The 72089-nt window shown below is 41.1% G+C and overlaps 1 protein-coding gene and 1 long non-coding RNA gene across 3 annotated transcripts; one reads left to right on the top strand and one right to left on the bottom strand.

Annotated features, from left to right (window-relative positions):
- Nucleotides 1-20812: 20812 nt before the first annotated feature.
- LOC140518660 (uncharacterized) lies at nt 20813-24969 on the bottom strand. Its single transcript, XR_011971978.1, has 3 exons — nt 24299-24969; nt 21537-21819; nt 20813-21068 (listed from the first exon to the last, which is right to left on the bottom strand). It is a non-coding gene; the product is annotated as an uncharacterized lncRNA (long non-coding RNA).
- STC2 (stanniocalcin 2) lies at nt 23448-44734 on the top strand. 2 transcript variants are annotated; one of them, XM_072630991.1, is made up of 6 exons: nt 23448-23581; nt 25477-25703; nt 26019-26370; nt 29044-29186; nt 33396-33607; nt 41010-44734. In XM_072630991.1, exons 3-6 carry the CDS (start codon nt 26220-26222, stop codon nt 41410-41412), a joined length of 909 nt encoding a protein of 302 aa, XP_072487092.1. In that variant the 5' UTR covers nt 23448-23581; nt 25477-25703; nt 26019-26219; the 3' UTR covers nt 41413-44734. The 2 variants fall into 2 exon arrangements, with proteins under 2 accessions (XP_072487092.1, XP_072487091.1); XM_072630990.1 differs by having other exon boundaries at nt 25956-26370.
- The last annotated feature ends 27355 nt before the right edge of the window (nt 44735-72089 follow it).

The raw sequence follows: 72089 nt of genomic DNA, 5'->3' as shown, positions 1-72089 counted from the left end.
TTAATGGATTATACCTAGCTTTGCAGAGTAAGTTATTCTTGGTTGCAAGCCTTTCATAACTCCTCTCATTTTTAGTAGAAGCTACCAGTTTTTGTGTCATCCTGAAGGTGACTCTTTTTAAAAATCATGTTTTTCAGGAAATCCAATGATTCTTAAATTCTCATTCCTTGTGAGTTGTTTTTCATATCACATAGCTTACTTTTTTGTTGTTTTTGTTCTAATATTTCTTGCCTGCTCACAAAGTCATTGATTTCTGTTTGGTCTAATCTAGTTTTCAGGGAATCCTACTTATGTAAGGCTTAATATTTCCTCTTCTAAATTATTCTCCTTCCAAATCTTTCCTCCAGAATTTTTCATTTTTATTTTGCTTTATTTTTTTCTAGATACAGGTCTCTTGTAGAAAGTCCATATTTTTTAATAACTGCTTGCAATTATTATATAGAGTTACCCTTTCTTTTTTATCTCCAGATTAGCAATAATTTTTATACTGGTGAGTTTTCTATAGTTTACTCATCTCTCTAGTTATGGTTTTCTGGGTGGGGTGATTGACCCTGCTTGATATCACCCTGGGTCGTCTGGGTTCCTGGACTAGCCTCCACCTCCATGGGCTAAGGTTCACACACACACACACACACACACACACACACACACACACACACACACTTTCACATTTTTCAGTTTCAGAGGACTGATTCTTCATGACTTTCCATGGTGTCTCAGTACAGGCTTCTAGGGACATCAGACACAGAAGGAAACCCAGTTCAAATTGAATTCTCACTGGTCAACACTGTGCCCATACTGCTCCCAGAGTTTCAAATTCCTCATTATGGGCTTCTGAGCAACCTGAAGCTTTCTCTGCTCCTACAATCTCTTGACAGAGAACCTTCAGGCTCCATGTGTCTCTGGCCCATCTCTGGTAGCCATAGAAAGTTGGACTTGTTGAACTACAATGGTGCTGACTTTTCCAATGATCTCCTTTCCTATTGCCCCATGGGCTTCTGGCTAAATTTGTGTGCATTTCTAGGGTAGAAGAAATCATAATAGTTTCTCATTTGATTCTCCAATCATTATTCAGGCAGTTGCAAATTTTGATTATTTTTACTGTAGAAAGTATGATGGGTGCTAAACTTCCTTCATCCATCAGATAGCCATCATAACCAGAAGTCTCACAGTCATAGATTTTTCAACAATATTTCAGTCAGGTGTGTTCCCTGGCTATTGCGGTAAATTTATATCTATCTCAGAAAACTTTCTTAATTTTTCCTGATGCACCAATTCTGCTTCTCAGTATATCAATATATTTTTCAGAGTTCATTATTTCCTCAGTGGAGACAAGACTCCCAGATCTTTCAGAAGTTAAAAAAAAAAATTCCAAAACATGTATTTCTCTCTGGATCTTATAGCCTCACTATGACTGTTCTGGCAATAGTTTCAAATAGTCTTGAGAGAGTAAGTTTCAGCAGCAAATAATTATTTTTAAAAAATTTCTCAATGTTTCTTGCCTAGGACAAGCATTTTTCTTTCATTGATTAGCATCTTTATTAGTCTGCTTGTTGTTCTTCCAAATTTAAGAAGCCTTCATGACACTGTAGAGGAAGCAATAACAACTTTTACAGTTGATAAGTCCCTCTGAAAATTTTTGCTTTTTTCTAAGGATTAATTAGGTTGTCTGGCACAATATTTTGTCCATTCTTAGCATTATTTTTTATTTTCAGCTGCATGTTTTTGTGCTTCATGTGACTGATCTTGTTTCATTTGGGGCTTGAATTATCCTTGAAATGGTTAACTTCTCTAAACCAAGAGCCATTGCAATATCTCTAACAGTCATGGAATTATGCTCTTTATTTCCTTGGAGTAATATCCACTGTTAAGAACCAAAGAATTAAAAACATGAGAGAACAATGAAACATGTGGACATGAAACATGTTGACTGACAGAGAACTAACTAGAATGGAAAAAAACAGCTTAATCCAGGTTCATCCGATCAAGGTCAGCCAAAATTGAGTCAGCTCAAACTCATTAAAAGCACACACTTATCACCAGTGCTGCCAAAAACTGAAACCATATCAAAAAATATTACTTGTCCCAAGTAATTCACATGCCACTATAATATTATAGCTAAACTCTAGAGTCATCTTAAATTCCCATTATTCCCCATATATAATAGAAGCCAAATACAAAGTGCACTTGCTGAAACCAAGTACAAAGAAAGTCATGACTTCAGGCATGTTGTGGACATGTGCCCATGGATTGGGGGTATGAATCCACAGCATCCCTAAAGTCCAAGACTTTCTTTGCATACCTATTGCCAGAATCCTAATTCATCACCTCTTGCCTCAATTTTTATAACAGTCATTGATGAAACTATCCTAAGTCTCTCTCCACATCAATGGCCATTGCCACCAGATTAATCTTCCTGAATTATAGCCGTGGTCACACCATTCTGCTGCTCAACAATCACATAATGCCTAACACATAGGAGGTGCCAAATACATGCTTGTTGATTAGAAAGAAAAAAACTTTCAAAAACTTGTAATGATCTCCTGACAAAAGTCTAACCTCATGTTGGCATTTGCTTCACCCCACAGTCTGGATCCAACCTGCCCCTCCAGCTTTTACCTTCACTACTAACCTGCATATATTCTAAAATTCAATTCAAATGCACTATTCACCATCTTCCAAATGTTCTTTGCATTTTCTTGCCCTCACAACTCTTTTCATGTCATTAATTCCACAAGTAATCCCTTTTCCCAACCCTAACCCGTTTTAGGGAAATCCATCCCATTCCTCAAGACCTGGCTCTTCCAACAAGCCTTGCCTATCTATCAAAGTCAAAAGTTCTCTTCCCTTCCTCTGTAACTCTTTAGCACATTGTTCACATCTCTCTATGGCACTTATCACATACTGCCTTGTTAATTATAATAAAGAGAATACAGGCCTCAGTTGCCCTATCCAATTAAGAGTAATCTGAGGGCAAATGAGAACAATACCATCTTTATTTCTTCCAGTGCACAGGGAGCTAAACATATTAGGCACTCCAAAAAAAAACTTGAATTAATAAATTTGGGAAAAGAATCCCAAATTCTGAGACCCATTCAGGAGGGGTATGTGTGTGTATCTGTATGTACATATGCATGTATGTATGTGCATAATACACCTAGGCAGACGGTGGTACCTATATACTTGGGTATGGGTGTGCTGTGCACATATACCCTTCCTATGTGAGGGTAAGAATCTGATTCAATGGAAAATCACCTCACAAAAGACTTGCCTCAGTACTTTAAACTTAGGGGCCTTTCCAGTCAAAGGTAAAAGTAAGGTCATAACTGACTTCTTGCCTCAGACATTTTTTAATTACAGAGCACTGTACTGGGTAGGGAGCAGGGAGATGAGGGTAAAGATCGAAAGTAGGAGTTCCAAATTAAAACAAGTTTATAGTCTGAGATTGGCATTTATGACACATATAATATGCTATGTATTAGAATACAATCTTATGAGTAGACATGGACAAGAGATGTATCAGATGACCATGCATGGATGAGTTGTGCTCTGCTTCATTTGAGGGAATATCCTCATTAATGGTGTCACAAATACGTTGAAGTTATTGCAATCAGGAAACAAAGTGAGAAAGAAATTAATTCTTGGTCTTATTGGTCATTGCATATGATCAATAAAAATAAACAATTGAATCTCTCTTGTTTGTAGAAAACACACACATGTTCACTCACCCAACTCCAGAAGTTCCTATTGCCTCTAAAATCAAGTATAAACTCCTCTGTCTGGCAGTTAAAGTTCTTCACAAGCAGGACCCAACCTACCTTTCTAGGCTTATACATTATTTCCCTCCACAGAGTCTCTAGTCCAGTCATACTGTCCTTCCTGCTGTTTCTCATATTGGACAGTTCATCTCCTTTCTTCTATCAAGAATGTGACTGCCCCTTAGACCTAGAATACACTCCCCTTTAGAACACACACCTCTGACTCTTAGAATCTATATCCTTTTCAAGATTCAGGGGAAGGACTCAAAATTACAGGAGGTCTTTAATAACTTCTCCTTCAAGGTGACCTTGTATCTGTTTCATATCTGTACACTCTTAAAATTTCAGTTCCCATCAGGTTGAGATTATTTTCATTTTGTTTTTGTATCTCCAGAACCTAGCACAATACTTGGCACATAGTAATCACTTTAAAATGCTCATTGATTGATTTTTGAATTCCCAGGAAGCCCAGCCCACAAGTCTATGATAGACCCAGGGGTAGAAATACATCTCACTTAACAGGGAAACAGGAGGGAAAAGGAAAAAAGAAGTGAAGAAATAAGATGAAAGGTAGCTTAAGGGATTTTTTTTTTGACATGGTCGACACAGGAATCTGTTTTGCTTGACTATGCAGATTTGTTACATATTTGTATATAACCATGCATATTTGTCCTTTCTTCTTCAATTAGTCGGGGTAGGAGGAAAGTGGGGGGAAGAGAAGGTGGATTTTTTGCTAATTGAAAAAATAAAATTAAGTTTTTAAAAAGCATAGACTGAAAGCAGCTAAAATTAGAAGAGAAATAGTTAACTGGAGGCAAAAAAATCCTTGCAGCAAATTTCTCTAATAAAGGTCTCATTTCTAAGATATGTAAGAAAATGATTCAAATTTATAAGAATAAAAGCCATTCCTCAATTGACATATGGTCAAAATACATGAATAGGCAGTTTTCAAAGGAAAAAAATCCAAGTTATCAATAGCCATATTAATATGTTCCCAAACACTAATAATTAAAGAATAGAAAATTAAAGTAACTCTGAGGTTCCACCTCACACTCCACAGATTGACAAAGCTGACAAATTTGACCCCCAAAAAAGAAAGAAAATGACAAATGAAGGAAAACATGCTAATTAATGCATGATTGATAGATCTGTGAATTAGTCCAGCAATTGTGGAAAATAGTTTGGAACTAAACTTTTACATAGAAATACAACTATTAGACCTTTCCACCAAAGAAACAGGGAAAATGCACATAGGTATAATATTTATAGCAGCTTTTTCTAGTGGTAGCTGAGTGGTGCAATGGACGGAATGCTGGGTCAAGGTCAGAAAAATGAGTTTAAATCCAGCCTCCCACTAGCTATGTGACCTTGGAAAAGTTACTTAACTTCTGCCTCAGTTTCTTCAACTGTAAAATGGAGATAGCAGTACCTGCCTCAAAAGGCTGTTGTAAGAATCAAAAGACATATTTGTAAATTACTTAGCACAGTACCCAGTGCATAGTACCTACTATGGAAATGTTTGTTCCCTTTACTTTCCCCTATAGCGGCAAAGAAACTACAAACACAGTATGTACCTATCACTGGGGGAATGGCTAAACAAATTATGTCATATAAATGTAATAGAACATCATTGCGCTATGCAAAATTATCAAAGAGATCGTATCAGAAAAATCTCAAAGACGTGTATGAACTGATGCAGACAAGTGAGTAGAACTGAGAACAATTTATACAATAATATTATAAAGATCAGGAACTTAAGACCTCTGATCAATTAGATTACCAACCACAATTCCAGAAGACCAATGACAAAGACTCCTACCTGCTTCCTGATGGAGAGGTGATAGACTCAGGATACAGAATGAGACATAACATTTTTACTTGGCTACTGTGGAAATTTATTTTCTCTGCATATTTCTTACAAAGATTTTGTTTTGCAAGGAAAAGCAGGAAAGAAAATGAGGGGGCATTATTTTAAAAAATTAATTTTAAAGCAAAAAGTACAAGATTATAATAATAATAATGTCAAAGTTATATCTTGATCGATACTGGGTGACTGTGGCCAAGTAACTTCCTATTTGAGCCTCCTTTCTAAAAGTTGTCTACTAATTTAGAGGTGGGTGTCAATGTGTCAATAACAACATACAAACAAAATCATAGATCTTTGATATAATAATAATAAAGTATTAATAATAATACTTAATTCAATGCTTCATTTTAACTATAAGCTGCATGATGTGGGTATTCCTTCCACTAGTATAGAACATAATCTATCCATACCTTCTTATCGTCTGTGGGGGTTTTCTTGGTAGATCCTTCAATGGATCCCCCAAACATGATACACTCGCCTCACTGAAGATCCATCTCTAGGTTTTCTTTTTATTTCGTGGGTATAAATGTCATATTGGCCAACTCATCTACTATCACTCATTTCTACATGATTGGCCCATATCTTTTTACATTTCAGGTCAATTTTCCATTCAAATCATGGCTAACTCCCAGCTGCACATTCTATTTATACTTTCCATAAGTTTCTCTATTCTCTTTTGGGTAATTCACAATTTTGATTCATTGTAAATAACAGTGTTCTAGGATTCACAGTGCTATAGCATAGCTAAAAGGCACATCTATGTTCAAGAGTTCTAAAAGAAAAGAACTTTGAAACATAAGAATTCCGACAAATGCAATGACCATCACAAATACAATGTTCCAGTGATGCAGCATATTATGTGCTATCTGATAGAGAAGTGGGGTTCTAGAAAGGCAGATTTTGTTTTTTGCTTGACTATGTTTGTTAGAGATGTCTTTTTCATTGGGGTTGGAGAATTTGTGAGGGAGAGGTGGTCTATAGAGAGATTCCAAGAAAAGAAAGAAAAGAGGGTCATTGTAGCATTTTTTAAAATGCAAAGAAGAGAACAGAAGGTTCACAAGGAGAAAAGACAAGCAGGATGATTTTGCTACTAATGTGTTGAAATTTTTTTTAATGTAAGCTGTATATAGAAGATTTATGATTTCATATATAATCCTCCTTTTCTATTCTACTGCATACTTGGAAATGTTCATGTTTATCAGTGTTTCTCAAGTTTGAAATAACAAACAAAAAATAAATTTTAACTTAAAAAAACACAATTTTGTATTAACAGATACTCAGGAACATTCTAAGTCCTAAATAATTCCCCAAATGCAATCTAGCCCAAGATCCTCTTCTTGTTCTGGACCCAGTGTATTTTCCATCCATATTTTCTGTCCAAGAGATATGTGTATATACATATACATATACACACTGATGAGCTAATAGTATTCTGCCCATTCAACTACTTCATAATCTGAACAATAGACATTCTTCATCAATTTGGTTTTTCCTATGTGGATCATTAAGTCACTCTCTTTTGAGTGGATGTAGATCTCACTGAAAGGGGCAGCTAGGTGGCACATTGGATAGAAAGAGTACTGGGCCTGGAGGCAGGAAGATTCATCTTCCTGTTCAAATCCAGTCTCAGGCACTTACTAGCTGTGTAACCCTGGGCAAGTCACTTAGCCCTGTTTGCCTCAGTTTCTTCATTTGCTAAATGAGCTAGAGAAGGAAATGGTGAACCACTTCAGAATCTTTGCCAAATGGGATCATGAAGGGTCAGACACCACTGAATAATAACAAAGATATCACTGAAGTGACTCTATAGTATCTTGGGACTTCCTAAAGCCAATAAATACAAGGACATGTGTGCAGATGAGATCATCTAGAAGAACTTAACCCATGCAAAGAAACCCTCTTCCACTTGTACACTATTTAAGACAAACTCTATGACAGTGACAGTAGTGGTGGCATCAGTCTACTGATAATCAGAACTACTGAAGAAAGCTTCAGTTCTAGCAAGAAATTTCTTATGATCTTTATATGTTCATAGGTGACATTTTTGAAAGAGAGCCTTTTGAAGGCTTTATTTTGCTTTATGGTGCCAGTTTTTTATTTTGTAATCAAAATGATGCACATGGCAGGATCTTATATCATCTACATCTTTCAGTTGACTATGACTGAAAATATGTCCCCTATAAAGAAAAAACCTAGAAAAAATGCCTGTTCCCTTATAATATTTTCATTAAGTCCTACACAGTGAACTGTTCTCATAAAGATTTTATACTATGAGAAAAGATCTATATATATATATATGTCAATAACTGCTGATATATTCTTATTCAACTTTTTTCAATTATTTTGCTATCTCTTCACTCTAAGGTATCTTGAAAATCAGTTGCTCATTGCTTTTTAAATCATTTTGCCTCCATCATGTTTCTTCTGTGTATTTTAGTCTGATCCAGCTGCTCTTCTCCAATTCATCTACCTAAAGTGGCATTTCCACTAACTCATGGAGCACACTGAGATTTAAGATAGTAATAGTACAAATATAGTGGTGTCACTATTATTGATAATGACATTAAACCAATATAGAAATTAAATTCACACGAATCTGTTCCATATCACATCCATCTGTTGGCCTCCATCCATTTATATCTTTAAATGCTCTTGGGAAGATGTGATTTAGCTATGTCTCGTGCCAAGATTTTAGCAGGCTCATTTTCCCCTCCACTATTTTTTCTTCCTTCTTTTTTTAGGCAATACTGGTCATAATCTTCAGCCATCTGCCTCTGTAATCTTTTGCAAATTATCTTTTACTCTAAACCAGTGGTTACTCTTGGCTTCCATGTGTCTTCACTTGTCAAAGTGATGAATTATTTCATGGATCAGACAGTTTGGGGGTTCTTTTGCTCTCCTGATTGTGGTGACTGTTTTGTGCTAGTTCGACTTCCCAAAGACAGACTGATAATCAGAGTCAATGTATTTACATTTGAGTTACCACTTTTTGAGTGAAAAATATGTTCAAATAAATTGAATCATAACTTCTGTAATTGTATGCATTCTTAGGATCATAACTAGTGCTAGGAGGTATCAAAGGTTCATAGAATCATAGAGTTAAAGCTGGGAAAAGATCTTAAATGTCATTTCAAGTCAAGTCAGCAAGTATTTATTTAGCACTTACAATATGCCAGAAACTGCACTGAGTGTTAGAAATACAAGCCAAAAGAAAAAGAAAAAAAGGCCCCACCCTCAAGGAGTTTATATTTTAATGGGGGAAATCAACACACAAAAGGGAACTGGAATCTGAGGGGTGGCAAGGAGATAGTACCAACATGATGACTTGGTAGAAAAAGAATCCAAAGAGTCAGGAGCAGAGCTGAGAGAGGAATGAAGGGGTAGACATGGCTAAACTGAGCATAAAATGCAGGTTCTGGGAAGCACTCACTAATCAGAGAAAGGGACAACAGAGGCAAGGGCATCTTTTAGGATAAGAAGGCTACTATGGCATGGTGAAGAAAGAATTCTGAAGAGTCAGGAGTCCAAAGAGGTATGAAGGAATGAGTCAATCTAGTTCAATGGCAAAACTTAGATTTGAACTCAGGACCTTTGAGTCAAAATCCATCACTCTTTGCACAACATTTTATCATTTCTTCTAATTTTGTGTGGGTTCTAACCTTTGCTAAAAGTAGTAAAAGATTTGACTACAAACACAAGATTTAGAAATGACTTTATGTTAGTAACCATGAATTTCTAGTTTATTAGCATACAGTATAGTCAATCTCATTTTGCATAATATTCTTCACACTACAATCAGTGAATGTCTAGGCAAGGTACTCTTAACTTGAGGTCCATGGACTGTTCAGGGGTTTGTGGGTCATTAGGTTGGATGAGGGGTGGGGGAAGAATCTTTATTTCAGCTAGCTTTTAAATGAAATTTAGCATTTCCTTCAATTATTTAAAAGCATTATTCTGAGGAGTTCATAATATCACCAGATGGCACACACACACACACACACACACACACACATACATGTACATGCACACACACACATACACACGTTAAAAATCCATAGTCAAGCTATATGTTAACTTGGTTTGAAAGTTCAGAGCATTTCTCTAATTCATTTTCTGCAATAGATATTAGCATGCAAGGAATATTATATTTGCTATATGGCAATAAGAAATATACTATATTCATGGTGGGGTTTGTTATTACTTTGCAAATGCTAAATAGGAGTGTGCCAAGACAAGTTAATCAAATATCCAATGAAATCATTATTTCTTGTTGCCTTTGGGTAAACAATGGATCTGACTCCTTTAATGACCTAAGGGAAACCCATGAGTTGTCTTTCCCTTTTGCTACTAGTTCATTAATCTATAAAAAAACATTAAGCACCTTTCTGTAACAAGCACTCAAGAGTTCAAGACGTTGATTGATCTAACGTTTTATTGTGTCTGTTTCCACCTCAGAGTTTACAGCTTTCTCTTTCCGGGATACATGTGTACACTTGATACAAGGGTATCCACATTTATAAGTAAGTCTTAAGATTTCCTGAGGTAAGGGCAAAGAGAAAAAAAAAAGAGGGGAAGGAAGACAAGAGATTAAAAGATAATACGTACAAAATGCTGGGTAAATGTAAAGGGCTAAATAAATGTCAGTTAGAAATTCTCCGTAGTGGAATCAGGACATAGGATTTAGAGTTAGAAGTGTTCTCAGAGTTTGTCTAGCCCTACCCATTCGTTTTGCAGATGAAGAAACTGAGGCCAAGAGGTGAAGTAACTTACCCACATTCACACAGGTATTAAACAGCAGTGACAGAAAACTGCATGAGGGCAAAGAATATTTTACATTTGTCTTTGTATCCCCCAATATCTTGTACAGTGCCTGCCTCACCATCTCTTTTTGGATCAGACTTGTGATTTCACTGGTATAGGTAATTCCCAGTGAGGGAACTCCTTCAACCAAAGCAAATTAGCAACTGTTCTACAATTAAGAGTCTTAGAGCACTGGCACTGAGGGGTTAAGTCACTTGTTCCAGGGTAATAATATCAAGTATGTGTCAGAGATAGAACCTGAATCAAGTTCTTCTGACTCTGAAGTCAGTCTTCTAAGTCCTTGCATGGCACATAGGAGGTGCTTTTAAAAATGCCTGTAGAATTGAATTGTGCCAATGTCTTATGGCTCCAGAACCAGGGTTCTTTCCATTATAAGACATATTGATTAAATTAAATCTGAGAAGTGAATAACAGAAGAAAAAGAGGAAGTCTGCTTTTCTCCCAGTCCTCGTCTCATACATTTGCACTATCTTCTGCACAGAAGTGGAGATTTAGAAGTGAGGGCAATGAGAAAATAATAAAAATACTAAAGATACATTGGACCAAAAAGAACCATGTGCCCATCACTAGGTAACGCAATCAACCTAGTCAGGGTTGGCTGTAGCTTGGAGAGAGTCATATTAGAAACATCTTTTCACATATAAAAAGATGGTCTGATCACAAAGCTGTGCCTTAACAGAAAACCGAAACTAGCGAGCAGCAGCCCAAGCTTTATTTTATCTTCCAGGTAGTCCTCTAATGTTCCAAGGCCTTAGCTATTCATGACTAGTCAAATGAGAATACCACTCAGGTCAGAGTCACCATCCCCCCTGCCACCCTACCTTCAAATTTCAGTCATCTTTCACTCTTTGCCCTCTATCCCTCAACCCAATTCAGTAAACACTTATTAAGTACCTACTACATATACATATATACATAGGTATGTATGGGTGTTGGGGTGTAAAGTGTGTTCAGGGAGGACCAGTACCTTTGGTGTGATGGCCGCTGAGCCCTTTTGGGGGCTCTTTCCACCTTTGGTATCCACCTGTTCCACCTAACTCTCACCTGTGGCTCCAAGAAGCTGCAGCATGCGCAGCGACCACACCCTAGTAAACCTTTTCAGCAGATGGGCTAAAACAGGTTGAGAGTAACCAAGGGTTCTCAAACCCACTGGTGAATTAGGGGGGTGTCTACCCCAAGCATGTGAAGACTTCCTCTAGTAGAATGGGCAGATGAGAACAATTTGTTCCAACGAGTTCTAAGGAACTTGGTTAGAAAATGAAGACGCCAAGGTCATCCACCACATCCTAAGCCATCACCAGCCATCTTGACTCTGTCCTGCCACTGGACTATGATGACTCAGGAGGAGAGAGGGAGGTTGATGACTTTGTGCAACTCTGCCTCACTTAAATCCAATTTAACCATGAATCAAAAGACATCATCCATACCATTTTACTATTATGCCTCAAAGTCCTGTGGCGACAGGCAAGTGATGAAGCAGCAGATGTGGATACACTGGGAGCTGTAGTCAAGACCCTGCACACAGGTGGCTCAAGCCATAGGGTCATTTCTCACTAGAAGCAACAATGGGACTCGGCAGCCCTCTCAGTGTCTGAGCAACCTTTTAAGGATTGCACTGCTCACCTCCTGGTGTGAGGAAGGGGGCTAGAAAAGGTGCCCTAAACATTACCTGCTTACCCAACCCTGGCCTGATTACTGCAGCAGGCAGGGAATCCCACTATGCGGTCTAAACACAAAAAAAAAAATGTACAGAAACATTTTCTAAGATGATTCCACTCACCTTTGGCACATGGTACGTGCACACACTAATAGACAACACAAAATCCAGTTGACCTGAAAGAAGAACTGCTCTTATTGAAAGAGAACTCAACAGATATTGCATCCAAATAGTAGCCCTGATTGAAACAAGGTTGGCAAATGAAGGCCAGCTTCCTGAAGTTGAAGCTGGATACACCTTTTTTCTGGAGTGGGCACAGTGAAGGGGAGCACTATGAAGCTGGTGTGGGTTTTGCAATCAAAACTAATCTAATCAGCAAACTGGTATGCCTGCCAAAAGGAGTGAATGACAGGCTCATAATAATGTGATTGCCACTCACAGGAAAACACCATGCCACCATCATCAGTGCCTATGCTCCCATCATGACAAACTCTGATGAAGTCAAAGAAAAATTTTATGAAGACCTAGAGACCCTTATCACCAATGTGCCAGAAGAGGAAAGCTTATCACTCTGGTTGACTTTAATGCTAGAGTAGGCTCAGACTACCAGACTTGGCAGGGAGTTCTAGGGAGGAATGGAGTTGGAAACAGCAACAGCAATGGTCATTTACTGCTGAAGACTTGTGCATCACATGACCTTCCATCACCAACACTGTCTTCCATTTACCTAAACGCAATAAAACTTCATGGATGCACCTTCGCAGTAAACATTGGCATCTAATAGATTACGCAATTGTAAGGAGAAGAGACAGACAAGATATGAGAGTGAAAAAGGCAATGTGTCACGCAGAGTGCTGGACCGATCATAGACTTATCCTTTCCAAGCTAAATATTCACATTCATCAAAAGTGCCACCCCAAGGCAAAATGACTCCCAGAAGAATTAATGTCAAATTAGAGCTCTTCTCTGAGTGGGAACACTTTGCTGCTGACTTGGAGAGAAAGTTGAGCCAACACACAGTTGGCAACAGAGGAACAGAAAAGGAGTGGGCAGCTCTCAGAGATTTAGTGTATAGCACTGCATTTGCTCATCTGAGTCAGAACACTCGCAAACACCAAGACAGTTTAAATGACGGGGAAATTCAGAAGCTGCTAAATGAAAAATGTGAACTCCACAGAATTTACCAGCAGGATAGTTCATCCACCTCTAAGAAGGCAGCATTTAATTTCATCAAAAGCAAAGCTTAGAGAGATGCAGGATTCCTGGTTCTGTAAGAAGGCAGACGAAATTCAGTTTCATGCTGATAGTAACAATCCAAAGTGCTTTTATGATTCCTTGAAAGCTATTTATGGACCAAAAACTTATGGTGCATCACAACTGCTCAGTGCTGATAGACCCACATTGATTAGTGATAAGGACATGATCCTAGAGAGATAGGCTGAACACTTTAATAGTGTTCTCAAAAGACCATCATCCATCAAAGCTGAGGCCATTGACCATTTATCTCAGGTTGAAGTCAATCCCTCCTTAGCTGAACTTCCAACTGAAGAAGAGGTTTTGAGGGCCATTAGGCTCCTTTCATGTGGCAAAGCACCTGGTGCTAATTCTATTGCAGCTAAGATTTACAAGGTAGGGGGACCATTACTCATACAAAAGTTGACTGAAATTTTCCAGGTTATATGGCAAGAGGAGGTTATCTTCCAGGAGTTCAAGGATGCCTCCATTGTCCATATCTATAATGGTAAAGGGAATAGATTGTCCTGTGACAATTACAAGGGGATCTCTCTTAGTCATTGCTGGCAAAATTCTTGCTAGAGTCCTCCTTAATAGGCTGATTCTTTACCTGGAAGATACATATATCTCAGAGCCAGTGGGGCTTCAGAAAGGGCCGAGGAACAGTTGATATAGTGTTTGCTGCCTGACATTTCCAACATTTGTGTATCTGACCAAGGCCTTTGACACTGTTAGTCGTGAGGGCTTATGGAAAATTCTGTCAAAATTTGGTTGCCTAGAGTTCATCAATATTGTACGTCAATTTCATGATGGCATGTTTGCCCAGGTTCCAGATAATGGACAAAGCTCTCGTGCCTTCCCAGTCACCAATGGAGTAAAACAGGGCTGTGTGCTTGCTCCCATGCTTTTTTAGCATGATGTTTTCAGCCATGTTGACAAATGCTTTCAATGAGGATAAACACGGCATCAAGGTCAACTACCATACTGATGGTAAGTTCTTCAATTTGAAAAGGTTACAAGCCAAGACCAAAGTGGAGGGAGTGCTGGCACATTATTTTCTGTTTGCAGATGATTGTGCACTCAATGCAGACTCTGAAGTTGAGATGCAACATAGTATGGATCAATTCTCTGCTGCCTGTGCTAATTTTGGCCTAGTAATTAACACCAACAAAACACAGGTGCTCCATCAGCCACCACCACATCATCCATATGTGGAACCATCAGTTACAACAAATGGAGAAGTTTTGAATGCTGTGGATAAGTTCACTTACCTTGTTAGTGTACTTTCCAGGGATGTACACATTGACAATGAAGTTGATGCACACGTTGCCAGAACTAGCTCAGTGTTTGGGAGGCTCTGAAGAAAGGTTTGGGAGAGAGGAGGTATTAGACTGACTACCAAACTGAAGGTCTACAGACCTCAGTTGTGCTGACCTCATTGTTATAAGCTTGTGAAACATGGACAGTCTACCAGTGCCAAGCCAGGAAACTGAATCGCTTCCATTTGAACTGTCTTAGGAAGATTCTGAGGATCATCTGGCATGATTATGGCACTAGACACTGAAGTCCTTGCTCAAGCTGAACTGCCAAGTATTCAAACTATGCTTCAGAGAGCACAACTCTGGTGGGCTGGCCACATTGTTCGAATGCAAAATGCATGCTTACCAAAAAGACTATTTTATGGAGAACTTGCATGGAGCAGGTGATCACATGGTGGCCAGAAGAAACGATATAAGAACACTTTCAAGGTCTCTCTCAAGAACTTTGGATTTGACTGTACAACATGGGAGACATTGGCACAGGACCACTCAGCATGGCGTGCCCACATAAGAAAAGGTGCTGTGAGTTGGTGGGATTACACACACACAAGTTGGTGGGATTTTACACGCACACACACACACAGAGAGACAGAGAGCACAGGGTGAATTGAATACGATGGGATCATATTTTTAAAAAATGAAATTAAGGGGTGAGAAATATGTTGGGAGAAGAAAGGGAAAAATGGAATGGGGCAAATTATCTCTCATAAAAGAGGCACGTAAAAGACTTTTCAGTGGAGGGAAAAAGGGGGGAAGTGAGAGAAAAAAACATGAAGCTTACTCTCGTCACATTCAACTAAAGGAAAGAATAAAATACACACTCATTTTGGTATGAAAATCTATCTTACAATACAGGAAAGTGGGGGAGAAGGGGATAAGCAGGGTGGGGGGGGATGATGGAAGGGAAGGCAATGGGAAGAGGGAGCAATTAGAAGTCTACACTCTTGGGGAGGGACAGGGTCAAAAGAGAGCAGAAGAAATGGGGGGCAGGATAGGATGGAGGGAAATATAGTTAGTCTTACACAACACGACTATTATGGAAGTCATTTGCAAAACTACATAGATATGGCCTATATTGAATTGCTTGCCTTCCCAAAGGGGATGGGTGGGGAGGGAGGGAGGAAGAAAAGTTGGAACTCAAAGTTTTAGGAACAACTGTTGAGTATTGTTCTTGCATACAACTAGGAAATGAGAAATACAGGTAATGGGGTATAGAAAGTTATCTTGCCCTACAGGACAAATGAGAAGATGGGGATAAGGGAAGGGAGGGATGTTAGAAGGAAGGGCAGATTGGTGATAGGGGTAATTAGAATGCTCAGCGTTTTGGGGTGGGTGGAGGGGAGAAATGGGGAGAAAATTTGGAACCCAAAATTTTGTGGAAATGAATGTTGAAAACTTAAATAAATAAATAAATTTAAATTTAAAAAAAAGAAAAGGTACTGTGCTGTTTGAGCAAAGCAGAATTGAGACAGCAAAAAGTAAACACAAGATGTACAAATTTGGGATATTCACCCCAAATATTCAAATGGACTATCTGTGCCCAACCTGTGGTAGAGCATTCCAAGCTCATATTGGTTTGATCAGCCACAGTCAGACACACTGAAATTTCACTTTACAATGGTGATGTCATTTTGATCCGCTTCGAAGACAAAGGACAATAACCAACCAACTATGTGTGTGTATATATACATATGTGTATATATACACACACATACATATACACATATACATATAAATTGGGCCCTCCACAATGTCCAACTCTGATGCTTCATTGAAACCTAGGATTTTGGAGGCTATGGAAACAGATTCTACAACATTGAAAGGCTTCATATATGGCTCTAACAGACTGCTTTCTGAAGACCAGTTGACTAAGTATAAAGGTATCATCAAAAGTTAACTTTATATATCTAAAAATAAAAATAGAGTACCATCCCCAAACCATAAAACAAAGAAAAATACAAAATGGTCACTAGTCATATATGGCTCCTTTCTGCTTCTATAGTAAGAGTAGCAGAAAATGAGGCTGTGTGCATGAAGAATCATTCTTTAATAGATCATAAAGAAATACTGATTTAGCTGCTGGTACTCTAAATATAAGATCCATGTCCAATCACCAACAAGTAGGCATAACACTAGAGGAAATGAGTCATGTGAGTCTCAATATTCTCATTGTTAATGAACCCAGAAAACAAAAGGAAGTTGCAGGTAAGTAGGAAGTTGATTCACAGGTCATTGTTGAAAAAGTAAATAAGAAAGTTGGTACAGTTTATTTTAAAGTGCATTAAACACAAGAAACATCATCATTCATTCAAATCAAGGGTATGGATTATTAAAAAATATATATATAATACGCAGTGACTTCAGTACAAAGGTGGGCAAGAGGAAAGAAAGTAAAAAAAAAAAAAAAGCAAGGGAGGGGAAATTTGGAAAATGAAACTCTGGTTCAGTAATTTAAAAAAAAAAACGGGAGCGGCTAGGTGGTGCAGTGAATAGAGTGCCAGGCTTGAAGTCAGGAAAATTAATCTTCCTGAGTTTAAATCTAGCTTCAGACACTTACTAGGTGTGGGACCCTGGGCAAGTCACTTAACCCTGTTTGCCTCAGTTCCTCATCTGTAAAATCAGCTGGAGAAGGAAATGGCCAACCATTCCAGTACCTTTGCCAAGAAAACCTCAAATGGGTCACAGAGCCTTGGACACAACTGAAACAACTCAACAACAGAAGTAAAAAATGAAAGAGTTCAAAGGATTGTACACTATGCAGAATCCTCACATGTTCTTCAAGAAGAAATTTGAATGGTGCTGGATACAGCAACCACTAAATTATATTACCAAAAACTGAAACTGTTTATATGCTAACAAAGTGACTGTTTATTAGGAATAATAATTTAGCATTTATATAGCACTCTAAGGTTGGCAAAGTGTTTTACATATATTATCTTATTTGACCCTCCTAACAATCCTGTAAATTAGGTGCTAATATTATCCCTAGTTTATAGATGAGGAAACTGAGACTAAGAAAGGTTAAGTCATTTGCCCAGAGTCATACAGCTAAGCAAATTTCTGAGACAGGATTAGAATACAGGTCTACCAGATGCAAAATCCAATGTTCTATCCACTGTGACACCTAGTTGCCTAACAGAGGAGGCATTTTTGAATCATCTGTCTGCATAGTCAGACCATCACGTGTGTCTGTTCGTCCTTCGCTGCCAAAGAAGAACGTGCCTTCAGAGAAATAATGGCATGACTTGCACTTGACTTTGTTTTGAGTGAGGGAGGGCTGTGCCGGTCACCAGCCTCACTTCTCCTCCAGAGTCATCTGAATCCAGTGACCAGATATTCATCAGGATGACTGGAGATGACCCAGGATGAGGCAACTGGGGTTAAGTGACTTGCCCAAGGTCACACAACTAGTGAGTGTCAAGTGTCTGAGGTGACATTTGAACTCAGGAGTCAGAACATCAACTTATTAAAACAAAGATCAAAAGAAATAAAAAACTAAAAGGGAGAATAAAAATGAAAAGATATGGTGAGAAATCATAGCAGTTCCAACTTGACCTATTTAAACAAGTTGTTGAAACAGAAAACAATGAATATGAATCACAGATTCAGAGCTAAAATGAATCTCAGAGACCATTGAACTCAATCCCCTCATTTTGCAGATGAGAGCAATTCAGAGCCAGAGAGGCTAAGTGACTTACCCAGTTTCACACAGCTAGTAAGTAAAGACAGAATCTGAACCTAGGTTTTCATGATTGCATGTCCAGTACTCTATCCATCCTGCATCTAATGTATTAATTAATCCCAACCCCCAACCCAAGCTTAGCTTCCAAAATCAGATGAAGTTGAGTATGTTCAAAGTGGTATAGCTATTGATAGTGAGGGAAACTCTCACCCTTTCCCAAGAAAATTTAATCAACAAAAATCACTTGCCACCACATAGACCTTAAAACTATCTCATTCAGCAAACATCTGATGTCTTTGCCAAGTGGAGACATATGACAAAAAAAGGGCCACTCTAGTTTAGAATGGCTGATGTGTAAAATAATTCAGAGAAAGGCAAAAGACTATTATCCATATCACCTCACAAAACACCAAGAAGTAATGGACTGGAAAAAAAAAGTTGAACAACAGCTTGAGAGATTCAACTAAGGCAGATCGATCCAAGAACATTTAAAAGTGAAGTTGAAATGCAAAGAAAACATTCCCAAAGGACTCTTGAAGCAAAATGCCATCCACATCCAGAGAAAGAACTATGGAATCGGAACACAGAATGCAACAGAATATATTCTGTGTTATGTTTTGATTTGGTTTGTTTTTTCTTATGGTTTCTCCCATTCATCTTAATTCTTCTATGCAACATGACTAATGTGAAAATGTGTTAATAAGAATGTATGAGTAGAACCAATATAAGACTGCATGCTGTATCGGGGAGGGAGGGAGGAGGGAAAGAGAAAAAATCTAAGACTTATGGAAGTGATTGTAGAAAACTAAAAACAAATAAATTAATTTTTAAAAAAGAAATGAAGAGAAGAGGAAAAGAGAAAAAAATAAAAGTGAAGCTGAGACAATAAAAAACAGAAAATATACATAAAGATTATATAACGAACTTTTCACCATCAATAATAGAAAAGCACAACCATATTTGGACTCTAACATCATAATGTTAAGTAGACATGACATTAAAGAAAACAAAGATGAGAAAACCAGTTGGACCAGACCAATTATAGACACATGAAATATAAACTATAGGTAACACAATTTTGAAGTAGTTGAGGAATTGATTAAAGATACATATGGAAGTGGATAAGATACCAAACACTTAGAAAAAATCACAGATGTTATTACTATTGAAAAAAAAAGAAACTGAGAAAATATTATCTAGCAGCCCATATGCCTATATTTCCATTCATACAAAATTCTAATGAGAATACTTTAGGTAGTTACAATGGCAGCCTTGATGAACATACAAGGTTCTAGACAGGCTTCCAAAAACAATATTCCACACGTCATTATAGTCACATAACTGACAGAAAGGTATGAAGAACACGGGATTCCACTGTGCTTTCTTGTCTAGATCAGAGGTCGGCAAACTATGGAAAAAGGGCCAACCCTGGACCAACACCTGTTTGTACAGCCTACAAGCCTTTAGAGTCCTATTTGTTTTTATTCCTGAACTATATTTTTCAACCTCTTATTTTTTCAGTTTTTCCTTTTTGCCCATCTTTGCACTGAAGTCCCTGGATTTTTTGTATTTTAAATAAAGTAAACCTTTAAGATATAAAAAACATTCTTAGCCCTGGTCCCAAAAAAACAGACCATGGACAGAATTTGACCTACATATGTTTGTGAGTTCTGGTCTAGACTATGACACATAGCTTGATGAACTAATCATAGAGCTGGTACACTGGTGTTTATGTATGTATATGTGCACATTCAATCGACACAGCACATGAATAATCAATTGGGCACAGAATTTAATAAAAGTAGAGAAAAGGGTGGACAGGACAGAATTGGGCAAATTGTATTGTACTTTTAATAACTCCACCTTCTCCCTGCAACAAGGCCCATGTTTTTAAAAAGCATTCAGTCTAGATCTAGTGAACTGTATGTCTATGAGTCATGGAACACCATAGTCTCTAAAGAATTAAAGTTGCAGGTCACCCAAAGGACACTGGAGAGGTATATGGTCTGTATGAGTAAGGCAGGACATATTACTAATGAGGAACTGTGCAGTATCAGCATAAAAGGTATCATCAGAGTGGTTATGGACAAGAAGAGGAAGTTAGCTAGTATATATCAAGAACAAGGAGTGAACACAACTTGTATTCTACTGGTACCTAAACAATATCAAGGGACCTAGAAGAAGGCCCCTAACATTCTGGAGAGACCTTCGCAGCAGGATTTACAGCATATAGTCTAACAGACATACAAAAGTATGTACAGGAAGTGATCTGTACTCTCTCCCACAACAATGAGCTCAGAAATCCATGAAAGTAAGTGAAAGATATTAAACAAGGCACTGGGGATAAGAAGGAAAAAAATTACATCGTCCCTGTATCCAAGAAATTTACATTCTCTTGGGGTAAGAGATATAATATGAACACAAATAAAATATATGTAAGGTTGGAAATAATAAGGCAAAGGAAAGAGCCAGACAATCAGCCAATAAGAAAGCATTTATTAAATGCCTACTTTGTGACGGGCAATGTGCTCAATGCTGCATTTTAGAAATATAAAAATGAGATAGTCCCACCCCACAAAAGATTACTGTTCCAGGAAAACTTGGGCAGCAAGAGGATACTTTTAACCAGGACAAGATCAGGGAGGCTTCATGGAGAAGTTGATACATAAACTGAGCCTTGAAGGAAAAGAGAGATTTCCATAGGCAGAGATGAGAAGGGATTACATTCCAGCTATGAGAAAAGACATAAATGGACAAAGAGTTGTTAAATTCTGTCTATTCTTCTTCCAAAATATGCCTGGCATTTATTCCTTCCCTCTCCTCACTGCCATTGTCCTAACAAAGGCCCTTATCACTTCTGAGACGTAACAATAATCTCTTTAACATGTTCTCGTTGACTCCATTTTCTCCTCTTGCTAACTCATCCTATTTAGCTTCACAAAGACAAAACAATATTACTAAAAAACAAAACTGACCAAGTTCTTCCCCAGCTCAACAGCTTTCAGTGACTTTATTCTCTCAGTCTGATTTTTAAGGTCCTTCACAATCTGAATCCAATCTACCTTTGCATCCTTAGTTTCTTTTCCCCTCTCTTCAAACTCTCTAGTTCCAGTCAAACCTGAATAGTAATTAGTTCTCTGATCCTGCCAGTTCTCTCTGGATTTTCAAGAATTTCTCATGCCTGAAACACTCTTCTTACCTCCAGTGAAATCCTTTTTGTTCTCCAGAGTTTAGATCAATTGCTGAATCCCTAATGATGCCTTTCCTGGTTCCCCAAGTTGGAAGGGAACCTTGTCCCAGAATTTTCCTAAAGCACTTTGGATCTCTCCTTTGTTCCACTGCCCTTGTATCAAGGGTTGCACAGGTTGCACCCACCACTATCCCCTCCAGGGAAATTGGAGGCAGGAACTGTGTCCTTGTACTTCTATGTATCCATAGTAGGTAGCACAGGACCTTTGTCAAAATGAATTCGAAGTTGGAAGCTGTTGTAAAAAAAAAAAAAACAACACACAACGAATGTGAGATATGAAAATATAGATAAATATGGGAAGATATATGAACTGATACAAAGTGAAACAAGAAGAACCAGAGAAACAAAGGGAATTTGATGATCAAGCTTGACCTAAAAGAAGAAAGGAGAAAAACCACTTTCCTGTCTTACTTTCAAAAGTGGGGCACTTTTGTCAACCATTCTGGAAAGCAATATGGAGCTTTATACCAAAAGTTCCTAAATCCTTAGATCCAGTGATAGCAATACTAGGCCTATGCCCCAAAGAGATTAAAGAAAAATCAATGAGCATATTACAAAAACATTAATTGTAGCCCTTTTTGTGGTGATAAAAAACTGGAAACTAAGGGTGTCCATCAATTGGGGAAATATTTAAACAATATATGTATATGAATACTATTTTTCCCTAAGAAATGATGGAAGTGAAGGTTTCAAGAGAAGCCTGGGAAAACATGTATGAAGTGATGCAGAGTAAAGTGAACAGAACCAGGGGAACAACTGATAAAACATTGTAAGAATAAACAACTTTGAATGACTTTAAAATCCAATGACCAACCAGGATTCCAAAGGACCACTTTCTGATAGAGAGGTGATAAATTAAATGTACAATGAGACATGCAATGTTGGGATAAGTTTTGCTGGATTATGTACGTTTGTTTTCACAAGGGTGTGTTTTTTTTTTCCTCCACGAAGGAAGGGGAGTTCTGTGGGTAAAAAACAATTGCCTATTCATTGAAAATATATGAAATTTAATTTTTAAAAAAGTGGAGGACTATTATATAGTGTAGAACATTACAAAGATGGTCAAACTTGGTTGATGTAATGATTGGTTTTGCTGAACTTTTTTTTTCTCTTTTTTATTTTTGTTACAAGGGATGGGGAGAATGAAGATTTCATTTTTAAATGAAAGTGATGTATGTAAAAACAAAATATGTTACTAGAAATAAGAGGCCAACCTGTGAATAAACAAAGCTCTGTACCTGTGAGATTCTTGGCAAGAAAACATCAAAGATTTCTTTGGTATAAATACTCTCACCACCAACGTGGTTTCTTAGTTGCTGAGAATGAAAAAACTTATCACTCGGTAATCTGTCTCTCTAAATTTAATTAGGCTGGTCCTTAGACAACTGATACACAGTCCTTGCCCAGAACCATAACTCGAATCCTTTCCAGCTTAGTAGGACCTGTCAAAGCTTGCCTTCACTGGCCATAACTTCCCAGAAACTAGGGTCAACTCTTCTTCATGGCAGAATGATTCTGGGTAAATTCATTCATTCAGTAAATCACCTACACATCAGAACAAAACACAAATACAATAAGCAAAATAAGTACTACAGAAAGCTCATCAAGGAGGAGAAGCATTATCTTTACTACTTAAGATAAACCCCACTGGGATACTGCGGGAGGGAGAATTGGATTTGCTTTTTCCTCCTCTACTTTTTACCAGAGCTCAGCTAGCCTACAAGGAGCCAGTTGTTTGCGGCTTTTATAGCCTCTAATTATTCATTTTCACACCTGCAAGGCGGAAACTGTCTTTTCTTTGCAGAAGGTTAAACTCAGCAAAAGCCGGATGGAGAAACCAGCGATCTCTGGGAGTGGGTGTGGAATGAGAAAGCCAACCCAGCCCTAGCAAACGGAGCCACTCGAAGGAGTCTTGGTGAGAGGTGGCAAGATTTTTTGTTAGTTTTTAAGGCAAAAACGATCTGCGAAAGGTATTCAGTGAGCCATGAAGGAGGGTAAGTTTCTCTGCCAATATTAATTCAAAGTGCACTATACTTAAGCGATAAGGAGCTGGAGTGGCCGCCTTTTCGCCGGTCACTTCGCTTTGGATGGGAAAAGTCACAAGTGGCCACGGTTCCGAAGAACAGGCCAGCAGCTTCCAGCAGCCCAGACATGTATGTGCTGGTCAGTCGGCCGGCCAGGGCCGTCGGGGTAAGCAGCACATTCCAGCGGCTGCCCCCTCCTTTCTTCCCACCCCTCCCTTTCCGCCGCCTGCCCCTAGTTCCCGGGCAGACACAGCTCAGCTTCTCTGACAGCTGCGGCCGGCCGAGAGGCTTCCAGCCGCCGGAGCTGCCGGAGTCGCTCCCATTTCTCCTTCCCCCTACGGTGGCACGGACTCAGCTGTGGAGCGCAGTTGGGGGAGGGGAAGGCGAAGGGAGCGGCTGCCACCGGGAGAAGAAGGACCCGACTGGACCTGCAGGAGCTTTCTCTCGCTCCCCACCACCCCTCTAGCTTTCCCTTTCTACCAAGCCCTTTCCCCACCAAGCCCCGTCACATGGCAGCAGCAGCAGCCGGGCCGCCTGTGCGCCGCGCTGCGGAGGGAGGGGGCTGAGTTGGCTGGCGGTGGGTGATGAAACCTCTGAAGTGGATTACCGCAGAGGGGAAGGGAGGGAGGGGAGGAGGGGGAGGCCAGGAGTGGGCCAGGGGGTGGGGGCTGGGGACCCCGGCCTCACCTGCTGTGGCCCATTCTCCAGCCGGCTCGGGGCAGCCGGGAGCAGGACTGGCGCTAGGGGACTGGGGGGAGGGGAGGGAACTCTCGCGCCTACGGAAAGCCGAGGTTAATTGGGAAGCTATTCCCCAGACAGAGTCAGTTTCGGGGCTTCGGTCTTGGGCCCAACCCAAAACCCCCTGGCTCCTGAGACTAAGTCTCCATCAAACTCGGCCAGGCGGGTTTTGTCCCACACCCCCTGAGCAGCGAATACGTGTGCGCACACACGTACACACATACATATACACACACATACACACACCCAGAGAGACACATTCCCAGCTACTAACTTTTCATCACGATCCCACAGCCCGAGCACAATACAGCGGAAATCGCTTGGGGGTCTCTGTTGGGGAGGGGTGGCGGGCTGAGAGGGGGATGGGGAGGAGACGTTCGCCAGGATTGCAGACCAATGCCTTTTCCCCACCTCAAGATTGGAAAAGGCTGCCCCAAGAATGGGGTCCGGTAAAAGCGACAGCAGAGGCTCTGGCCATACTGGGCGTTCTATGAGGCGCAGATTTGCAGAAAATTCAAGTGGCCATTGGACTCTGGGTCCCCCCTCGAGGAAGGCCTGGGCTACCAAGTTCCTCTTGACTGCTTCTGCTGCCCTCATTTCCACACAAGGAGCATGCAAAAAGAAAGTGGGGGGGCGGGGCGGGGTAACAGCTTTCCACCTGGTTCCCGTCCCAGCCCAGACTGCGGCCTGGGTGCAAAGAAGAGAACTCACGTGGTACCACTGGGGTCTGGCACCGTCCAGGTCCGGTCGGGGACGGTTTCCCGCCCAAAGCTATGCAATTAGTAAAACCAGCGGGGGAGGGGGTGGTGGTGCTTAAACAGAATATTATTTCTAGGTCCTCTGCCCTGGAACATTCTCCTCATACCACCCCCACCACTGCCACCCCCACCCCCAAATCAAACTATGACAGTGACCAGAATTAGTGTGCTCTGGGACTGCGCTGTTTCACCAGGAACCTGGCTGAAATTTGCCCTAGGTTATGCTGGAGGTTTTATGAACTGATGACTAGGAGCGGGGGAAACTTTCCCAAAGATGAAAAACAGTATCTTCCTCCTCCAAAAAAGACTATAGAGGTGAAAAGGTCCTTTAAAAAATAGACCATCTAGTCTAATGACTTCCTTTCACAGATAAGGAAACTGAGGCCCAGATAGGTGAAGGAGCTTGCCCAAGGTCATGGAGGTGATAAAGGGCAAAGGCAGCATTCTAACGCAGGTCCTTCTACCACAAATCCAGCACTGAGCTATGCCGGGGCTGCCTTTCCTCTCCTAGAATCTGAAGTATTGAATCCCAGAAAGGACTGGAGCTGTCTCCCGGCTTCTGCTCCTGCTTCTGGGCCCTAACGCCCGAGCCTCAGGTAATCTCGAAACAGCTGTCGTCTTTTTTTTTTCTATTAGCAATGTATATGAACATATATAGATGGGTAAGGATATGCGTATAGATGTGGACGCTTGCAGCACCCGGGTCTGCAAGTTCTTCCTAATATTAGCTTCCCTTAGCTTGTAGTAGTTAGGAACAAGCTCCGCCCCCTGACCATATAGTCAAACGGGGATGGGGCTGGGATTGGTCGGGGCTCGGGGGTAACACCTGCTCGACTCCTTCATTCAAGTGACACCAGAGCTTCCAGGGATATTTGAAGCACCATCCTTTCCATTCCTGGGCACTTCCACAGCGCTGGCAACGGCACGGGTCACATGCTCCCCGAAGAGAGGTTACCGAGCTCCCTTCCCGAGCGCTCTGTGGAGTCAGAAAGGAGGAGGAGGAGAAAAAAGGAGAAGGAGGAAGAGTGGAAAGAGGAGGAGAATACTCGAAGGAAGAGGACGAGAACACAAAGAGTAAAGGTTCTCAGAGCGGGAGGTTTGTAACTGCAACCATGTGTGTGGAGCGGCTCAGCCAATTAGTGACCCTGGCGTTTGTGTTGGCCAGCTTCGATCCCGTGCTGGGGACTGAAGCCACTAACCCACCCGAAGGGACGCAGGACAGAGCCTCTCCGCAGAAAGGGCGGCTCTCCCTGCAAAATACAGGTAGGTTCATTGGGACTACGGTGACTGTAAAGAAGCTGGGTTTTGCAGTCTGTGACCACCACCCCCAACACCACCCACCCCTATAATGCAATGGGTGCACGAGTCTTTCACTCTCACTCTCTCTTTCTGTGCCCCAGAGAAAACATGAGTTAGCGGGCAGCTATCGGGCACGCAAACTCTCCCGAGCCACCCCCGTATCGCCCCGCACGCTGCCCGCCGGCTCCCGACTTTTCAGCTGCAAAGAATGCTTAAGCTCCAGTAGCCCAGAATCCTCACGTGTTGCCGTGGCAATGAGCTGCCTGGGTTGGGGTAGGGCTGCTTGCTGCTGTTCTCGTATTTGAAAGCTTTAAGGAAGCGAACATAGTGCTGCAGCATCACTTCCCCTCTTGGCCTCAGTTTCCTTGTTTGTTTGGAAAAAAAGGGGGAGGCGGGGGTTAGGGATGGATCTCTGCCATTCTTTCTACTTCGCAGTCCTATGACCCTGGGCAGCTGATCCGTGTGGAGGAGCGTGGCTCCCAATCCTAGACTGCGGGCATCAGGCACAAGCTGCGCTCTGTGAAGTTGGCTGGTGCCCCCACTTCGCTTAAACTCAACCCAGTGCCTTGGCTTCCGTCTGGAAAGATACTGTGTGAGCGAGCAGCTAACTTAGTTCTCTCTCTCCTGAGCCGGGGACCTCGGGTTCTTACCGGCTTTTGGTTCAAACCGAGCTCAAAGAGTTGGGGATGGGGTGGGGGAGGCGGGATCGGATCCAAAACCGGCGGTTGCCTTCTCTGGCGCAGAGCGGCGAGCGGAAAAAAAAATGATGCAACTGGCCGGGAACTGGGCTGCTGCTGCCGCTGCGCCTCAAACCCTCGTGGGCGAGCTGCCTGGAAGAGCCCAAGCGTGCAACGCACGGGGCTGGACCTTTTCCCAGAGCGAAAGGAAAGCTTCCTGCAGCTTCTTCGCTCTTCCCACCCCCGGACGCCTTTGTTTTTTCCTTTAACCGTGTAAATGCTGCAGGGACACTAGTTCAAACCCCGTGCGAGCTGCAACGCACGAGTGCCCCTTAGGGCTGGCCACACGTGAAACCCAGCAGCGTCAAACATTCTCTGCACCCCGCGACTGCAGTGGGGGAGGGGAGTTTGTAGGGGAAGGAGAGGAGAGGTCTTTTCTATCCGTATGCCAACACAGGCTTCAGCGGAGTTTTCAGCCCCACATCTCCACATCTAAGATCTCATCCAAACCTTCACAAAGAGTCAGTCACCATCCCAACCACTAGTCCCTCTAGGGCTGCTTGTAAAGCTTTCCCAGAGAATAGCACAATATAGTTCCTAATATAGCACGAGAGGCAACCAAGTGTGGTAGGGAAAGCACTGACTGGAGCCAGAGGGAGGGACTGGGTTCTTTCCTACTGTCTGTGTGACCTTGGACTAGCTCCTTAACCTCTCTGGGACTGTAAAATGAAGGGATAGACGGGTACCTTTAAGGTCTCTTCTAGAGCTGACCTTCTAAGGTCACTTCCAGTTTTCATTCCTATATACCCAAGTGCTGTCCAAGCTAATGTCACAGTTCCCCTGTGGTCCTTTCTTGATTTCATTTTATCACCGTTTAAATGAGATTAAGAGGGAACAAGGGTGGAGTGTCCCATAGAACCTAGAGCTGAAAGGGGCATTAGAGATAATCTAATGCTCACATTGTACTGGCTGAGGAAACTGTGGCATGGAGAGAGAGTAAATTACTTGCCCAAGGTCATACAGATAGTGCTTAGCAAGCTTCGCATTCAAACCCAGCTCCCCTGACTCCAAATTCATTGCCCTTTCCACTACCTACTTTATACGGAGCGTTTAAGCCTGTCTCTCCTTTCTTACTCTTTTCAGAAGAAAAGAAATTGTTGCCCTATGGGGAGAAGGAGGGGGAGAGAGGGAAAGAGAGAGCCGGATCATACTGCTGGGGTTTGTGGAAATTTAAATGAAATCTTGTCGCATTCTCGAGTTCTAATTAAAGGAGTCTCTAACTGAGTAGATCATTCAGCTTCTGGGCATCATTCACTTAGCCCTGAAGGCTGCCCCCAAGTTGACTCTCTCCCTAAGCTCCTTGCAAACCACAGCTCCACCAGCTTGGTATTTTTAATGCAGATGGTTTTCGAGGCACTGCCTTAATAGGAATTTTGTTTTAATTTTTAGGTGTTGAATCATAAAGCTGAATTGAAACTCCATTTGGCAGAGATCCTTTTCTGCCAGGCAGGAAATGGATGGGATTTAATAGGCAGCAGCTCCTACAGATCTAAATAGAGACAAATGTTTTATTTAACTGATACCACCAAAATGGTGAAGTATTGCAAATGTAAAAGGGAGGTAAGGAGGCTATTTAAAAAAAAAATTACTTGCCTGGTAGGCTTAATAAGCAGGGTTTAAAATAACATCTGCTCTAAAGCAAAATATTACCTCTAAGGGTTCAGTGAAAATGGTAGGATGAAATGGAATGGCAGGACACTGTCCTTTTTGGATACTATTTTTGTAATGTAGGTTTGGTCTGAATTGTGCAAATAACTGGGTTTTGTTTTTTACTACATCCCAATGCCCTGTGCTCAGCATGCCCTGAAATGGCCATTAGAAAATTTTGTTTCTATTCATGTATCCTTGGTCCCCCAGTCTAACTAGCTGTGTGGATTTGTCTTGAAATCTTTTGTTTTAGCGGAAATCCAGCACTGCTTGGTAAATGCTGGCGACGTGGGATGTGGGGTATTTGAGTGCTTTGAAAACAACTCTTGTGAGATTCGAGGGTTGCATGATATTTGCATGACCTTCCTGCACAACGCTGGAAAATTTGATGCCCAGGTAAAGAAAAAATCTGATATGTCATTGTACGTGTGATGTGAATAGGCTTTGTGAAATGCTCAGAGGAAAAACATTTTTTTAAAAACATCTTCTCAGCCTTTTAAAAAAATCCAATCTGGCAGATTTCATAAGTTCAAAAGGAGAAGTTAATATTAATGTCCCCTCCCCTAGTGCTCAATTGATCTATTATGGGGGTCACAGAATTGACTCTATGTTAAACCCTTCTGAGCTCTTACGCTGAGTCTGCGTAAGCAAACTGAAATAAAGAGAGTTGAGCAATCATCGGGGAATCTGAACAATGTAGACCAAGGTCAGTACAAAGAGTGCACACCCAAGAAGGCAGCCCAAGTACTGAGACGGCACCCCAACTTGACACCCCTCACTCCGGCTCCCACAGTAATGCGAACACACAGTTTAGGTCTGGGTTAGTCCAACATAGTATTTTAGAAACTACTCTAGGCTGATGTGTAAGGTTAAGTGAAGCTGAGAAGGCACAGAAACAAGGCCCCCTCTTATTAGCATCATAGGATTTTAGACTGGGGAAAGAACCTGGAACATCATCTCTTTCTTCCCTATCTCATGCTCCAGATGAGCAGACTGAGGCAGGAGAAAGAAAGAATTACCAGAGCCAGAATTGGAAGCCAGATCTTCTAACTGCAAACAGAATTCTTTCTGCCATACTTCACTGCCCCCAATGAGATAATCTGAATGGTTTTTGCCTTCCTTTGCTCTCCACCAAAGAATCTCCATGACCCCTCAGCTCTCCACTTTAACTAGACCTAAACTAGGTGGAACACATTTCATGTTAAGCAGAATTAAAACAGCTCCACTACATCGGGCATGGCAGCCAAACAGCAAAAAAATCTTTGGCTCTAACACTGACAATAAAAATATATTTTCAGAAAGCGTATGACATTAGGCTCCTTGCCTTCATTTTCTCCCCCGCCCATTTTATACATCATTGAAGCATCCAGTTATTAAGTCTTGTAAACCTACTCTCCCATTTCACTGGGGAGAGATGAGAACATTTGGATGGGCCAGCTACTTTTGGCTTGACCTTGAAGTTTATAGTGTGGTTTTAGAAAATCCCCAGCCATCAGCCAGTGTCATTCTGTAGGCAATGCACAGAAATCAGTGTTGTCTCTCATCTCAAATGTTTTCGCCTTGATTTTGGCATTGGGAAGTAACTATGGCATCACCTCCCCTTCCTCAGAAGTAGGCATAAGGAGTCTGGCAGGTTAGAGGCTGAGGTAGTGATTGAGAAATGCCAGAGGTAGCAGGGAGAGACGGTAGAAGAACAACAGTAGAACATATGTGCCCTGAAGCTCTGCTTCCCCATCCTTTTTCCCTGTGGACAAAGATCCATTGGCATTCCCTGGAATTAGGAAATCTAGTAGAGTAGTTCTCTACCAAGATCTTGGTTTGATGCCTCAGTGCATATGAAGTTGACCCCAGGTTCTAAAAGGCATTGCCAGTGAAGCCAACACTCTGGCAGCCCCTACCAGGCTAGGAGGACTTTGCATGCAGACCTGGCGATGGATATATGTCTGTCCTTACAGGAGCAACTTAGCAAAATTGAAAAGGTCCTTCACCAGTAGCTTAACCGGCAGATAATTAAAGAAAAAAATTCCCCAAAGATCATGGCATAGAGGATCATATGGAATTGGATCCAGAAGGGATCTTTGAGCTCATTTAGTTGCACTGTCTTCTTTTACAGATGAGGAAACAAACCTAGAGAGGTGAAGCAAGCATCTTGCCCAATATCCATGATCACATAGCCAGTATGTGAATCAAAAAACCCAAGTTTTTTGATTCCAAATGGAGTACTCTTTCCACTCAAATAGCTTTCTGCATCAGTGGATGGAGTAGCAGTATATATGCTCAATTTTTATACTTCATAGATCCCCAAAACATTGAAATAATGGGGTAAGGAGGCAAAAGAAAAAGGAATTGCCTGAAATATTTTTAAATTGCTATGGTCCTAAGATGAGTCTTATTTTCAGAACTCATATATACACATACACAGTTCTCAGCGTTAGAGATTTCAGTTTCCAAAAGGTTTTAAATGTGCCCATCACCCCGTACAATGATTGATCTTTTTTCCTCCAAGGGGGTGGTCAGGTGGGGAGAGGAAAGAGAGGAGCAAAGAGCTAAGGAGAAAGAAAAGAGAGCTACATAACTTTTTTTTTCTGTTGCAAAGAAAATATATCCAAATAGTACAATTGCTTCCAAAGGAGAGCCAAAGAAATGTGCTGAATAGCCACTGAATTCCAGCCCTAACCTACTCCAGTGTGTCTCCTTGTGTCTGTCTAAAAACCATGAGGTAAAGTCATCTGCAACAGCTTTTTGCTATTGTAATGGAAAGTGTGAGGACTTGGGCATACTTTGATGCATAAACCTGATCTGCCATTGGAGGTTAATAAAGGAACTAAGTGCTCCAAGCTCCCCTCTAAAGCCCCTAACAGCTGTCTCCTTTCTAGGATAAGAAGAGATCAATAGGGCTGCCAGGAAAGAGAACTGTAGGCCAGATGTGTGCCTAGCTGGCTGGTTTGGCCACTCCAAGGCAGGGAGAGTGAGGAGGAGGGGGAGTGTCTTTGTCGGCTGGGTAGTTCAAATCTCCAGATGCTGCCAGGCAAGTGTCACAGAGACAACGATCCTAGTTGCTTAAAGGAGTAGCGATCATTTTCCAATGAAAAGGAATTTTCCTCCGGAAGGTGTGGGAGGAAAGTTCATGGGGATTTAGGGAATCGGGATCCTAGGCATGAGGGATCATAGGATTTAGAACCGGAAGAGACCTCAGAGGTTATCCAATTCAACCCCCTCATTTTACAGAGGAAGAATCTAAGACTCAGAAAGGGGAAATAGCTTGTCCTTGGTCATAGAAGCAATAAGGAAAAGGGGCCAGAAGTCAGACCTGGGTCCTCTGATGTTGGAGCCAGTGCTCTTTCCACTACAGCTGGTTTTCTAGCAGGAATGAGAAAAGCCAATGTTATAATACGTCTCCCTGAGATTGCAAATGAAATCAGAAGGGAAAAAGAGTAAAGCGATTCATTGCAGCTGACTGAGGAATCCGTGTATAGTCTGAGCACATGCAAAAGGAACCTTCCAGTGAGGGGGGAAAATCCAGAGCACTGTTAACCCTGAGGGAGGATTGGGATAAGGAGATAGCAGGTATAAACCCAGCCAGTGATAATTCTGAGGAAAGCTACTGCTGCCCGCAGTCAGCTTGTGGGGCTTCCATCAAAGACAGCTTCTATAATAGGTGGTAGAAAGAAAAAAAGAGAGAGAGAGACTTTAAACAAGGCAGAGAGAGCCTTACTATTTCTCAAGGTCTAGCTGGCCATGCCTCCTGACTAATGAGTGACAACAGCTCACTTTTTTTTAACAGCGCTTTGAGGTTTATAATGTGTTTTTATCTCAACAACTCTGGAGGTTGGTAGCCATTGTTTTGGTTTGGTTTTTTGGAGCAATAGGGTTTAAGTGACTTGCCCAAGGTAACACAGCTAGTAAGTGTCTGAGATCAGATTTGAACTCCCATTCTCCTCACTACCAGTCGGATGCTGTATCCACTGTGCCACCTCGCTTCCCCTAGGTTATTTTATTGTTATTAATGCTATTAAAATGTTAATTATTAGCCATTTTACAGATGACTAATACCCAAAGCTCAGAGAGGTTTTAGTTGTTTGCTCAGGGTCACACAACTAGTAATCATCAGAGCCAGAGCTTGAGCCCAGATCTCCAAGGTTCCAGATTCCAACTCGGTTCCTTTTCCCACTACAATATTTTACTTGTCGAGTTATTCTAAAGTGAAATGATTACAGCTGTCAGAAAGTCCCATATTGTCCAGGAAGAACAAACACAAAACATGAATATATTGAATCATAGGCTGTTAGAGCTGTGAGGGACTTAGACATTCTCTAGTTCAACCGATTCATTTACAGAGAAGAAAACTTAGACCCAGAAAGAGGAAGAGGCTTGATCAAGGTTATACAGCAGGAAGCAGTGGAGGACCATGGAAAGACTGCTTGGCAAGTCACTTAATACCTCTGTGCCTCAGTTACCTCATCTGTAAAATGAGAGAGTTGGAGTCAGTGGCTTCTAAGGGTCATTTCCAGCTCTTGATCCATGAGTGACAGATTGAGAAAAAGAACCTATATCTTCCAACATGAACTTTTTTTTCCTCTTTTCCTCCCATCTTTTTTTGCTCAGGGTAAGTCCTTCATCAAAGATGCCCTGAAGTGTAAAGCCCATGGCCTAAGGCACAAATTTAGCTGCATCAGCCGGAAGTGTCCAGCCATCAAGGAGATGGTATTCCAGTTACAACGGGACTGCTACCTGAAACACAACCTCTGCTCTGCTGCCAAAGAGAACATCCAAGTGATGGTGGAGATGATTCATTTCAAAGATCTGCTAGTGCACGAGTGAGTTCTTCCTACTTAGTCACAAGTCAGCAGCAGAAGGAATTTCCCTGCTTTGGTCTGGTTGTGGAAAATGTTGAAGGAAACAGGGGTGACCTCTTTTTGAATGATTACCTTTCCTGAAAAATAGAAAGGATTACAATTTTCTGCTCAAAAGTCCTACTGGCCTTTCCAGACCTTCCCTCCCATTAGCATTTGTATTGGTGGTAAGAAGTGTCTGTCACCTTTTTAAAACCCAGAAGCATTAGATATGGGAAACGTTTACTAAAACATATTAAGCCAGTCCTTAAGGATGCCTTGGAAATATCATTCCCCATCTGCACAGCCCTCCCTCACTCAAAACAAAGTCAAGTGCAAGTCATGTCGTTATTTCTCTGATGGCATAGTCTTCTTCGGCAACGAAGGAGGAACATACACACACACTTCAAAGACAGTAGTTCTTTAGTTAATCTTATGAAATCCTATAGGTCCCTGCTAGGGTAAATCAATCATGCAACTTTAACCCAGCCCCATTATAACATCAGGGGCTTCAGAGGCTAAAGAAACTGTAGAGATAATTTAGGTCAAGCCCCAATCTTACAAAGGAGGCAACTGATGTCCAGAGGAGAAATGACTCGTCCAAGGTCAAATGCCCAATAGACATTCAGGCAACGTTTAGATAAACTATTCCAACTTCTACAAGACCTTAGTAGACTCTGAGAAGGTCAAAGACCACTATATAGTGTCTTACCCAACAGTAACACACCTTTTGGCATAAGGGGTGTGAGCCCTATTATGTAATTGACACCCTAAAAAGAGTTGTGACTTGTCATAGGCCACACTACAGAACTCATTCCCAAAGTCCCATGCCCAAGAGGTCATTCCTCCTTTATCCCCATTTACCCAGACTCTCCCAGAGAGCCAGAGAGTTACTTATTTTTTAATTCATCAGAAACTAAAGGGAGGGGGTAATGTTGTTGTTTTTTTAATTCTGAAGTACAATAAGACATAGGTGTATAATTATGCTAAAAAGTAAAAAGTGATCAATAGGTTCAAGAGGATGGAGGCCAAGTGGGTCAATAACAGCAGACCTTTATGTCAAAATCTAATTCAGTTCAGTATATATTTAACCCCTAGTATGTTTTTGGAAATAAAAAAACTGTATTAGTAGATGCTTTAAATTTACAAAGCCATTTTATTCATATCCTGGATCTCTTTGATCCTCACAACAGCTCTGTGCAGACTTTTTTGTTCCTGTTTTACACATGAGTAAACTGAGACTATGAATTGTCCAAGGCCAATATATGACAAGCAGTTAGTTACATGTAGTTATAAAAGATATCTGGATTCCAAATCCAGCATTCTTTCTACTATGCTCCAGAAGCTTCTCCAATGATTACTAGTGATTTGAGGGCCCTGAAATTTTCCATTTGCAGTTTAAAGCCATTCTCAGTATCATTTGGTAATTTGAGATGCCTAGATTTATAGCAGGACTTGTTTCCACTAATGTCATATGGGACTCCAGAATCTACCCTATATAAAAGGGGGTGTAAGGACCCTGCCAGTTTGTCCTGAAGAGGAGACTGCACACCTTGGGACATGGCTAGTAGTACCAGGAAAACCCATAAACTCAGTTTAAAAAAATTGTTGAACATTTCAATACCCTTGCCCTGAAGGGTGGTAATTTTTCCATCTTCAGAGTGGATTCCAAAGTGCTTTGTGATTATTCAGCCTCCCACTATCCCTAGATGGTAAAGGCTGTGTTTCCCACTTTTCAGTTAGAGAAACTGAGGCACTCAGAAGTATGAGTTGACTTACCAGAAACCAAACTCAAATCTTGCTCCAAGGCCTTTTCCCTGGCCCGTGATATTAGCTCACTTATAGCTAGGAAGGACAGGGTCCCCATAGCAAATAAGTAAGCCATTTCAGAGTTCCTGAACGTGGCCTTTCTTTAATCTCTCACACATGCCTGTGATAGGTGAAGGGGGAGTTGTGAAACTTTCTAGGCACCTCTGGGAATGAAAGCTTGTCCCTCAAAACCCTTAAGTAAGACAAGAGGCAAACAAGCTTCATGGCCAAAAAACACTCACCAAGTTCATTCACGTGCATGACCAGCCCACATCCTTTAGGAGACAAAAATGCTGGCTCCATAAACTGAAAAGGGGAAGGTTAACTTAGATGTCTCTAATATTCCTTCACAGCTTGGAGAAACCTGGGCTTTCTGGAGTGATCTTTTTTCAATTAGGAATTTTTGAATAGGTGTTGCTAAATTTTCTGGTTGGAACTGCTATCTATTTTTTTAAAGAAGAATGGTGGAGCCCTCCCTAGAAGTGTGGGTTTTCTGGTGGGACCTGGAATGTAGGTCAGGGCTTGACCCATTTTGGAGAATTAGGAGTCTCCTCAGGGACCCTACTACAGCCCTCACCCCCATGTCATTGGGGTTATTTCTGGGCCCAGATCTCTTAGTGTTCAGGGATTCTAAGAGGTTCTAATGAGAAGTAAAACAACCCCAGGGGGAAAACCTGGCCCTCAGGATCTCCTCATAACAATAATTCATTTCTTTTACTGCTTTAAAGTTGATAAAACCATTTCCTCACAAACCTGTGATAATTAATATGGTTTTATCTTCCCCATTTGGTAGCTGAGGAAACTGAGGCTCAGGGAAATTAAGTGCCATGGCCCAGCACGGCAAAACTTTGTAAGCGTCAGAAGCAGGGATTCGAACCCAGCTCCCCTCACTGCAGGCCCAACCATGACCATCTTATCTGTCCAAAGACAAGAGCCTGTTTTAAGATTAGGGTGGCTTGGATCTCCTAGCTACAGAGTAACTGGTACAAAAAGATTTCTATCCTCCATGTGGAGATCAAGGAAACAGTCACTCTCAGAATATCTGCTACCCCACTTCCTTACCTCAGTCTTCCTTCATCAGCAGAGCATTCTTTTAAGTAAACCTTTTCTTGATTGTTGAATGAAAAAATTAAAAAAAAAAATTCAGTCTGGAACAGAACTTGAATCAAGGAGCTGTACAGACTTGAGTTCAAGTTAAGGCTGTGATACCTACTAACTGTGACCCTGTGAAAATCATTTCACTTCTTTATGCCTCAGTTTCCTCATTTATCAAATAAGGATCATAATCCCTGAGCTACCCACTTTACCAGATTGTTTCGAGGAAAGAAAGTGCTCTAGAAATGTGAGGATCTTTGCTCTTTTGTCTCCTCTAACACCACCACCACCACCCTATACACACCCAAGCCCAAGTGTCATCAGACACTCCTCCAAGCCCCAGCCACCCTGGCTCTCCAGCTGAGGTACTGTTGCTATTTCGTTGGCAACAATCAGTGGTTTGGAGCTGCCAGGCACGTCTCCTTCCAAGTATTTTTTTTAAATCCTCTAGCCTCACTGACACCCAGTTAAGGGAGCTGGGCTTTGTCATTAGACACAGGCTGAGGCTGCAGCATGAGAAGGCACTGTGCCAACCCAAGACGCAACTTAGATTAACTGTGTTCTGCACACCCTGACAGTACGCAGCTCTCTTGTCAGGCAGCAAGAGTTCTAAGCGGAGTGAATAGCTCTGACTAGCCCAAGCTCCTAGAGCCACCTCCTTGGGCTGCCAAGAACTAAGTAGAATGGCCCCCTGCTGCAGGAGAATAGAGACCAGCCAAGCAACCTGGATAGTCGACAGCTTACCCCACCCCTCTCTTTGGAGAAACAGATAGTAAAGCAGAGAAAATAGAGTTACAAGAGTCACTCCTAAGTTTACGAAGCTCTTTCCCTCACAACCACCATGAAAGGTAGGTAGTATATTATTACTAGGTGTAATATTATTGTTATCATTATTACCATTATTGTCCCCAGTTTTAATCGTTGGGAAGCTGAGACTTAGATAAGTAAAATGATTTATCCAAGGCTATGCAGCTTCAGCTTTGTAAGTATCCAAACTCAGGTTTCCTAACTCCAAGCCAACATTCTTTCCACCATGTTGTTCTGCCTTTTAAGAGATCAATATGGAGATTAGATGAGTTAAGCAACCCCAGATGGGCTTTGAACTGTATTTCATTTCTCTGCTTCCCAAAATGGTTTCATTTACAATTAGGGGCTCATTAAATGCTGGTTGATGCTCTTTCTGTTAAATACTGCACTACATCAGATGAGTCACAGGATTTAGAGCTCAAAGGAATCTTCTCATTTTATAGAAAAGTAAACTGAGGCCTGGAGGGAGAAATTGAATTATCCAAGGTCACACAGCTAATAAAGATAATGGGCAAGGGATTCAAATCCAGGACTTCTGATCACAAATCCAGTGCTGTTTTGTATACCACCATGAGTTAGTCCCTGGTTCTCAGCACCAGCAGCAAAATCTCCCTAGGAAGTCTAGAGTCTCAATATTTGCTATGGAGGTTTGCAAAAAGTACTTCATTCCTTAGGGCTTTGGTTTTTCCCTCTGGGAGAATTTATCCAACTGCAGCTTGGGAATGCTTAAGGACTGCTGAATTTAAATGCTAGTTAATTCCTTTGCAGATTTCAAAATGTGGCATATGTGATAAACAAAAATTCAAGTCTACCCATTGTTTAACATAAATATTAACTATGATCCAAAACAGCAAAGCAGGTCCTCATTGCTTCTTCTTGGGATTCAGAGCTAGACAAACCTTAGAGACTATGTAGTCCCACTTTCTTGAGGGAGATAAGTGGTTCAATGGATAGAGCACTTTTTTGGCTCAGAGTCAAAAATCTGCCTGGCATAGTTTACTAGTTTTATGACCCTAGGCGTCAGTCAACCTCTCTTTCTCAGTTTTCTCTACTGTAAAATGGGATTAAGTACCTACTTTCAGGGTTGTTCTGAGGATCAAATGAGGTGATATTTGTTTTTAAAAATGTTTAGCACAGTGCCTGATATACAGTAGATGCTACATAAATCCCTTCCCTTTTTTATTATAGAGGCAACTCGGGCTCAGTGAAGGGAAGCTGACTTGCTCAAGATCACAGAGGCAGTAAAATAACCAAGCCAACAAGAATAAAACTTTTTCTGGTCTTCCCCCACTTAGTAATAAATAACCAGAATTCACACCCAGTGCTCTTTCTACTACAAGGCACCATGGGGAGTTTTATTCCTTCTCTTAAGTGATCACACATTCCTAAGTGAACTTTATGACCCAGATAATGCCTTGGAGTGACAGTATTTATGCACTAGGGGCCCTGTTAGGCAAAACTGCTGAAGCAGATGGCTTAGGAACTTCGGTTAGCCACATTCCAGATAGCAATAGCCTTCTAGGTTATTGTAGCCCCTGTGGGCTAAGCAAACCTCAAAAAGAAAACACTCAGAGTTGAGCTAGAGACTTCCCAGTCCCAGATTGGCCTGGGGATGTGGGAAGGAGGCACTGTGCCTGGCTCTGGGTGGTTCACACAACTTTGCCATTCCTTCTTCTGGCACTGTTTTCCTAACAACACAACCCAAGGCAGGTGGAGTTGCCATAGAACTGAATGTTTCTGCTGGAGGACTCTTAGCCCTCATTCAGGGCGGCTCAGCGCAGGCATTCTGCACATCTCCTGTCTCCGGGAATTAAAGCGAACACCTAGTGCCTTTTCTTAAGCCCTTTTAATTGTTGAGGAGGCTCACTTTGCTCCCCACAGTCCTGTGAGGTAAGGAGAGCAGGTATTACCTTCCCCATTTTATAAATGCAGGGTCAGAGAAGCTTTGATTTACCCACAGTGATGTCAGCACTGGGATACAGACCCCGGTGTCTCAACATCAAATAGTGTGTTCCTTCTACAGCCCCAATGGAATAACCATTTCTCCTTCCCTTCATCTTGGGAAGGCCCCAGACCAAATTGATTTACCCAGGTTACTTTGGTGGAAGTTCCCAAGTCAGAACATAAACCTCTATGGGTTCAGGAGCTAAGTAAACCATATGTACATGTATACGTGTCTGTGTGTGTTATGATGTTATCCTCCATTCAGGTGGGGGCAAACCAGCTCCCTTTTCTGGACGTGGGTCTCCAAAGCCGGGGTTCAGACGAGATTGTCTCTAACTCCTGCCAGCATTAAAACATTCATAACACCTGCTTTACAAGGAAAACACTTTGTAAGCTATAAATCACTGTATGAAAGTGATTATAATTTCATTAGCTCTTCCAGCCAACACATGAGCAGGTAATATGATCTCCTTTCGCAAGTGAAGCAACTTTTTGTCTCTGCTACTCATTTACTTAATTTTTTAAAGCACTTACAATGTTTTAAGGTTTACATACACTACGTATATAAATGTATATAAGTTCATTTGATCCTCACAAGAACCCTGTGAGGTAGGTGCTTTTAATATCATCTCTATTTTACAGATGAGGAAACTGAGGCTGAGAAAGGTGTGTTGGCCAGGGTCACATAGCCAGGAAGTATTTGAGACAGGATTTGAACTCAGATTTTCCTGTCTTCCAAGTCCTTCAATCTATCCAATGTGCCACCTAAATGCCTACATTTAGTGCTTATTGTGTTCAGTCTTGTACTGTTACTGAGAGGCTGTGGGAATTCATGAAGAGAAGGATAGTATTGGGGTCAAGAAGACCAGTGTTCAAGTCTATCGATAACATTAGCTTTGTGACCATGGGCAAGTCGTTCATCCTTTCTGAGACTTATTCTCCCAATCTATAAAGTGAAAAAGGTTATACCTGTAAAATCTACCTCACAAAATTTGAGTCTTAATTAATATAAAGCAACTTTGAAATATTATACAAATATCATTTATTGTATTGATCATACATATACGTGTATACACATATGTGCCTATAACACACATATGTATGTTTGTGTGTATACATATGTGTATCTATAAATAAGATAATATGTGTGTATTGTGTATTATGTGTATACATGCTCGCACACACCCCTTTTCTCCTTTCCAATTAATCATTAGCCTCGTGCTCAGGGCCCATGTCTCATACCTCTTCCCATCTCCAGCATTTAGCATAATGCCTTTGCACCTTGAGTCACAGATTTAGAGCAGGCCATGAAGCCTTTTTCATTTTACAAATGAAGAAACTGAGACCCAGGGAGGTTAAGTTACTTGTCCAAGGATAGATAGTAGGTATTCACTGAATACTTGGTTTTGCTTATGATGATACATTCTTGTCAAATTGGCTTGAATATAGGGTCACTCTCCTAAAACAGTTCTATCTGAAACTCCTTAAAAGAGTTCAAGCAAAAGCTGAGACATAGATATTTTAAATCCTTTCTGGTTCTGAAATTGTTCTTTTGTAACCCATATAATGTTTGGAGTGGGTGGAGGGGGAGGGGACCATGCCTTTATGCTCATGCTTGCTAAGCACTGCCCATTGCCTTGTTTCATTCTTAGTGTCTCTTTTCTCTCTCTCTCTTCCCACCCTTAACCCCAACCCTGGGCATCCGACCACTTCTTTGTACCTGCAATTCCAGACCTTATGTAGACCTGGTGAACATGCTGCTGACCTGTGGGGAAGAGGTGAAGGAGGCAATCACCCGAAGTGTGCAGGCTCAGTGTGAACAGAACTGGGGAAGCCTTTGTTCCATCTTGAGCTTCTGCACCTCAGCAGCTCAGGGGGAGCCAGCGGTCACTCCTGAGAGACAGCTGCAAGCTGAGGGATCCAAGGCTATCCGGGCTCATCCAGGGGATCTAGGCTACCACCTCCCAGAATCAAGTGGGAGGGATGCTTCCAGAGGTGCCAAAGGGGAAAAAGGTAGCAAGACTCACCCAAATGCCCACATCCGTGGCAAAGCTGGGGGCCATGGAGCCCAGGGATCCCAGGGAAGTAATGAGTGGGAGGATGAACGGGCTGAGTATTCAGATATCCGGAGGTGAAAAGATATACACCCAATCATGAAATCTTTCCTCCATACCGTCCATTTTCTTATCTATGGACATTCCAAAACATTTACCATTAAAGAGGGGGGATGTCACATGCAGGGTATTAAGGGAATCATGGACTTCATCAAAGGTGTATAAATAAGTGGAAAGGGCAGCTGAGATGGAGACTCCAAGAGCAGTCAGCTCTTGGTTGTACCTGGTGAATTCAGCACTTACACATATTCACGTGAGTGCTCCTAGCGTTGTCCTCATTTTACCTTTTGTCTTCTTGTGAGCAATAGGGCCAAGTGGGTGTCAGTCTGATGGTTTGCTCTGTTGTGGGGGTGGGGAGGGGGAATGTGAACTGGGGAAGGGGGGGTCAAGGTTGGGCATTTCCACCCGGGCCCAGCCCTCTCACCAACACTAGGCTCAGCTCTGTAGCTTCTGGTGTTGTCTCCCCAAAGAGCGGTTGGGTTCCTGGGGGGGATTTGGATTCAGATACAGCTGTGAAAGTCAAATCATCATTGGGGATTCAGGGAAGAAGAAAGGCTGAGAGGAAGAGGAGAGTCAATTGTGATGCTTGGTACCAAGCTGAAATTCGGTTTCTTGCCCAGGTCTTTGATGCAGAGAACTCTGGGTTTTGTTCTGAGCCATTGTTCCCTGTATGGGTGAAACTGCCTGATTAAGTGGCCCCCATGTGTATCTTAACCACTGCTTTACTTCACAATTTGGCTTTTTATTTATCCAATGACATCTACTTGTCTGTTGTCTAAATAAATGGCTTTTAAACAAGGCTACTGGGTCATTAAAACTATGGGATCATAGAAGTCAGCTGGAAAAGACCTTAGAAATCATCTATTTCTGTCATCTAAATAAATGGTGTTTAGACAAGACAACTAGGTCATTAGAAAAGCATAGGTTGTAGAACTAGGAGGGACCTTTAAAAGGATCCAACCATCTCATTTTACAGATCAGGAAATTAAGAAGCAGGGAGGTTAAGTAAATTGCTTAAGGTCATACAAGAAGTCAGTTACAGAGCTGGGATTCTAACCTATGTATTCTGACTCCAAATCTCGGGCTCAGTCTACTAGTAATCTTCTCTATTAGTTTTTCTTCCTTCCTCCCCACTCCCGCTCCCCAATCCAACCAACATTTGTTAAGCACCTACTACAATCCAAAGCACTGCGCTATGACCCCATGTATATGATGGAAACACATACTCTTCTTTGTGTTTATTTTTCAAAAGTGATCATTAAGCCATTGGTAGAATTCAGGCAGAAGCCCTGTAAATGAATGAATAACTAATGTGGACTTCTAGCCCCTTAGGAAAAGACTTTATAATGAGGGAGGAAGCATACACACACACACACACACACACACACACACACACACACACACATACACGTGTGCACATGCACATACATGTACATTGCATGTGGCAGAACCTCCCTAAGAACTGTGTTTCTCTCCGTTATCAGATTGCTAAGGAACAGCCTACACTATTTGTTCCCTGGAGCTGTGTCTAAAACAGGGGTCTGTACTTCCAGAATTCAAAAAGAGGGAAAAGAAAAGGTGTGTCTTTGGCTAGCCTGGATGGGAGAGTGACTTTTTGGGGGGGGTAAGACAGTCCACTTTGAGGAGAACCTGATATTAAATTTCCAAGGAAGAGGAGTCAAAGGTTTGCAGTGAAGAAGCAAGTCAATATGAAAGAAAGGAAGGAAATAGAGAACGGAAGGAACTTGTAGGCTTAAGCCCACTGTCACTATTAATGGATTTCTTGACTCAGAGTCCTCTCTCCCTAGTTCTTTGCCCTCTAGACTATCAGATTAAAAGTTAATTGTTTCTTGCTTCCAGCGCATACTACCCCAAGGTACTACAGAAGCTAAGGGGGCTCCTGGGGTAGGGTCTTCCTTCCCCTAGAAGAGGGTCCAAAATTTTTCTATCTGAGATGTGCACATCAGCATATTGGGTCTCCCTTAGAAGAATCTTAAGGATAGGGCAGAAAAGGGGGAAGCTGCAGCTCAGGTTCCTTCTGCATCTAAGTGTCCACTGCCAAAGGCTAGTCTTAATAGTCCCAACACCCTCTACCCCTACTTTACTTCATGTCATCTCACCCCTTGCATGATCCACAGCTCCACCAGGGCTTCAGTGGGGATTCACCAAGACCAGCTTTTGCCTAATAAAACCACATTCTGCTGCCAGGAAAACCAAGGACTGATTACTGAGCTCCTTATACCACTGCCTTAATTGGGGAGGAGAAAGCCTCTCTGGGGTTCCCCATCATTTTTCAGGCCACCTGAGCAGAATAATTTTGATTGTCAGAGAGATAACCATAACTGCATCGATCAGCTGGCTCCCAGTTTCCTGGAGTTGGTCTTGTCTGCGGCATGACTTTTTCTGTTTCCTCAATGTAAAACTGTTATATTCATTCATCTACTGGCATCTCATGTCATTGCTGCAATTGTAAATACTTAATCTTTGTATTTATTATTTTCCTGTCTTCATTTCGGTTATAAATGGCTTACTCTGGAAATTTAATCACACGCCTTGACCTGTGTTGTTTGTGTTTGTGTGTGTATGTGATGCCACTGGTTTGTTTCTCTTATCAGAAGACAAAATGAATTCCTTGCTGACCTACAACATTACTGGGAGCAGGACGTACTGCTTATTTTTTCCCCCTCTCCACTGAATACAGAATGTTATCTGCTAATATTTTACTCAGGGAAATTTGACAACTGGAAATTTAAGGAAAGTAGAAGACTCTCCATGTGGTCCTATCATACTCTTTTAACAAATACTTTGAATTAAACTCAGGAAAGCGTTTACACGTCCTGAGGACTTGTACTAAGCTCAGGACTGGATAATCAAGTGTATACTTTCTTATGAACCTTCCTTGGGGAAGGCTGTTGGATCTCCAAATAAAGATGAGATGTTTACTTTAAGTTTTGCATCTTAAGGAGAGGATCTGAACACCTCTCTTTGGTATGAATAGCTCTCTTATTCTGGAATGAGAAGCCTGAGTATAGTGAAATGCTGACACCCAAAACTAAGTAAATAGAGAACACCAGCCCACATCACTGTCGTACTTTGACAGCAGAAAATAAAAGAGGGGGGGAAAGAACATTCAAAATCCAACCAAACAAAGTAACTTTCTGCAGAAAATAATGCTCCCTTCGACAATTCCCCTAAGAGAAACAATCCAGTTTGATCTGGGACCTGACACTAAGTAAGCTGGGTAAGTTGTGATGTGGATTTTTGTTGTGGACTAAGGCCTTGAGATCTGTACATTTTCCCATTGCATTTTTTTCTTCCAACACTAATAAACATTTTGAATAGATGATTTCTCTGGCAGCTCAATTCTGTAATCACTGTTTGAGAGTCCCCCTCCCAGTCTGTGCAGAGCCTCATGCTTGGTTAAACTAGAGATGCAGAGAAAAGAGATTTAGACCCTGCTCTTTGGGAGCTAATGATCTTCCCAAGCACAGACACACAATGTGAGGTATGAACCTCTTAAGTCTCCCAGACAATTACACAAAGAAGGACCTTTGTCACCAAATATTTATTAAACTCCTCCTACATGCCAGGAAACCATCTAGTCCAGGGATTCTTGGAGTCCGTTAAACTGAAATATAGATATACATTAATATATGTATAATATATACACATTCATTCAAATATATACACATACATATACATATACACACATGTAAATATAAGTATATGTATATATGTATCAATGACTATATTTTATTATAATTGGTTTCCTTACTAATCCTGTGTATTTTATTTAAAGCTTTTAAAAACATTATTCTATAGATCTCTAGACTTCCAAGGCATCCATCACTCACACACACACACACGCACACACACACGCACACACATGTTAAGAAATACTGATTCTAGTTTAACACCATAGCATTACAGACAAGGAAACTAAAAACTGGAGAGTTGAAACAATTTGAAACAATCCCTTCGCAGAGTCAGAATTTAAACTGAGGTCTTCTAACCTCTGAGCAGCTAGTTGGCCCAGCAGATAGAGCATTGGGCCTGGAGGTAGGAGAACCTGCCTTCAAATCTGACCTCAGACACTTACTAGCTGTGTGACCCTGGACAAGTCTCTTAACTTTGTTGGCCTCAGTTTCCTCATCTGAGGAAAGAACTAGAAAAAGAAGTGGCAAATTGCTTTAGTATCTCTGCCAAGAAAATGGCCTCATAAAGAGTCAGAAATGAGCTGAATAACAATGTCTAACCTCAGTTGCAATGTCCTTTTTATTATACTACCTCCAAGGCTTTCATTTTGTTTTTCGAAGAAGAAAAATGACCAGGTGAATTTGATATCATTGAAGGGATTTCATTTCTCCCTTTCTCTCCCAAGAAGGCATTAGCCACACTGAATCCCAAGAAGTTACTAGTTCACATGGCTCCCTCAAAGGTAGGGAAAATAATAATTCCCTCCCTCTCCAGTTTGATTCACCTTGACAAAGAAGAAGATAAAATCTCAGTTGCTATGTACCACTCCATGCCTCATGCTTTGGGCCACAGCAGCTCATGATCCTCTTAACAGCACTTGTACTTTTCAGAAATGCTTATATTCAATTTCCATACAAGCCCTGGGAGAGTAGGAAATGTGCCTCTTTTTTAAGGATGAGAGGACAATACTACTAAAAGGTTAGGTGAATTATCCAAGGTCACATATCTAGTTAACATGAGAGTTGAGAGTACCCCCAGGTCGAATGCCATTTGTTCAAGTTTTCCACAAGTCATCCACATAGGAAAAACAAAATGGGTGAAAATGGATGTTGCCAAGATAATGACATGAAGCTACATAAACAATCCATTGATTTGATCCATCAGTATGAACATTTTGGCCAAACACTGTAAATAAAAAATGAACTGGGCTCAAAGGTCAGTAGAAGAATTAGAGATGATCAAATGTGGGAAGCTGTATAGTTTTTTCAGTAATCACAAAGCTTTCTGCCACAAAAAATCTGTATTTTTACGTTAGTGAACAAATAAGATGTCAGAAAAATAAAAACAAGTACCCCATATGGCATGAAAAGTGGGCATAAAGAAGTGGGCATAAAAGTAGTCTACATCATGTTTTTCATCCTCCATTCACTAGGAAGACCATAAACTCAGGGAGGTAATATCATGACACGCAGGTAAAATGGATTTAAATGAGGGTGGGTTATGCAAAGTCACTGGCTTCACTTTCTTCTCCTGAGCCATCTGGGTGCAATGGGAAGATATGGAGCAGGACAAATGGAGATGGTCCAGGATGCAGTAGGGGACCTTGACCTTTTCAAGCTAAGGTCTTTAACGGTTTGACTGAGGCAACACCCATTCAGAGATTAAGGCTAGATAAGAAATGGACCAGAGAATGGCTTCTTTTACCTAGTCAGAAAAAAAAAATCAATCTGGGAGGGGAAGACCCTCAGGGTTTCTGGCCAAAACAGAAACAATTGTTATTTATATTCACTCTGAATCAATCAGGGCTCAAACAATGACCAAGTGGGGTTTGGCCTGAAACCTACTGTTGCCAATCAAAGAGTCAAAATTAGGTTCCAGTATAATACCAATCATGACTTGCACTAAAGTGCCATAGAAAATATCAAAAAATACTTTAAGAAAAGGAAGTGGGTTGTTCATATAACCCACTTATATAGCCCTTACATGTAACAAATGAGTTGCGCTGGTATCCACAAGATATTAAAAGAACTAAAATAAGACCTTTAGTACATCAGGTGGGCCTTCTATGGAGAATTAAGAGTTATCAAGGATAAGAAGGTATATATGGGTTTTAATTGGCACTGGTGGATGGTATACCCATACTTTTGATATCACAAGTGTACGCACTTAAGTATCTGCTCTATGCAAGGCCCTATGCCATGTGCAGGTAATATATGTTCATGAGATAAGACATAGGTCATTCCCTCAATTCTGACTCTGCCCCCATAGTAGTCTATGTAGCTTTGCATGTTGTTGTTCAGTCATTTTCAATTGTGTCTGACTTTTTGTGACCCCATTTGGGGTTTTCTTGGCAAAGATAGTGGAATGGTTTTCCATTTCCTTCTCCAGCTCATTTTGCAGATGAGGAAACTGATGCAAACAGGGTTAAGTTACTTGCCCAGGGTGACAGAGCTAGTAAGTGTCTGAGGCCAGATTTGAATGAATTCAGGAAGATGAGTCTTCCTGACTCCAGGTTCAGCACTACATCTACCACACCATCTAGCTGCCCTGTAGCTTTGTATAGAGGCAAGTTTATTTGCGAAGAAGAAACAGGAGTACTCCATTTCCCACCCCCTATCCGTACCCCAATGAGCCTTTATCAAACTAATCATTCTTCCCTTTGCATCTTGCTAACCCTGTTAACGAGAGTTCATCTCATTGATTCTTCAGAGTCGCTTTAAATTAAAAATAAACTTGATCAGTATTATTCCCGTTTTAGACAAGGCTTAAAGGAAGAATAATTACACTCTTGTATTTATAGCACCCTGTGGCAAAGGAGCTCAGCTTTGGGAGAAAAGGGAAAATTGATGCTCTCACCTTGCATCTCAGCAGAGACTTGAAATTTGGCTCACATCACAAGGAATGAGACCCACGGGGATGCCATCCACTTTTCTTGCCTTTCAAGTATTTTTTTCACACTCACACACCATAATATTTAGAGCTGTAAAGCACCTTAGAGATCTTCCAGCTCAATTCCACACACACCCCCATTATAAAGATGAGGAAACCGAGCCCCAAAGAAGAAGACTGACTGCCCAAGGCTTCATATAGGATAAGTTGCAAGACTTTTCTGAGAACAATTTATGGGAGACTGGTTTATCTGATGAAGATTGACTCATGTATTTTCTCTCCAAAAAAGCCTGTCTAATCAACATTCCATGGAAACTAAGTTGTCAAGCTGGCTTTCCAAGCAGTGAGGTGATCCAGTGGATAGAGTTCTGGGCCTGGAATTAGAATGATTTGGGTTCAAATCTGGCCTCAGATATTTACTAGCTATATAACCCTTGGAAAGTCACTTAACCTGTCTCTGCCTCAGTTACCTCTACTATAAATAATTACGCCTATCTTCCAGGGCTGTCATGAGGATCAAATGAGATAACATTTGTAAAGTATTTAGCACACATAATAGGCACCTATTACCTTCTTCTGTCCCCCCTAAGCCTTCTTCTATGAAATCTAAAAACAGGAACTCCTCTATGACCTTAAATTTGGAGGACATCTCTTAAAATCTTGAAGTTTGAATCTACAAATCTGACCATGCCACACGTGCACTAAAAACTTCACAGGCTCCCTGTTGTTTTAGGATCAAATACAAATCCCTCAGCTTGATAAAGCCAGTCTGTAAATAACTTCCCTATCACAGCTTATTTCACATTGGTCCCCTTTGCATGCTCTGTGCTCCAGACAAATGTGCCTACTTGGTGTTCCCCAAACCTGGCACTATCTTCATGCATTTGCACAAACTCTCCCCTGTGCCTGAATGCACACCCTCATTTCAACCTCTTAGAATTCTAAGCTTTCTTCAAGGTTTCAGGTCATTCAGTATATCCTAGAAGAAGTCTTTCTTGATCATCTTCCATCTTAGTAGTTTCTCCTTCTTCAGATTCTCATGTATATAATTCTCTCAATATGAGCTGTATGTCCTGAGTAGAAAGTAAGTTCCTTCACAGAAGGCAGGGATTGCTTTTCATTTTTTTCTCTGTATCCCCAGTACAAGGGCATTACACATAGTAAGTGTTCCATAAATGTTTGTTGATTGACTGACCCAGGACTTGTGCATAGTAGGTGCTTTAGAAATGTCTACTGAACTTTTGTGCTATAAGAAATGATGAGCAGGTGGACTTCAGAAAAACCTGGAAAGACTTATATGAACTGATGCTGAATGAGGGGAGCAGAACCAGGAGAATGCTGTACACAGTTACAGCCACATTATTCAATGACTAATTTTGATAGACTTGACTCTTTAAAGCAATGCAAGGTTCTAAGACAATTCCAAAAGGCTCATGATGGTAAATGCTATCCACATCCAGAGAAAGAATTAGAAAGTCTGAATGCAGATTTAAGCATTCTATTTGCTCTCTCTCTCTTTTTCGTTTTGTTTTGTGTCATCTTTCTTGTGGTTCATTCTATTGGTTATAATTATTCTTTGCAATATGACTAATGTGAAAATATGTTTAATATGAATATATCAGATCGCATACCATCTTGGGGAGGGAGAATGAGGGGTGAGGGGAGGGAGGGGGAAAATGTGGAACTCAAAAGTTTGTGGAACTGAATATTGTAAACTAAAAATAAATTAATTTTAAAAAGAAAAAGATTTAAAATGCCAATTGAGCTAAAATGAAATTAGAGGTATATCCTTTCAGCTAGTGCCCTAGGAGAACAATTAAAAAATGATTTCACTTTAAGATTTCAAACATGTTGATTTTTAAACAATCGATCAATATTTAGTAAGTATCTTCTATGTGCCAGGCATTATGTTAAACACCAGGGATACAACAAAAAAAAAACAGTTTCTGCCTTCAATCTTACAACCTAATGGGAGAGACAACATGCAGACAAATATGTACAAAGCAAGATATCTACTAGATAAGTAGAAAATAATTACCAGAAGCAAGGTACTGGATTTAAGGGTTGGGAAAGGCTTTCTATAAAAGGTGGGATTTTAGTCAAGACTTAAAGGAACGGAGGGAGGTCAGTAGTCAGAGCAAAGAGGCATGGAGGACAGCCAGAGAGAATGCCTAGAGCCAGGAGTGTCTCTTCATGGAACAGTCAGGAGGCCGATGTCACTGAATGCAAGGATACATGTTGGGGAGTAAGGTGAGGAAGTGGGAGCTTCTCTAACCAAACTGAGGAGATGGATATTTGAATTTCTTCCAAAGTCAACAAAGAGAAACCCCCCTGCTGGGAACTGGGAAGAGCCTTGGCTGCTGGTTTCATGTTGAATTATTTTTGTGGAAGGAAGGGAGGAGGGAGAGAGAATAGAAAGAGCAATTGAAGCCTCAGGCTAGAAATCATGTGTGACTGCTTGCATAAGCAAGGCATTTCTTTATTGCTCCTCTGAGAGATTGGGGGAAAATAGCAAATCCAGTCAAAGTTAGTAGATTAAAATGTGTTTCATCAGAATCTCCACAGCCATTTGCCAGTGGCCCAGACCCTGTAGTATTCTACTTCAGGATCAACCATCCCTTGATCCTCCTCCTCCTCTGTATTTCCTAAAGCTTGGGTCAAAGAAAAGTGTCCTCATCAACTATTCCATGAACAACTTTAAGAGGAATGGATCAGGGCAAAGTTGTTCTCCATTATTTCTGGTTTCCAGAAAAGAAATAACATTGCTAAGACCCTATACTATTAGTGTAGAAACCAGTACTAATGAAGAATTATACATGAAGGGTGGAGGAAAGAATATCAACAGAGATATTTATGACTGAAAGAGGAAGACCAGTCACAAGACAGGAAGGTGGCATAATGGATAGAGGACTAGACTAGAAGTCAGGAAGACCTGAGTTTGATTTTGCCTCAGAAACTTACTATTTGACTCTGAATAGATCACTTAATCTCCATCAGCCTGTTTCCTCATCTGTGAAATAGGGGTAAAAATAGCAATTATTTATTATTTTTTTTCTTTTTATTAATTTATTTAACTTTTGACATTCATTTTCACAAAATTTTGGGTTTCAAATTTTCTTCCCATTTGTCCCCTCCCCCCACCCCAAAACACCAAGCATTCTAATTGCCCCTATCACCAATCTGCCCTCTCTTCTATCATCCCTCCCTTCCCTTGTCCCCATCTTCTCTTTTGTCCTGTAGGGCCAGATAACTTTCTATACCCCTTTACCTGTATTTCTTATTTCCTAGTAGCAAGAACAGTACTCTACAGTTGTTCCTAATACTTTGAGTTCCAACTTCTCTTCATCCCTCCCTCCCCACCCATTCCCTTTTGGAAGGCAAGCAATTCAATATAGGCCATATCTGTGTAGTTTTGCAAATGACTTCCATAATAGTTGTGTTGTGTAAGACTATATTTCCCTCCATCTTAGCCTGCCCCCCCATTGCTTCTATTCTCTCTTTTGATCCTGTCCCTCCCCAAGAGTGTTGACTTCTAATTGCTCCCTCCTCCCATTGCCTTCCCTTCCATCATCCCCCCCCACCCTGCTTATCCCCTTCTCCCCCACTTTCCTGTATTGTAAGATAGGTTTTCATGCCAAAATGAGTGTGGATTTTATTCCTTCCTTTAGTGGAATGTGATGAGAGTAAATTTCTTGTTTTTCTCTCACCTCCCTTCTTTTTCCCTCCTCTAAAAAGTCTTTTGCTTGCCTCTTTTATGAGAGATAATTTGCCCCATTCCATTTCTCCCTTTCTTCTCCCGATGTATTTCTCTCTCACCACTTAATTTCATTTTTTTAAGATATGATCCCATCCTCTTCAATTCACTCTGTGCTCTCTATCTGTGTGTGTGTGTGCATGTGTGTGTGTGTAATCCCACCCACTACCCAAATACTGAAAAGTTTCAAGAGTTACAAATATTTTCTTTCCATGTAGGAATGTAAACAGTTCAACTTTAGTAAGTCCCTTGTGACTTCTCTTTGCTGTTTACCTTTTCATGCTTCTCTTCATTCTTGTGTTTGAAAGTCAAATTTTCTTTTCAGCTCTGGTCTTTTCATCAAGAATGCTTGAAAGTCCCCAATTTCGTTGAAAGACCATTTTTTCCCCTGAAGTATTATACTCAGTTTTGCTGGGTAGGTGATTCTTGGTTTTAGTCCTAGTTCCTTTGACTTCTGGAATATCCTATTCCATGCCCTTCGATCCCTTAATGTAGAAGCTGCTAGATCTTGTGTTATCCTGATTGTATTTCCACAATACTTGAATTGTTTCTTTCTAGCTGCTTGCAATATTTTCTCCTTGACCAGGGAACTCTGGAATTTGGCCACAATGTTCCTAGGAGTTTCTCTTTTTGGATCTCTTTCAGGTGGTGATCAGTGGATTCCTTGAATACTTATTTTGCCCTCTGGTTCTAGAATATCAGGGCAGTTTTCCTTGATAATTTCATGAAAGATGATGTCTAGGCTCTTTTTCTGATCATGACTTTCAGGTAGTCCCATAATTTTTAAATTGTCTCTCCTGGATCTATTTTCCAGGTCAGTTGTTTTTCCAATGAGATATTTCACATTATCTTCCATTTTTTCATTCTTTTGCTTTTGTTTTGTGATTTCTTGGTTTCTCACAAAGTCATTAGCTTCCATTTGTTCCATTCTAATTTTGAAAGAACTATTTTCTTCATCGAGCTTTTGGACCTCCTTTTCCATTTGGCTATTTCTGCTTTTGAAAGCATTCTTCTCCTCATTGGCTTTTTGAACCTCTTTTGCCAATTTTCAAGGTGTTATTTTCTTCAGCATTTTTTTGGGTCTTCTTTAGCAAGGTGTTGATCTGCTTCTCATGCTTTTCTTGCATCTCTCTCATTTCTCTTTCCAGTTTATCCTCCACCTCTCTTACTTGATTTTCAAAATCCTTTTTGAGCTCTTCCACGGCCTGAGCCCATGGTATATTTATTTTGGATGTGTGGGATACAGAAGCCTTGACTTCTGTATCTTTCCCTGATGGTAAGCATTGTTCTTCCTCATCAGAAAGGAAGGGAGGAAATATCTGTTCACCAACATAGTAACCTTCTATAATCTTATTTTTTATTCCTTTTCTGGGCATTTTCCCAACCAGTGACTTGACTTCTGAGTTTTCTTTCCACCCCCACCTCACCTCCAGATCCACCCAGCCAGCAATTGGGGTCTGAGATTCAAATGCTGCTTCCCAGCCTCAGGGCTTTGGGAGGGGCAGGGCTGCTATTCAGTGTGAGATTAAGTTCAGGTGCTCAGGTGGGGGCAGAGCCACCACACGGGACTCAGTTCCCTCAGGGGGTTTATGTGGAGACCTTCAACAATGGATCTGAGCTCCTGCCTGCTTTGGGAGCCCCTGTCCGACACAGCCCCCACTGCTGCCTCCCAAGGGGACCCAAGCCACGAGGACACCCCACTCCCCTCTTGGCCACCCAAAAAGACTCTCTCACTGACCCTTGTCACCTGTGGGTGGAGGGACCTGCCTGGCCACCGAAGATTCTGTCCCTGAAGCCTGCTTGGATCTGCTCCTCTCAGTGCCATGTGGCCAAGGTAGGGCTGGGCTCCACTCCAGGTCTGGTGCACAACAGATCTTTCACGTCAGGTTTTCAGGTCTCTCCAGAACAGAAATCTCGTCCACTCTGTTGCTCTGTGGCTTCTGCTGCTCCAGAATTTGTTGGGAGTTCTTCTTTACAGATATTTTATGGGCTGTGGGTTCGGAGCTAGTATATGTGTGTCTTTCTACTCTGCCATCTTGGCTCCTCCCCTCAATTATTTATTGTTGTGAGAAAAAAAATAAGATAACATGGAAAGCACTTCATAAAATTTAAAACACTATATACATGTTAGCTATTTTTATTGTTAAAATTAATATTATTATTAAGTAAGTCTGAAGGATGACTCCATTGCTATTCATGCAGTGTCAAGAGATCTAGAGGAAAGACCTTAGAATGTTGGGTGGAGCCCTGTAGAGAATCTACAGAAGATGGAGAAGAGTTGTACAAGATGATCAGGCAGGTACAAGTGAAGACTGCGTGACTGGAAAGAGTATCCACATGAAGAAGATCACAGAACCATTGCATTCAGAGCCCTTTCTTAATGTCTGGTGTTCATTCATTCAACTTCATTCAGTTCAGTTCAACCATTTATCAAAAGGCACCAGGGAAAGAAAAATAATCAATGGGTCTAGCCTTAAGCAGCTTACAATCTACAAGGGCGTGTATGTAGAGAAGTATGATATAATATAGGATATGAAACAGGCCAAAGAGTATAGACAAAATCTCAAGAATTCAGAGGAGGTCAAGATCACTCTCATCCAAGTGGGACATGAGGAAAGATTTAATGGAAGAGGTTACCTGGGATGGACCTTGAGGGAAAGGAAGAATGTTGATGGGTAGAGATGAAAAGAAGTGCATTCCAGGGAGGGAGGATGGTATGCCCAAGCAGGCACAGATGAGAAGAGTGCAAGATGATCATTTGGATCAATGGAAGGTATAGCTGAGTCAGAATATAGGAAGCATGAAGGAGAATACCAAGAAATCAGGCAGGAAAAGCAGACTAGAGAGGTCTGTGGAGGGCCTGGAACGCCAGGAACTAACTGGTGGTTTTTGAGCAGGGGAGTAATATGGTGGGACTGGGTTTTGGAAGATTTTTCTGCTAGCTTTGTGAAAGATGGATTGGAGCAGGCTGAGACTGAAGGCAGAAAAATCAGTTAGGTTATTACAATAGATCAGGAAAAAGGTGGTAAGGAAGAGAGAGCCAGAGAAAGAGGAAGAATATAGACAGACAGAGACAGAGAGACAGGAGGAGGAGAGATAGATACAGAGAGAAACAGAGATAAGGAGAGAACAGAGACAGAAACAAGGGGAGAGAGAGAGAATACACATGGGACCTGGGAAGCAGAAGTCACAGAGTGGAAGATGCCATGATAGTAGTGCCCTACTGGAAATGAGAATTCAATCATGTACAAGACAGAGAGTAAGTACCTTGCTAAAATATCTTGACTCCTGAGACCAGAACCAGTCATCTCTCATTTCCCTTCCCATTGCTGCCCTCTTATCAGAGAGGATGGATACTTGATATCTTCTGCTGGGAGGGAGGCTAACCCTGCTTCTTACAAGTGTGTTTGCCTCCTTTGTCTCAAGTAAGTAGTTGTGATAAAAGTTAAATGCATATCTCATTACTTCTCTATGTGTGTACTATTACAGCTCAGATTCAATGAAGAGAAACCACTGGTGACCACACAGGAGGAGAGATTTAGAAAACTATTCTGTGTTGTCTAAGCAGACAGCTATAGAAGCTATAGAAGCAAGTTGTTGATTCATTTTATAACTTAACAGGGCAGAGAGAGAACATATACTGAGATCTCCTAAGCAGCAAGTCAGATAGGAGCTTGATAGCCAGCTAGGCTGACATTGCAGGGAAGGGGACATCTACCATCATTCTGGGTCTTGGTTTGAGAGGAAAGCCACCTAGCAACTTCTGCATGTGCCACAACCTCTGCTTCCTCAACAGCCTGAGCTAATGAAGACCCAGAAATGAAGTTCTCACCACCAAAATTCTTAGCACTATCAAATGGTCCAACATCAGAAACCTATATGATTTTATTTATGGAAATGGCATTAAAATAGATGCATTACAATCTGCTTTGCAGATGGGGGCCTACTGAAGACCATGCCCTAAGTACCACGATCTGGCTTGAAACAAAACCTCTTCAATGTTGCCTCGCCTTCTTAGAACATAAACTATTTGAGAGCAGATACTCCCTTGCTTTTCTATTTGTATCACTAGTGCTTAAAATGATGCTTTCCACATAGTGAATGCTTAACAAATGCTTTTAAAAATGCATTCATATAAGCATCAATCAAGACTCTACTATCTAAGATCCTATATATAACTGAAAAAGGAAGTGAGTTGGATATGGAAAAAGAGGGAAGAAAAATCCAATGGATGGCTAGCCTAAGTGTTATTCTAGTATCTACAAAATATTGAAGCAATACTTTCCTGTTTTAAGATAAGAGGCAGAAGCTGTGGTGGACAGAGAGCAAGGGATATTTGGGCTCAAATTCCACCTCTGACATATACTGGTTTATGATCTTGGGGAAGTAACTTAATCTCTCCATGTTCTCTAGCTAAGGGTGTCAAACTCAAACAGAAACAGATATTGACTTAGAAGATGACAAATTAACACGATCTATGTCGTATTGTATTTTTATTTATTTGGTTAAATATTTCCCAATTACATTTTTATCTAGTAGGGGCTGAACTCCCAAGGGCCATGAGTTTGACATCTCTGGTCTAGGCTCTTCTCTGAGACCTTAATGAAGAGAAAGTGGAGGCTGTTTTTTTCCCAGAGAGTTCCTGATACCAAGGAAATCACCGGTCCAATCTTAGTCCCCAGTTCAGAAAAAGAATAAAAGAGCAGAGAGGAGAAATGATTGATAGATAGATACATACATACATACACACATAGACAGATAGATACATAGATACATACAAACATAGACAGATAGATACATAGATACATAGAGAGATAGATAGAGAGAGAGATAGATAGATAGATAGATAGATAGATAGATAGATAGATAGATAGATAGATAGATATCTAAGCAGGGCTGGAGCAAGGATTTAAATAGCTAGGTGGCACAATGAATAGAATGTTGGGCCTGGAGTCTGGAATACCCAAATTCAAATCTGGCCTCAGACATTTATTAGATGTGAGACCCTGAGCAACTCACTTAATCCTTTTTGCCTCAGTTGCCTTATCTGTAAAATAAGTTGGAGAAGGAAATGGCAAACCACTCTGCTACCTTTGCCAAGGAAACCCCAAATGGGGTCATAAAGAGTTAAACACAACTGAAATGACTGAACAAGAAGTTCTGACTCCAAGTCCAGATTGTGACTCAGTCAGCCTGCTGCAGACCTCCTTTAGTGGTTCCCTAGAGCATTCTCCACACATTCCTAAGGGGACCAGTTGTCCTCTTGCTAGGAAAGCCCCAGTGTCTAATGGTCCACAATGAGTGGACAGATGACTAAGGCAGAATCCCAGATAACATTTTGCTCCAAATCTTCCCATTTTGAATCTTGTGAATTGCCATCTCTGAGATGGATATTGCCACAGTAGGTCATAGTGTTTAAAAAAATACAGTGGATGAGTACAAAATGGGAAAACATGTAGGCACAATTCAGGAAGAAAAGATCTGAGAGTCCTAATGGACTGCAAGTTCAATATGAGTTAACAGTGAGACAGGAGAACCAGTCATCTGTTCAGACACTAAACCAACATTTATTAAGCACCTACTATGGGCCAGGCTGTGGGGACACATAGACAAAAACAAAACAATGTCTGTCCTCAAGGAGCTTACTTTCTAAAAGGATGCAATAACATGTATACAAATAAGTAAGCAAAACATGAAGGACACTTACAATGGGACAGGGAGAGGGATCAGGAAGGTCCTCTGCTAAAAGGTCCAAAAGCTAACACAATTTTAAGCTTCAAAACTAATCAAAGTGGTAATTCCACTGTCCTCTAGCTCTCATAAGACCACATCTGGAACATGGTATACATTCCAGGACACCCCCTTTAAGAAGCACACTGACGAACTGGAGCATGTCTAGAGGAGGATGACCCAGATGTTGAGGGAGCTAGAAACCATGTCCTGCAGAAATCAGTTAAAGGAACTAGGGGTGTTTTGCTTAAAAAAGTGAATACCTAAGGGGGGGCGGGTTGCCAATATTTGTGGGAGATGTCATGTGGAAGAAATATTAGATTTGTTCCAGTTGGGTTCAGAGGGCAGAACTTAGGGAAATTGGTACAAAGGTTGCAAAGGAGTAAATTTCAATTTGACATTAGGAAAATTTTCCTAACAATTAAAGTTTGTCTAGAGCAAAGGACCCAGGAGCCTTGGAATTGGTCCTAGCCCACGAGACTATCTAGAACAATTACTCTGCAAGCAGGGGCCATGGAACACTAAGGGACTCCTCCCTCTGGAGCCAGAATGGGTGCCTCCTTCCCAAATCCCCACAGCTGGAGACTCAACCTCAGGGCAGCCTGGAAGGGAAGAAGCTACTGTCTAGTGAAGGCTACAGAAGTAGTACTCCTCTGCTACTCCCCACCCCCCTCAGCCCTATACCGACCTACTCCCAGTCCACACCCCACAGAAATGGGGTTTAACCTGGGAAGGAAGAGGAAAAGGAGTGTGGTAGAAAACGCAGTTCTGGGTCCAAATCTGTCAACCTGCTTTTCCTAAATCCACACTGAGTTGTTTGGACAAATAGAAGTACAACCTACCTGTTACATACCCAATTTCCGGCCTGGCATAGGATCTGAGGAAAGTTTAGCCCAAAGGTGGGGAACCTACATCCTTTTGTTCTGTGAAGTTTGGATTCAGTGAAACAACTACACTTGAGGACTTAGAAGCTACATGTGGCCTCAAGGCCACAGATTCCCTACCCCTGGTAGCCCTTTGACCCTTTTGAGGAGGGCACTGGAGTTGCTGCTAAAAAATCAGCAGCTAAAGTAGGGTAGATGGAGAGGAAAAAAGATCTAACCAGAAGTATTCTCTGGACAGGAAATATGGGCAGGTAGGCAGCAAAGGCCTTGAAGGATGTCAGAGATAGAAGGAAACTTGTAACTTAGAATATTCAAGCTGGAAAGAAGCATATAACACTCAAAGATCACCTATCATTCAAATCCAGCTCCTTCACTTTACAGAGGAAGAAACAAAAGCCAGAGGGTGTAACTTGCCCAAATGAGGCATAAACCTAGGACTTTCCACAGCCACTTCTATCAAAACATTGTAGAATGTCAAAATTGGAAGGAATGTTAAGATTCATCTGCTCCAACCTCCCCCTTCTATAGATGAGGAAACTGAGGCCAAGAGAGAGAAATATACTTACTACATGGGGAACAGAGAACAGACAATACTACATACACTTACTAAGCATCTGGTGTGTGATGAACGTTGCACTAGGCACTAGGAAAGAAACCAAGTTAATATCAAACACAGATATGCTCTCCTGGAACTTACAGGTCAATAGGTGAGTAACACTCTACTATGAGACGACCAAATAGAGACTGGTAGCCTTGAATTCATAGTTGGGGCACATGGGAGGAAGGAGGGGGAAGGTAAAGGCAATTTGGAGGAAAGACTATTATCCGAAGTAAGTCCAGACAATAAGGCTAATAATATTCAAACAGCCTTCTAGATTATTCCCCAAAATCCTCAGCCCACTGACATTTTTACTAGCCATCTACATTTTTACCAGATGTTTGTTCCCCCAGTCAGTGGCTTTGATCCATGGAGTCCAGCTTAGTCTTCTGAAAGGCATCAGATGCCACATTCTCGGAGCCAGTGAATCATCAATAACGTATGCAGAGCAGTGACTCATTTGAAGACAAGATAAATAAGAGGGAGGCCCAGTGGGACAAGAGGTCCTGTTTCCTAGGAAGGTTGTCTTCGGGAGCGCTGAATGAGTACACAGTTAGCAGGGAGGAACCCCTTCTGCAAATACTAGCACAGCAATTTCTAGACAAAGAGAAAATGCTGCTGCTAATAGAAATGGGCTGAGAGCTTGGAGCAGCAGAGTTATTTCAATACTGAAAGAGCTTTTGTCAAGCTTGGACCACAAGCCTCAGCATATAGAATCCCAAGCTTTTGCCTTCCAATTCCTGCAAAACCCAAAGGGAACATCAGGCAATGTTGTTCTAAAAAATATTTTGCAGAAGTTTCTCATTCAAGGAGATGTGGTGGAGTAGAAAGAGCATTGGATTTTAGGGCCAAAGTATACTGATTTAAATACTGATTCAGCTACTCAGCTGTGTAACCTTGGGTAAGTCATTTCACATTGATGGGCCACTGTTTTCCTCATCTCTAAAGTGACATTTTGGAATAGAGAGTCTCAAAGGTCTCTTCCAGCTCCCAAATTAATGCCCAATGACTTTCGACTGTTTTTACCAATTTTATTGGACAAACTTCAAGTTCCTTATTCTGCCATTGATGAGTTGCGTGATCTTAGATGGGCAAGCGATTCACCTCTGCATACTGTGTTTACTCAACTAATAACAACTTAGAGGCAGCATGACACAATGGACTGAGCATTGAGTTTAGAGTCAGAACGATCTAAATTCAAATCCTGCCTGGGACCTTTACTAGCTACTAAACCCTGAGCAAGTCACTCTGTTCCCTAGGACTTACCTGCTATGTCACATATAGGTAGGAGAAGCTCCCATACCAGGAGTTTCCCCTCAGTGCCCTAAGTAGATGTCCTTCTTATTCATGTGGCACGTACAACTGTCCAGTGCTCACTATTTATGGGGGAGTGAAGCTAAATAAAGAGGCAAATTGAAACTAGGAAAGAGATATGGGAGCATACTAGAATGAGCCTGTAATTCTGGGCAAGTCACTGAAGAGCCTCAGTTTCCTCATCTATAAAATGACGGTACTGGGACTATCTCCCTAAGAGGATGGTTGTGAGAAAGAGGTTTTGTAAACCTTAAAACATTATAGAAATGGATGGTCTTCTTTTATATAGTCTATAAAGTATCTTTTCTGCAGGAGTTAACCATCTCCTGACTATATCAAAATTCAATACAATAAACACCGATTCAGCACTTATTGTACAATAAAACAAAGCAATAAGTGATAAGTACATTAGAGAGAAGCAAGCAAAGTATCATGGACTTTGGAGTTTGGAGAAGGAAGAGTTCATCACTAATCAGAAGGATCAGGAAAGGTTTCCTAGAAGGGATTGCATGTGAGTTGGGCCTTAAAGAATGAGTAGGGATTCTTTCACTCTATTATCCATTCTCTCATTCTGTCTACTCTAGATCCTTTTTCTCTGGTTCATGACTCCTAGTCGCTCTCTATTATCTGTATTCTTCATGGAATTGACATTTCAAGATATTCAATCTGAGCTCTCCCCTCTAGACTGTATGTGGCACTGCTTTGTCAAGCCTTTCCTTGGGATTCCCCTTTTCCAACATTCCTCCTTCCCAGAACCATGCTAATTCCTGAAAGTGGCAGAAAGGACACTGCCCCATGCTAGGAACCTTGCCCTGCCTCCATGTGCCTTATTATGTAGTCCACCACTGATATATACCATCCACTTGGCTACCTCACTTGCCTCAAAAACTCCTCCCTGGGTCCATGTCTCCCCACTTCTCCAGGTGCCAGTTGCCCCTAGTAGTTCCAACTACCCCACTCCCAAGTTATGACAAATGGTCTTTTCAAGTGCCAAATTCCACAGACAGCATGAAGCACATGTTCCCTTCACAGAACATCTGTCCTCACCCATAGAAGCATTCACTAGTGGTACCTCCTTTCCCGACCAAAACAAGGCCTTCCTCTTTCCTCCCCTTTTCGAACCTTTCCCCTTCTTCCTCCCCCACCTTCTTGGGATTCTTCTCTTCCTTAGAGAATACAAGGGTCACCTTCCCCTCATTGGTAGTGCTCATCTTGACCCAGGCACATCATACACTCCTCTTTATCCCCCTAATCCCCTCTCCCCCTTTCATTCACCCTTCTGTTCTGTAATGTAATCACAAAAAAATGTATTCACCTATAGTCAGGGTGTCATAAAGTTCGGTCCCTAATGCCCCATGTTTATTACCCCACTGTTTTCTCCACCTAACTTTTACCTTCATCCTTTTCTTTTTCTGTACATTTAGAAAGAAGGCTGTCAGTGGTCTCTCTGCCATTCTGTTTCTGTTGCTGTCCTTGACTACTGCATTCATTTAACCTTCCTGCATGACTTTTGCCTAGGGTGTTCAAAAAGCAAATAATCTCTTCAGCTCTATTTTTATTTCTAAGAATAGTTCAAATGCCTCTTTATTATTGGACATCCATCTTTTTTTCATTTATAGTTAAGCTCAGATTTACAGGCTATATCACCCTGGGCTGCATCCTGAACTCTATCACTTTTCACAACACATCATTCTGTCCCCTCCTGTGTTTTCTGGTGGGAGCAGAGTCTTATGTTACTTGGATTTCTTTTCTTTTGTACTTAAAAGTCTTTCTTCCAGTCATGTGCAGAACTTTTTGTTTCTGAATTGAATTGTTCAATTTAACCACTATGTGTCTTGGAGTTTGCAGCCTTGGGTTTTTTCCTGAAAGCAATCTATGAATTTCTTCAACTGGTATTTCATTTTCTTTATTCAGAAGTTCTAGGCAGTTTTCTTGTATTATTTCTTGCATTATGGTGTTCAGGGTTTTTTTACTTGTGTTTTTCTGGTATACCTATCATTCTCATGTTGTCCCTACACATCATGTCTTCAAGATCAATATTTTGTTTGGATAAAGTATATGTTTTCTTTCAATGTATTTTTTTGCTTCTCTTATTCTAGATGATCCTTCACTTCTGTGTATTTGAACGCCCAATCTATTGTCCTTTTTTATTTCTTTGATGAGAATTGCCATCTCAAATTCAAGTTTTTCTATTCTGCCCAATTATTTTTGCTGTACAAGACACAAATTTTACTTTCCTCATTATCATTTCTCTTTTAAACCACTCTGGAACAGCATGTTGCATTTCCATGTTCTCCTCAAATTCCCCAGGGTCCTCTGTCTCATCAAGTGTTGAATTGCTTTTCTTTGTTTAGCAGTTTTTATTCATATATGCCTGAACTCTTCACTAGATCTGGAGACTTTAATTCCTTCTGCTATTAATTTCCCTTGTTCATTTATCTGCTTGTGTTCAAGTTCTTTGATTTTTCTTCTTCCTGAGAGCTTTGGTCATTTCAATTCTCCTCTTATTTTCTGCTATTACTAACTTTCTGACTCACCCCCTCTCTGGTGGTAATTTCCCTGGGTGCTAAATTCTCAAAGCTGGATCTTCAAAGCCATGGTGGGTAATTAATGGTTTACCAGACTAGGCTTCTGCCTTGACTGACTTTTAGGGAAAGAACTAGCCCCAAATGAATGCTGTGCCCTTTTCCTCCGTTTTGGTAGAGTGCTGCACAGGTCCCAAACATAGGATGTCCTGTTCCTTTCCCTTTCTTCTTCAGTTCTCTGGACTTGAATTTCAGAGCACTACTACACTGATGCCACTACAGTTGAGGGATAGGAGTAGCATTTCATTTATTTGGAGTTTGAATCTCCAAGTCTTTTGGAGGAGGTAAGAGTTGGGATGTGCAGTTGAGCTCTATTTCAAGTGGTTGAGCTCTATTTCAAGTTTGGGCGCAAACTGTCCCATTCCTTCTGTTCTTCTACTCTCCTGCAGAGTGACAATACTGCACAAGACATGGCACTGGTCACCAAGGCCCCAGCAAACATCTACAGTCTATAGCCTGAATCTCCATGGCACTGACAAGAGGGGGGGGGGGGGGTCTCAGGTGCAGGATGGGGTATTGTTGCAAGCCCATGTGCTGAGTCCTTGGGTTGGAGAGTACAACTTTGCTGCCAGTAGTATAGTGGGCAGTGAGGGAGAGGATACTGAGTGGGCTGGAGGTAGGAGTCAGTTCATGGGTTTGGGTTCCAGGTATCCTAGACCAAAGACAGCTGAAGTTTTTTTTTTTATCTTTGACATTTAATTTCTGTTTTGGAGAAGTTTGAAAGGTCATAAAGATCAAAGAAAATGTCTAGTCCTCCCAGAAGTTTGAGTAGGAATTCTACAGTTACAGACAGGAAGCATTCTGGGACTAGAGAATGACAAACAAAGACATGGAGATGGGAAAGTACTGGGGCTATTCCTAAAACCATAATTATCCAGTGAGACTAAAACATGGCATATTGAGAGGAACATAATAATGATGATGACGATAACATGTTTGTGTAGCATTTCATGCTTTATAAATATTTTCATATATTAAGAATATAAGCTGAACAGATAAGCTGGCACCAGATGGTGGAGGTCCTTGAATAAGAGACAAAGAGCTTAAATTTTACTCTGTAGGTACTGGGATGTCACTGAAGTTTCAGAGTAGAGAGATTGTCTGCATATGCACATAAAAAAGGCTGTCCATCTTCAATATGAAGGATGGATTAAAGGGAAGAAATAATAGAGGTGGCAAAACCTGTTAGGGGTTTACCACAATGGTCCAGGTGGATGGTTATGAGAGTCTGTACCAGGATGGTGGCTGTGGGACCAGAACCAGGACTTGTTCATTGGTGGGGCTGGCCAAAATAGAAATGGCTGAGACCCAAAGACCAGAGAAAGCCACAAAACCTGGGCAGTCATTGAAGGAATGTTTAAGAGTAATACCTACAAATTCCAGCTCTGCCATTCACTCTCTTTATGATCTTGAGGAAATCACTTAATGACTCTGGTCTTCCGTTTACTCCTCTAAACGAGAGGTTTGGACCACATGCTTTCTAAGGCCTCTTCCATCTCTGAGTTCTACAATCCTCTGAATAGGCAATAGAAAGAAATTGACATGAGAGAACAGGAACTCAGACTCAGGATATTCGGATTCATTTCCCCAGGTCCCAGAAGAACCAGAATAATGAACTGGGATATAGTATGGGAAGCTAGCTGCTGGAACTGGAGGACTAATAACAGGTCTGGTCATGGCAAAACAAGACAAGACCCCAGTTCCTATAACTTAGATACAAGCTTAGAAAAAAACCAATAGCTAAACTCCCTTAAGGTTGGCACAGGGAGATGATGCTCAAGGGCTTGTACCAAGGTAATTTAGCTGCTTGGCCTACCTCAGCCTTTTATCACCTCAGGCCTAGGAACTCAGTCCTTGCCTAGTTCCCCTGTGACCAGGAGATCAATTAATCCAACAACTTCATTTGACAGATGATTAAACCATAGCTTAGAGAGTTGACTTTCCCAAGGGTCATACCAAAGGAAAAGAGCCAAGCATACTGAAAGAGGACTGAATTTTGAGTCAGGAAACCTCAGTTCAAATCTTATCTCTGCTGTGTATTAACTGTCAGACCATGAACACGTCACTTCACTTTTCTGAACCCCAGTTTCTTCATCTGTAAAATGGGGATAATATTTATCAAAATTAGGACAGTTTTGAATAAAGAAAGCATCTTGTAAACCTTAAAGCACCATAGAAATAGCCATCTTCATTGACATCGTTATCGTATTTTTTTGACCAGTCCTGTGGTTTCATTATTATAGGAAACTTGAATGACTTGGTCAAGGTCACACAGCTAGTATGTATCAGGGAGAGAATCTGGAGAAACTTAAGGGTAGATCTCTACTATACACAGGTTTCTATCATCAGCAATCAATCCACAAGTATTTATTAAACTATGACTCTGTGCCAGGCACAGTGCTCGGCCCCCAGTAATACACATACAACGAATGAAGCAGACCCTGCCTTCAAAGATCTTTCCTTTATCAGGGAAAATAACAAATACACATGTAAGCAGATACAAAATAAGCATCAAATTAGTACAAGGTTGTTGAATGCATCGAGTGGTTAGGAAAAGACAGCAGTAAAGGTTGAAGGGAAAAGGAAGGGTTTCATGTAAAAGGGAGTATGTTACCATAATCATGTGACTTGCCTAAGGTCACATAGCTAAGTCACAAAGCTGGAACCCTCACTTCAACTCTTAGGCTCTTACCAGTCTACCTTCCTCTTCTTTCTCCTTCCCATCCAAATCCTAAACATCCTCCATGTCCTATCCTAAGTGCTACTCCTTCCACCAAGCCTCCTTGACTGCCCCAGCCCACTGCAACCTGTCAGTCCTCCAAACTTCTGTCCTCTGGTTCTCTATTCCCATGCATCTGGCAACAAATCACAGCTCACTTTATGGGAACCCAATGCTGCCTTGAACTGTGATTTGTAGCATATTTTATATATCTACAAAGTAAATCATTCTATTATGTTAACTATTTTATCTACTCCAGGTAGTACAGTGGAAAGAATACTGGTTCTGGAGTTAGAAAGCTTAGGCTCAAACCCCACTTCTGATATTCTTTCCTTGGCCTCTGCTTCCTGATGTTTCTAATAAAGGATTCGGACTAGATGACCTTTGAGGTCTCTTCGAGTTGTAATTCTATGAGCCTATAATCCAACCACCTTCCCTAGATCACTATCACCAATGGGTCTCAGTTTCTTTACCTATAAAATGAGGGGATATGTCCTCTAAAATCCATTATTGTACTAAATCTATGAAATTAGGAGCTCCAACTTTTCTCTTTTTTAATTTTATTTATTTGAGTTTTAATTTATGAGATAAAACAAGCATTTCCATAACATAGTAGAAAAGAAAGATTGCACATGAAACTGCAAATCCATTCTGCACAATTTGCGATTCCCTTTAAATATATAATAAAGTTAGCACATAAATTTTATTTTCTTTTTTCTTCCTTCTCCTCCTCTGCCTTAGAGATGGTCACTACACAAATATGTTTGTATATGTATATATACGTATGCATATTTATATGTATACATAAAATCATTCTATACATACTTCTATTTATCACGTCTTTCTCTGAATATAGGTAACGCCTTCCTTCATATGTCCTTTATAGTTCCTACTTAACCTATACCTAAGATCATGATGATGATGATGATAGGAAGAAAAAGAGGAAGAGATGACAATAAGTGATAGCTAACATTGATAGAGCACTTTAACATTTGCAAAACACTTTTACATATATTATCTCATTTGATCCTCACAACAATCCTATAAGGTATGTGCCATTATACAGATATATATTTTTTAATGATGTGTGTGAGGAAACTAAGGCTGAGAGACTTATCTAAGGTCAAACAGCTATTAAATGTCGGAGATGTAATTCAAACCCAGATCTGTTGGAGTCCCTTCTGATGGAGTGAGAGTTGGAGTGACTAAGAGGGCAGTCACTGACCCCAAGATCTCTCCAGTCCCTAAGGGAAACCAGGTAGGTGCTCATAGGGCTCCCGCTTCAGCATCTATAGCCTCCTTGTCATTAAAACCTCCTTTCAATATCCTCTTGTAGCCAGGAGCTGGGACTCAGATACTAACACATGATCTTTGTGATATTCTACTCCCTAGGGAGCTGAAGCCATTGCTGGTTGGCACTTCTATCTCTATGTTCCTATAACAAGCCATATTTTTTATATGGGTCAGAGACTCCAATAGCAGTTTATCTGACTCTCTCTCCCTAAAATCAATAAACTGCAATGGAAGCTAATAAATTGTGTTTCTGATGATGGTTTGGGGCACCAGGAGCTTATTCCATCTACCAGCTGCTGAGTTAGGGGGCTTAATGTGCATTACATCCCTTTTGCAAGGCTCCAACTGGGATTCTGCCTTGTCTTTGGAAAGGAGTGCACCAAAAAAAGCAGAAGAAAAAAGAATGTGGCTCTGTGAGCTCAGAATGAAATGAGGAGGCCCTGTTTCCGTGCCCTATCTCTGTTTATTTTTTCTTACAACGATCATCCTCATAGCCAAAACTGGGGTAAGCTGAATAAGTCATCACTGAGTATTTGGCAGCTCTAAATATCTTAACACTTACAGAATCTTAAAACTGGAAAGCACTTCAAGAGAAGGCCCCTGCCTTCATTTCCTTTGCCTGTCTTGGCTTCAGTTTCCTCATCTATCATAGAGAAAAGTAATTATAACATGGAAGTGCTGTGTGTAATAATATAATTATAAATAATGAGATATTTATACTATAATTATTTATAATAATATAGTATTATTATCCCTTTCACAAATGAGGAAAATAAGGAAGAGAGGTGATGTGACTTGCCCAGGACCATTTAGTGAGCCCTAATTCATAGAGGAATTGCAATTCGTCTGGGACCACAAACCTGCAGCCAGAAACCCATAACAATAATAACTCATAGAATCACAGAATTTGTGATTTCCACTTTATAAGTACTTTCCCTAAAGCATCCCTGTGAAGTGGATAGCACAAAAATGATTAACCTTGTCTTACAGAGGAACAGGAAGCAGTTATATGGTGGAATCGATAGAGCCCTGGAAGACCTGAATTCAAATTCAGCCTTGGACACTTTCTAGCTATGTGATCCTGGACAAATCACCTAGCCCTATTTGTCTTGGTTTCCTAATCTCTAAAATGACAAATCACTCCAGTGTCTTTGCCAAGAAGACCCTAAATGGGGTCATGGAAAGTCGGACACGCTGCAACAGCTGAACAACAAAACAACAGGTGAAGAAACCGGTGCTCAGAGAGGTTGGGTGGTCAGTAAGTCAGAGCAACAGAACTCAAATCCAGGTCTTCTGATTCCAAGATACCCTCTCACCTATGATGTATGTCTCGTAAGTAGCATCATTCACTCTGGTGCAATTTGGGGGGGCAATGACAATTTAGGGTGAGTGAACAGATTAGGAGACCTATGGGACCTTCTGCCTCAGCCAAGTGGTGCACAGATGGAAAAAAGTGTAAAGACCAGTTTCTGAGACTATGCAGAGAGCACCACGTCATCTCACTAATTATTTTTTTTTCTTGCTCATCTTGCCCAGGAAGTTAAGAACTTCCTTCACCAATTCAGGTGGGCCCATTCTCTGCAATTTGCAGTCTGAGACTAAAAAAGACAAAGCTGCCTGGGACATAGGGAGGCTGAGCTTGCTTACTCAGAATCCCACAGCCAATATGCCAAGAGGCTGGTATTGAACCCAGGTTTTACTGCCTCCTCTAACTGTCAAGTGCTCTTCTACCTCAAAATGAGAAAAGAGTTCCACAGGTTTAAGTATAAACTCTAATTATTTATACCTAAACTGAGTTCCAATCCCACATCTCCACTTTCCTTCCAGATAGCTCTACCTGGAAGTCTCAATCAGCCCCTCATTCAGCTTTTTGTCCCCCTTGCTTATCTAAAGATCAGAGTGTTGAATCTGTGAGAAAATCACATCCATAGCTTGGTTTTTAAATCAGGTCATTTTCTCTTCAAATGGGTTTTTTTAATTCAAGTTTTAAGATGACCTGGAATTATTTGTGTAAACTTCCAGCCCTTTTAAATCAGTTTGTGTGACTGGTGTCAGTAGCTAAGAACAATAACAAAAAAACTTGCCAGTTTTTCATTCCCACCAGAAATTTTTCAATTAACCACGTGTAGAGGGAGAGCCTCCTATGTACACACCATGTTCCTCAAAGTTGTAGAGGAAAAAGTGAATTTTATCTCTGTCTCTTTCCCAATTCTCTATTCAAATGATGCTTGTGAGGAGTGGGGAACAGTTTGAGTCTAGCAGAACTGGACAGAGGAAGAGACAGAGGTTCCTAGAGGGGAGATGACTTAGATTATAGGACCATAGGATTTAAAGACATAATGGACTTTGGCAATCATCTAGGCTCACCTCCTTATTTTACAAAAGTAGACATTGAAGTTTATAGATGTGACTTACACAAAGCACAAGCAAACTCAGACAGGAGGCTAATAATTATAATAATAACTTGCATTTTTATAGCATCTTAAGGTTTGCAAAGCACTTTACATCAATGGTTCCATTTGAGCCTCACAACACTCTTTCACTGTAAACAGGTTTTAAAACGTCTTTTACAGGCAAGAGGCTATTAGATGAGCAGAATCAGGGCTACCCAGAGCAGAACAGGGCATAGTCATTGATATCACCCCAGACTCACTCCTCTCAGGGCTGCTAGCTTGTTTGCCAGTGTACTTGGAAATACCAACAGCTAGGGGTGGACAGACATGGGAAAGAGGTTATTGGTTTCCCCTCTGCGGGTTATCAACAGCCTAGTCTTCAATCTGTCAGTCAGAGAATCAAGTTCATGAAGAAAGGCAGAAGGAGAGAAACATGGAAAGTGAGGGATGGCATAAATATTTGGCCTAATTTGAAATAAAATCATAGAATATCAGTGCTGGAAGAGACCTCAGAGGTCTCTAGCCCAACTGATATCTGAGCAAGAATTCCCCCTGAACATCCCAGACCAAAGGTCTTCCACCAAAGTCCTCCAGTGATGGAAACTCCCTGCTTGCTGAATCAGCCCATTGCACTTATACATAGCGATTGTTAGAAAGTGTTTCCTTACATCCAGCTGAAGGCAGTGGAGCTAGAGAGGGAGACGTCATGAACCCTTTTGGAACAAAGAAGGTGAGAATCCAAAGAGAGGTTGCTGGCTCCTGGATGATTTTCTAAGCCTTTGAACAATTTCTCAACAACAACATCAATTAAGTCAACAAGTATTTGTGTACTGCCTACTACATGCAAGGGATCGTAGAGGATACAAGAAATGTGATATAGCCTCTGTCCTCAAGAAACTTATAATATAGTCACTAAAGTAGACTATAAGCACAGAAAGTCAGAGACCTTCAGGGCTGGAAAGGATTTTAGATCTCAATACTGCTAATAGTTCACAATTCTAACCACCTGAAGGTTTACAAAGTGCTTTCACCACCAAAGTTCTGTGAAAAAAATTAATCAATCAATCAACATTTATTAAGTGTCTACTAGGGGTCAGTCACTGGGCTAAGTGATGAAGATAAAAAAAGAGACAAAAGGCAGTCCCTGCCAGACTCACCAGCAGACTATTGCAATAGTCCAGATGTTAAGTGATGAGGACTTGCACAAGAGCAGTGGCATTGTCCAAGGAAAAAGAGGCTATATTCAGGAGATGTTGCAAAGGTGAAATCAACAGGCCTTGACAACAGATTGCATATGGGGGGGGGGGGGGGGGGGCGGAGATATTGAGGAGTCAAGGATGACTTCTAGGTTGTGAGTCTGAGGGACTGAGAGGATGATGTTGGCTTCTACAGTAATAGGGCAGGTAGGAAATGGGGAAGGTTTATGGGGAAAGACAATGAGTTTCGTTTTGGACGTGTTGAGTTTAAGGTGTCTACTGGATATCCAGTTCAAGATATCTGACAGGCAGTTGGAGATGGGAGATTAGCAGTCAGTCCAGATATTATCCCTTCCCCCATTTCACATATGAGAAAACTGAGGCTTAGAGAGAGGAGGTGATTTGTCTTATATCACTAAACCAATCAATGGTGAGACCAGGACTCAAAACTAAGTCTCCTAACTCTCAGTTCAAAGCTCAGAAAGTCAGAATTAAAGGGATACTTAAAGGTTATCCATCTAGTCGAGTCTATGCCTGAACTAGAACCTTCTGTAAACCATCCCCAGGGTTCTTTCCTCCAGTCTTTTCATACCAGGCCATGGTGGTAACTGACAACAAGGACTGACAGAACCTGCCCACTGTACAGGTAATCAATATCCTGAGACTTTGTCTATAACCAGCTTTTCCTACAGGGACAAATATGTCAGGGTCATCCTCAGATTGCCTAATCAAGTAGAAGAGAGCCCTGTCTTAACCAGGCTATGAAGCAAGCCAAGGACATGTGTTTAAATGTAATCTCACTATGGTGGATTTGAATCCCAATTCTGTAACTTTTTAAAGTATCAGAATCCAGAAGTGAGAAGGACCTTAGAAATCTTCTATTCCTAGACCCTCATTTTATATTTGAAGGGGAAAAAAAATCAAGCTTCAGTTAGGGGACCAAAGTCACACAGGTGGTAAACAAAGGGAACTGGGATTCAAACCCAGGTCTTCTAATTATAAATATCAACAAATAAATCCAATGGATTGTAATTTCAATATAAATCCAATATTTTCCACCATATCATACTTCTTGGGCAAGATTCCATTTCATCTCCCATCTTCTTGCCTTTGCACAAACTGGGTAACCCCATGCCTAGAATGCACTCCTTCCTTCCTTCAAAGCTCATGCAAATGCTATCTCCTACATATTTCTTCTTCTGATCCTCCCATCTCTCTTGCATTTTTAACTTACTTATCTGTGGATATATTGTCCCATTTCCCTTCCCTCCCCCCAGCTAAAGAAGATAAGCTCCTAGAGGGTAGGGACTTTTTTTTACTTTTATCTCTGTATCCCCAGAGCCTAGTACAGTTCCAGGCTCATATTAAGTGCTTAAGAAGTTGGCAGTTATCTGCCCCAGAAATTCCTTTGTAGTAGGGTTTATGGAATCCTCATAGTGACCAATGTGGGGTAATTATCTCTATCTACAACTGACTCACTTTTCTTATTTTTCTTATTTTCTAATTTTCCTTATTACTCCTTCTCCACTTGGGTTCTAAGGCTGTAAAAAGTATATTCTGATATTTCTCCATTAATTAATAAAATTGCAACATCTAATTAATTAGTTCAGTAGTTATGAGCCTTCTCCCTAATTTATTAGCATATTA

This window comes from Notamacropus eugenii, chromosome 1 (assembly GCF_028372415.1).
Source record: "Notamacropus eugenii isolate mMacEug1 chromosome 1, mMacEug1.pri_v2, whole genome shotgun sequence".
NCBI lineage: Eukaryota > Metazoa > Chordata > Mammalia > Diprotodontia > Macropodidae > Notamacropus > Notamacropus eugenii.
This window is presented reverse-complemented; position numbering and strand designations above follow the sequence as displayed.

Coding starts and splice junctions, on each gene's coding strand:
- STC2 (XM_072630991.1), top strand. CDS start 26,220: ATGTGTGTGGAGCGGCTCAGCCAATTAGTGACCCTGGCGTTTGTGTTG. Junction 26,371..29,043: donor GCTCTCCCTGCAAAATACAG/GTAGGTTCATTG, acceptor CTTTTGTTTTAG/CGGAAATCCAGCACTGCTTG. Junction 33,608..41,009: donor AAAGATCTGCTAGTGCACGA/GTGAGTTCTTCC, acceptor CTGCAATTCCAG/ACCTTATGTAGACCTGGTGA.